At 44.7% G+C, this 56,713-nt stretch overlaps 4 protein-coding genes and 1 pseudogene across 8 annotated transcripts; 4 read left to right on the top strand and 1 right to left on the bottom strand.

Moving 5' to 3' along the window:
* The first annotated feature begins 459 nt into the window (after nucleotides 1-459).
* Nucleotides 460-12,355, top strand: LOC124005896 (NHS-like protein 2). 2 transcript variants are annotated; one of them, XM_046315542.1, is made up of 6 exons: nucleotides 484-589; nucleotides 1,764-1,829; nucleotides 2,299-2,448; nucleotides 8,735-11,417; nucleotides 11,620-11,758; nucleotides 12,046-12,355. In XM_046315542.1, the coding sequence occupies exons 4-6, from the start codon at nucleotides 8,834-8,836 to the stop codon at nucleotides 12,266-12,268; spliced, it is 2,946 nt and encodes a 981-aa protein (XP_046171498.1). In that variant the 5' UTR covers nucleotides 484-589; nucleotides 1,764-1,829; nucleotides 2,299-2,448; nucleotides 8,735-8,833; the 3' UTR covers nucleotides 12,269-12,355. The 2 variants fall into 2 exon arrangements, with proteins under 2 accessions (XP_046171506.1, XP_046171498.1); XM_046315550.1 differs by lacking the exon at nucleotides 1,764-1,829 and having other exon boundaries at nucleotides 460-589.
* A 5,322-nt stretch (nucleotides 12,356-17,677) lies between these two features.
* Nucleotides 17,678-20,554, top strand: LOC123990461 (annotated as a pseudogene).
* Nucleotides 20,555-23,861: 3,307 nt separating this feature from the next.
* On the bottom strand, nucleotides 23,862-31,002 carry LOC124005865 (cysteine protease ATG4A-like). 2 transcript variants are annotated; one of them, XM_046315495.1, is made up of 13 exons: nucleotides 30,933-31,002; nucleotides 27,453-27,563; nucleotides 27,282-27,353; nucleotides 27,095-27,193; nucleotides 26,593-26,694; nucleotides 26,256-26,328; nucleotides 26,017-26,096; nucleotides 25,675-25,916; nucleotides 25,484-25,562; nucleotides 25,214-25,359; nucleotides 24,951-25,007; nucleotides 24,751-24,862; nucleotides 23,862-24,464 (listed from the first exon to the last, which is right to left on the bottom strand). In XM_046315495.1, the coding sequence occupies exons 1-13, from the start codon at nucleotides 30,985-30,987 to the stop codon at nucleotides 24,400-24,402; spliced, it is 1,293 nt and encodes a 430-aa protein (XP_046171451.1). In that variant the 5' UTR covers nucleotides 30,988-31,002; the 3' UTR covers nucleotides 23,862-24,399. The 2 variants fall into 2 exon arrangements, with proteins under 2 accessions (XP_046171451.1, XP_046171460.1); XM_046315504.1 differs by lacking the exon at nucleotides 30,933-31,002 and adding an exon at nucleotides 30,421-30,551.
* LOC124005879 (transmembrane protein 185-like) lies at nucleotides 29,760-34,750 on the top strand. Of its 3 annotated transcripts, none has more exons than XM_046315524.1 (7): nucleotides 29,760-29,883; nucleotides 31,689-31,865; nucleotides 32,005-32,212; nucleotides 32,370-32,453; nucleotides 32,569-32,745; nucleotides 32,848-32,971; nucleotides 33,141-34,750. In XM_046315524.1, the coding sequence occupies exons 2-7, from the start codon at nucleotides 31,807-31,809 to the stop codon at nucleotides 33,383-33,385; spliced, it is 897 nt and encodes a 298-aa protein (XP_046171480.1). In that variant the 5' UTR covers nucleotides 29,760-29,883; nucleotides 31,689-31,806; the 3' UTR covers nucleotides 33,386-34,750. The 3 variants fall into 3 exon arrangements, with proteins under 3 accessions (XP_046171480.1, XP_046171472.1, XP_046171489.1); XM_046315516.1 differs by lacking the exon at nucleotides 29,760-29,883 and adding an exon at nucleotides 30,116-31,225; XM_046315533.1 differs by lacking the exon at nucleotides 29,760-29,883 and adding an exon at nucleotides 31,233-31,471.
* Nucleotides 34,751-34,768: 18 nt separating this feature from the next.
* On the top strand, nucleotides 34,769-37,323 carry LOC124005859 (protein EOLA1-like). The gene is made up of 2 exons (XM_046315488.1): nucleotides 34,769-36,265; nucleotides 36,397-37,323. Exons 1-2 carry the CDS (start codon nucleotides 36,007-36,009, stop codon nucleotides 36,609-36,611), a joined length of 474 nt encoding a protein of 157 aa, XP_046171444.1. The 5' UTR covers nucleotides 34,769-36,006; the 3' UTR covers nucleotides 36,612-37,323.
* The last annotated feature ends 19,390 nt before the right edge of the window (nucleotides 37,324-56,713 follow it).

Here is a 56,713-nt window from a genome sequence, read left to right as displayed (position 1 = left end):
GTTAAAATGTTATGGGATGCATATCCTCCATTGTTTTTGACAGTAGGCGATTCTGGTAGGCCTACATTAGGATCAAATAGCCACAGTAGTCTACTTGGCCACTGTTAAAGCTGTCACTTAAAGCGGGTACAGCCTCAATGTTCACAGTAAAGACACTTTCTTTTGAGGGAACATTGATAACCAGTAATGTTTTACACCATCCATATATCCCCATCATCACTGTAAGACGCCCAATCAACTTCAGCAATCCCCAGGAGGGTGTGTGAGCATGATGTCTGCCTGTAAGGAAGCAAGGGGTGTGGTGTACATTCGATGGTTCTCACCCTTCACTGAACCCTTGACCCTGATCATCGAGCCCCAGCCCGAATCACTCCCCTGCTCTGGTTTCCTGTCACAACGCCTGGTACACAGCCACTTCCTGTGTTCTAAGGGAGGGGCTGATTTAGAAGTTACATTTGAGGAACATTGGGTCATATTGGGACATATGTGACAAGAGTGGGGGTTACAGCCAGGTCTAGAGAGACAACTCACCATCTCATTCAGCAGCTTGAGGATGCTGATTGTGAGCTCCTTTCCTGCATGTAAAAAGGTATGTGATTTGGTTTCTATAGTGTAAAGGCTTATTCTACTAAGAGCTGCAGGGTTCGATTGATAACGTCAGTATGGAATAGTGAATTGATGGCCATTCAATAAACTCTCCGTTTTGAGCTCTTGATGATCAGCTAAGGCTCATGGCATGAAGATGACCTGTAGCAAGTTCAAGTATTTCAAAAGTACAATGATTCCTTTGCCACTTGAACTTTTCTTAATGTAATGCAGCAAATCAGTAAATATTCAGTGCACTGAAATACAATTTAGTAGGTCCTGTCGGCATGGTATTATAAAGGAAGAACTTGAATGTTCATGCACCATCTAAGTTTACTCTTGGAAAAGAAGCAAAGCGTGCTTGAATAAACCCCAGCCTTTAAATTTGAAGGATTCACATTGACTCGGATCAAGCAACAATTGGCACAGCAGAGCTGTCTCGGTAAGGTTTGAGTGCATGAATTGCCTGCTGTGTTGTAATGTGTCTACGTTTCTTGCTATGATTAGCACAGTCATAAACCCAGCATTCCCACCAAGTTCATGAAGGCCTCAAAAGGCTCTATTCACATGTGTATCACAGAATAGTCTTCGTCGCCCGTGGACGTTTAGTCTCTTCTCCGCAATGAAAAACGAAAGATCATCTGAATGCCTTCAGCGGAAATAACGGAACCGAGAAAAGTAACGGAGGAGACATGAAAAAGAGCACTTCTCAGCCTCTTACGTAGAGACAATTTCAAAAAGGCGCTGTAGAACACGTCGAACGTGCTGAACATGAAATGACGGAGAAAAAAATCAGGATCAAGATCAAAAATGCTGAATCAATTTTGTGTGAGTCGTCACACTGAATCAATTTTGTGTGAGTCGTCACACTACACAGGCAATGTATGTGTTGCACTGTTAATTTAGCGGAAAAACTTAAGCGCAGAGGGTGTTTTCCAGAAGTTGTGAAACCCTGGTCAACAGCTCGCTCAACTTAAGCACAAAAGGGTGGACTGTCGTTAGCAGAAGAGATGGGGACCCAGTTGTATCTCTCTCACCTCTCGTCATCTTTCGCCTCAGTTGTTACTGTCAACACCTGCTACATCATGCATCAGTAATTTAGTTGAATTTGCCTGTATGGCACGGCACTCGTTTAAAAAAAAATGATGCGAACATAAACATGGTTTATCTTTCTACAGCATCTGAAGGGACGTTCCTGAGCGAGCAGCCACTCATGACGTGAACTTCTGAACACACCCATTGAGGTGAAAAAAAGATATACAAAAATAAAAACACTGAGGTGATTGTAAGTTGACGTTAAAGGGTCTCAAGCTTTCATTCGTTTATTTACATCAAAAGTTGATGGAGTTGAACATTTCCATCTGGCAAAGTCAATTTAGCAAAACAGCTGGGAATGACTTGCAAATACAGTACTGTACATTGCATGATTGTGACGTAGAAACGGACCTACATTATCTATACTCCTCAGTGTAAACCAACCAAGGCGTACCAAGAATATCAAGTCATGTTAAGTCTGTTATGTCAATTCTTGTCATGCTGCAGTTGTCTTGAGTCCACAGAACTATTTTGATGTCCCAGCCTCTTTGAAACTGTTCAATACCCTTCTTGTCCCTTAGAGGCAAATGTGCTCCACACGCCATCAGAAAACAATTTTGATGTCCATCCTCTGTTCTCCCCTGTCTATCTTTCTACCTCTCCCTCTCCCTCTCTCAGCATCCGACGAACTCAGAGCAAGCAGCAGCCCACTTCCAATTGTCATGGCAACAGCATGTGAATGCATTGGGCCATAGGTGCAGACTGTAGAGTGGATGTAGGAGTGCGGCATCGGAAGCCACAGCTCTGTCTCCTGAAGCAAGCTGCAAGGTAGGAGGGGGACAACACAGAGGTTTGGAGGGGTTTAGGAACACGTTAATCGGGCTCTGTTTTACAGGAAGGTCGAGATGACAGTATGCCACTACTGTCCGTTCATTCTGTCATAGATTCATTTTTTACTTCATGTATGTAGACATGCGGACAGAGCTGTGTGGTTTATGTCAAATAATGGCATGTTTATTGTTCAAATTAGTATGTATTTATCCAAGGAAGTCGAGGGTCTCTGTCTATCTACAGTGTGTACACGTCTCTCTCTCTCGCTATCTCCATCTCGCTCTCATCTATCTGGAAAGGTAAAACATGAACATGATTGTCAGCATGTCCTCTATTTTAAGCGTTGTTGTTATTGTGTGTGTGTATTGTGATAGGTTGTGTGTGTGTGCAATGTGCATGCATTTGTGGGTTCGTGTGTGGGTTCGTGTGTGTGTGTGTGTGTGTGTGTGTGTGTGTGTGTGTGTGTGTGTGTGTGTGTGTGTGTGTGTGTGTGTGTGTGTGTGTGTGTGTGTGTGTGTGTGTGTGTGTGTGTGTGTGTGTGTGTGTGTGTGTGTGTGTGTGTGTGTGTGTGTGTGTGTGTGTGTGTGTGTGTGTGTAAGTATGTGTATATACACAGTACCAGTCAAAAGTTTGGACACACCTGCTCATTCAAGGGTTTTTCTTAATTTGCACTATTTTCTACATTGTAGAATAATAGTGAAGACATCAACACTATGAAATAACAAATATGGACTCATGTAGTAACCATGGAAAAAGTGTTAAACAAATCAAAATATATTCTACATTTGAGATTCTTCAAAGAAGTCACCCTTTGCCTTGATGACGGCTTTGCATATTATTGGTATTATCTCAACCAGCTTCACCTGGAATGCTTTCCCAACAGACTTGAAGGAGTCCCCACATATGCTGAGCACTTGTTGGCTGCTTTTCTTTCACCTTGCAGTCCAACTCATTACAAACCATCTCAGTTGGGTTGGGCTCAGGTGATTGTGGAGGCCAGGTCATCTTATGCAGCACTCCATCACTCTCCTTCTTGGTCAAATAGCCCTTACACAGCCTGGAGATGTCTTTTGGGTCATTGTCCTGTTGAAAAACAAATGATAGTCCCACTAAGAGCAAACCCGATGGGATGGTGTATCACTGCAGAATACTGTGGTAGCCATGCAGGTTAAGTGTGCCTTGAATTCTAAATAAATCACTGACAGTGTCACCAGCAAAGCACCATCACACCTCCTCCTCCATGCTTCACGGTGGGAACCACACATGCGGAGATCATCCGTTCACCTACTCTGCGTCTCACAAAGACACGGCGGTTGGAACTAAAAATCTCAAATTTGGACTCATCAGACCAAAGGACGGAATTCCACATGTCTAATGTCCATTGCTCATGTTTCTTGGCCCAAGCAAGTCTCTTCTTCCTATTTGTGTCCTTTAGTAGGTGTTTCTTTGCAGCAGTTGGACCATGAAGGCCTGATTCACGCGGTCTCCTCTGAACAGTTGATGTTGAGATGTGTCTGTTACTTGAACTCAGTAGAGCATTTATTTGGGCTGCAATTTCTGAGGCTGGTAACTCGAATGAACTTATCCTCTGCAGCAGAGGTAACTCTGGGTCTTCCTTTCCTGTGGTGGTCCTCATGAGAGCCAGTTTCATCACGGCGCTTGAGGGTTTTTGCGACTGCACTTGAAGAAACTTTCAAAGTTATTGACATTTTCCAAATTGACTGACCTACATGCCTTAAAGTAATGATAGACTAATTTCTCTTTGCTTATTTGAGCTGTTCCTGCCATAATATGGACTTGGTCTTTTACCAAATAGGCTATATTCTGCATGCCACCCCTACCTTGTCACAACACAACTGATTGGCTCAAACACATTAAGATGGAAAGAAATTCCACAAATGAACATTTAACAAGGTACACCTGTTAATTGAAATGCATTCCAGGAAGCATGAAGCTGGTTGAGAGAATGCCAAGAGTGTGCAAAGCTGTCATCAAGGCAAAGAGTGGCTACTTTGAAGAATCTGAAATATAAAATATATTTTGATTTGTTTAACACTTTTTTGGTTACTACATGATTCCATATGTGTTATTTCATAGTTTTGTCTTCACTATTATTCTACAATGTATAAAATAGTCAAAATAAAGAAAAACCTTGGAATGTGTAGGTGTGTCCAAACGTTTGACTGGTACTGTATGTATGTACACCCACACACACACACACACACACACACACACACACACACACACACACACACACACACACACACACACACACACACACACACACACACACACACACACACACACACACACACACACACACACACACACACACACACACAAATAAAAATAAATAAAAAATATTACATTTACACAAGTATTCAGACCCTTTACTCAGTACTTTGTTGAAGCACCTTTTACAGCCTGGAGTCTCCTTGGGTATGATGCTACAAGCTTGGTACACCTGTATTTGGGGAGTTTATCCAATTGTTCTCTGCAGATCATCTCAAGCTCTGTCATGTTGGATGGGGAGCTTCACTGCACAGCTATTTTCAGGTCTCTCCAGAGATGTTCGATCAGGTTCAAGTGCAGGCTCTGGCTGGGCCAGTCAAGGACATTCAGAGACTTGTCCCGAAACCACTCCTGTGTTGTCTTGGCTGTGTGCCTAGGGTCTTTGTCCTTTTGGAAGGTGAACCTTCTCCCCAGTCTGAGGTCTTGAGTGCTCTGGAGCAGGTTTTTGTCAAAAATCTATCTACTTTGCTCCATTCATCTTTCCCTTGATCCTGAGTAGTCTCCCAGTCCCTGCCGCTGAAAAATATCAACAAAGCATGATGCTGCCACCACCATGCTTCACCGTAGGGATGGTGCCAGGTTTCCTCCAGATGTGATGCCTGACATTCAGGCCAAAGAGTTCAATCTTGGTTTTATCAGACCAGAGCATCTTGTTTCTCATGGTCAAAGTCCTGTAGGTGCCTTTTGGCAAACTCCAAGCGGGCTGTAATGTGCCTTTTACAGAGGAGTGGCTTCCGTCTGGCCACTCTACCATAAAGGCCTGATTGGTGGAGTGCTGCAGAGATGGTTGTCCTTCTGGAAGGTTCTACCATCTCCACAGAGGAACTCTGGAGCTCTGCCAGAGTGACCATCGGTTTCTTGGTCACTTCCCTGACCAAGGCCCTTCTCCCCTGATTGCTCAGTTTGGCCGGGCGGCCAGCTCTAGGATGAGTCTTGGTGGTTCCAAACTTCTTCCATTTAAGAATGATGGAGGCCACTGTGTTCTTGGGGACCTTAACTGCTGCAGACATTTTTTGGTACGCTTCCCAAGATCTCTGCCTGGACAAAATCCTGTCTCGGAGCTCTATGGACAATTCCTTCGACCTGATGTCTTGGTTTTTGCTCTGACACGCACTGTCAACTGTTGGACCTTATATAGACAGGTGTGTGCCTTTCCAAATCAAATCCAATCAATTACTGAGGAGTATTTCTGTCTGTAATAAAGACCTTTTGTGGGGAAAAACTCATTCTGATTGGCTGTGCCTGGCTCCCCAGTGGGTGGGCGTAGCTGCCAAGTGGGTGGGCCTATGCCCTCCCAGGCCCACTCATGGCTGCACTGATTTCCTTATCTGAACTGTAACTCAGTAAAAATCTTTTAAATGTTTGTATGCTGTGTTTATATCTATCTATCTGTTTAGATAGAGGAAAGGTAGTGGGACTGATTCTATCTAAATGGGGTAATTCCATTTGAATTCAATCACTTTTTGACATCATACTTTTTGCCCCATGGAAGAAGTGGTCAGAAAGGGACTTTTTGAACCAGAATGCCGGAACATGTAGGAGATAAAAGGTGCTCAAAGTTGACCCATTTTTCGATACCTCACAATACCACGAGACATCCATGTCTTCATCACTGGAAAAGATAAACGGTCGAGAGTGATACAATTGAACCCTATCAGTCCCAAGACCCCGTTTTTTGTTCTCCATTTTTCTGACGTTCATTTATCTGCATGTCAGACTAACGGTTGGTTGGAGTCATTGGATTAAAAGCTTACAGTGCTGTCAAACTCTTTTTTTATTATTCCTTGAAAAAAATATGAAATTGTCATTTTGATACCTTTTTAAATGTCAATGATCTAAAATAACATAAACCTAAAAATACTTTAAAAAATCTTCATATTTGCATATTAAAGGCCATTTCACATCATATGGGGTTTTTGTGTGGTGCCAGCCATCGGTTGAGACACAACATGCTCTTGAAAACAGTGTGGCTGTCATTTCAATCATAGATATAGGATTCATAGAATGGACCCATCCCTTCAGATCACTGCAATATAGCTGCTACACCATTGAAACGTAAATTAAATTGTAGCTTCTAATTACTACCACAAAGATGACCGCAGGTCCACCCACCGTCGAATGTCAACTTAAATGGTCATGTTTATTCTGTTATCTATGTGTGTTTCAATAGGTTTCCTATGCTGGATTGACAGTGTAACTTGAAACAACAGATATTCCCATTCAAATCAACATTCTCTGATGTGTGAACCTTCAAACCATCTTTGTGATACCATTTGAAAGTTTTACATTTCAATTGTATTCCCATTTCAGTGCATTTATCAGTCAAAACATGACACCCACCCTGTATTCAAGAGCATGTTGTGTCTCAACCGATGGCGGGCACAACACAAATACCTCGGATGTAAAATATGGTCGAAGCATTTGTGAATATGAAGGGGAAAAAATCAAGAGTTAACATGTTTTTAAATAGTTGACATTAAAGGCAAAAAAAAAAAGTTAATGCAGAAATTATAAAATAGTTTGACAACCCTGTTTGTAATCTTTTCAATTATATACATCTCAACCGTTCATCTTTTCCAGTGATGAATTGGATTTAAAAATATCTATATATTTTTTGAATTGATTATCCTTTATTTAACTAACTAGTCAAGTCAGTTAAGAACAAATTCTTATTTACAATGACAGCCTACCCCAGCCAAACTTGGACGACGCTGGGCCAATTGACATCTACCCTATAGGACTCACAATCACTGCCGGTTATGATACAGCCTAGATGAAGACATGGATGTCTCATGGTATGGTAGGGTATGCAAAACGGGTCAAATTGAATCACCTTTATCTCCTGAATGTTTTGGCATTCAGGTCCAAAAAGTCACTTTCTGAGCACTTCTACAGTGAGCAAATGTGTACGGAAGGTTTCATTCAAATCAAAAGGGGTGCTGTCAAAAAGGGAACCACTTCAAATGGATTTACCCAATGGCCATGCAAAAACGTTCTCTTGAATCCATCATAACACACTTAGCATTTACAAGAAAGAAAGTGTTAAATCTCGTTTTTTCCTAAATAGTATATTGTTCAGAGAGTTGTCAAGGGAGAAGGCAGGTGATAGAACGGAAATGAAAATGGAAGGAAGGAGGGATTTTGGACTGAAAGGAATTAAGTTTTAGTCCAGCAATGAAAGAGGTGGGGATTCCATGAGCAGCTGTACACAACAGTCTTTACCCTACTAGTTGTCCCAAAAGAAGGTGCGCCCTCCAACAATAACAGATGATCATTTCCCCCATGAAACAGCATTGACCATCTTCATTAGCTAACTTCATCCGCACTCTCTCGGACTGTGCTGAGACTTGCTATCAAGTCTTCCATTGTTGAATGGGTAGATCTCAAAGCAACGTTCATCACACTAGCCTTGAAACTATTACTACACTGCTCCTACCATCACTTTATTCCTGTTCAATAAATAACTGGTTGGTCTTCGTAATACAGTTTGTCAATCTACCACAATCAAAATGTACATTTTTTTTAAACACACTCTTTCCCTTTTTATCAATGGCCATGGCTTTGTTGTTGTTGTTGTTGTTGGCATGATCACTGGATCTTGTTCATCCAATGCAGTGTAAATGGTGAGAAACCAGACATCACGCAGTATAGATCTCATCTGGGAGTGTTTTTGTGCTCTGACTATGGATGAACAGGTAGCAGTTGCCATGGCAAACACCCACTCTTTCTTTATCAAGCACAAGACCAAGATAAGTAGACATTTTCTGACGTCCTTCCTTCCTTCTTCCCAGCCACAGCTCTCTCTCGCCCCTCTCCTACTCTCACTCTCTCTCTATATACAGCATCCTTGTACTCAATGGACTACGTCTTAATTCAAAAGGGAAATTAACAAAAGGCAGAATAGCATATATTGGTTTTATTTCTGAGACCAAGATGAACACCCCACTATGCTCGCACTCACACAACTTGTTTCTTCTCTCTTCTCATCCAGCTGAATGAAAAGTGAAACCCCGTTCTCTAAAGAGGAGCCATCTCTGCTCAGCCAATCAGCCTGTGATCTGCCTGGTCTCTCAGGAAAGTCTCTGATGCCATGGAGCACAGGGCCCTGATGTATACCAGTCAACCCTGGAAGGGGCCCAAGGGCTCCACCTTCACCCCCAACTGGGACACCCCATCATGCCGACCAACCGTCATAACCCCTTGCCCTGATGTGGTAAAGTCCCCGTGTCAACATGCTGCCAACATATGTCACCCTTCAGAAGTCCCTGTGACCTCCCAGTCCCAGCAGATTGGCCCCCACGCCTCAACATCCTCTGGGTTTTCTGCCACTGCCAACACTGCCAGTAGAAAAGGTGAAAAGGAGTGTAATATAGTCATCCCCATTCAAAATGAGGAGACGGCCCTGCCAGCATACAACCCTGGGTTTCGCGGACGCTCCTTCTCTGCAGCCACTGCCTCACACCCAGTCCCACCCAGACGCAGATGTGACAGCTACGTCCACCTATGCCCCGACAACGGCTCAGAGGACACTAGCAGAGGCGACGCCTCCCAGTTGAGCCCAGACCTCTCCCCTGATCACGGTGGTCCACGGTCGCGGTCCCGCAGCATCATCCTGAGGAAGACAAAGAGGAGGCCGGCGCCGCCAACCCGTAGCGTGTCCCTCAGGAGAGAATCTGCCACCAAGCTCAGAGACAACAGGACTAAGAGCCTTTATATCGACAGGGACCCTGCCCCCCATGACTCCTTCCTGCCTGACCTCATCCTCATCTCCACACCGAGGACAGAGGAGGTGCTGTGCCTGGAGCAGTCCCCTGCTCAGCCTGTACAGGCCCGGGTTGGGCCACCAGTCAACGACATTGGGCAGCTACATGAAGTAAGGTCTATTGAGCCCTGCTGTCTCATGTCAAGCTCAGGTCCTGCTATGGTTGCACCTGTAAATGAGGGAAGAAAAGCCTCCAGCAGGTCAGAATCGGTCAGACCCCTTCCCCCCTTGCAACGCCCGCAGTCTCTAACTTGTAAGCAGTCCCCCTTCCAACAACCTGCCTCAGTCTCTCCCTCCAGTGGCCAGTCCAGCTCTCAGTGTGAGACTCGTTCCCCTCCTGTCCTCACATCTGCCATCACGGGACCCTCCCCCTTGGGCTGCAGGATGCGCCCCAAGTCCGCCACCTCGCCCACCTCCCCCAGATCCAGCAGGCTGCGGCTATCCTTGGAGTTGCCAGGGGTCGTTCCTCTCCCGGACCCGGCAGTGATCAAACCCAAAGCCACCCGGCGACACTCAGAGTCCTCTGGGTCGTCTGGCACCACCAGACCCAGACAGAGGCTGAGCTCCAGCATGATGGTGATGCCTGTGGTGACCCAGGAGGATCTCAGCAATGTGCGTTTGCGTTCCGTCAGCAGCTCAGACTCTGACAAAGGCCTGGAGGGCTCACCTGAAGTCATCAGGGAGGAGGAGCTGGAACAGGAGCTGGAGCTGGAGAGCTGCCCACTGGTCCACCACAGTCCTAAAGCTAAACCACCTGTTGCTGCTAAGCCACCTGCACACAAATGGCCACCGATACATTTGGTAAAGTCTTCCTCAGTCTCTACTAATTTCTCAGAGACCGTTCCAGCCTCACCAAGAGAGAGCCAGGGGGACATGTATATGGTGGAAATGAGACCAAAACCTAAAAGGTCGCACCAGCTTCCTCGTGTTGCCAGTGATGGGGTTATGGTTGAGAGGCAGCAAGCTGTAGACAGGCAACAATATGATGACCCACACCCACCACCCGCCTCCTGCCATTCAGAGAACAGGGATGTGAGAAGGACCTCTCCCACCAGGACCTCATTTCTCCTAGCTGAACTGGATAGGAAGAAGAAGATGGTTCCCCCTCCAGTCGCAAAGAAACCGGATGTCCTCTTCATGTCCTCCATCAGCTCACTGGGACAGAAGAGTAATAGGAGCCATGTCTGGTCTGGGCCCAGTGGTGCTTACCAGTCTCCTGCCAGTGCATACCAGTCTCCTGCCAGTGCATATCAGTCTCCTGCCAGTGCATACCCATCTCCTGCCAGTGATTACCAGTCTCCTGCCACTGCATACCAGTCTCCTGCCACTGCATACCAGTCTCCTACCACTGCATACCAGTCTCCTGCCAGTGATTACCAGTCTCCTGCCAGTGATTACCAGTCTCCTGCCACTGCATACCAGTCTCCTGCCAGTGCATACCAGTCTCCTACCACTGCATACCAGTCTCCTGCCAGTGCATACCAGTCTCCTGCCACTGCATACCAGTCTCCTGCCAGTGCATACCAGTCTCCTGCCAGTGCATACCAGTCTCCTGCCAGTGCTTACCAGTCTCCTGCCACTGCATACCAGTCTCCTGCCACTGCATACCAGTCTCCTGCCAGTGCATACCAGTCTCCTGCCAGTGCATACCAGTCTCCTGCCACTGCATACCAGTCTCCTGCCACTGCATACCAGTCTCCTGCCAGTGCATACCAGTCTCCTGCCAGTGCATACCAGTCTCCTGCCACTGCATACCAGTCTCCTGCCACTGCATACCAGTCTCCTGCCAGTGCATACCAGTCTCCTGCCACTGCATACCAGTCTCCTGCCACTGCATACCAGTCTCCTGCCAGTGCATACCGAGACAAAGACTTTACTGGAGAAGATCTCAACCATCACAGTATAAGAGATGGTATTCTTAATTTTATAAGAGAAACGTTTTGAACTCTGCATGCTATCTGTAACCATCACCTGTAACCATCTTTATAGTTTGTTGTTACTATCGAGTCAATATGTACAAATAATATGTAGGATGGCATGAGTTAGTTCTTAAACTAAGAGTTAGCTCTTGCACGAAGTAATGGAAATGACACTGTGTTATATTTTTCCAACAGGGTTCGTCCTAGTTGAGAACTGTGAAGAGAGGAGGGCAATGTCTCAGATGAGAACACTGTGCCTCGGGGAGGAAGAGGAGGAAGAGTTGGAGCACAACTCACAGTCAACTACTGAGGACCTATTCACCATCATACACAGGTAATGGGACGTACTGTTCCCCAAAATAGAATTGTGACAGACACACAAAACAAACTACCTGTATTACGTAAGTGAAAGAGATCCAGAGATGGGCCCTGTTCACTTTCATGACACTAAATGAGTTACATAATTCCATCCAACAAAATAACCAAACATTACCACACTTCACAAAGAAATATGTTGTCAGAATTATTTTCAACTTGTGTTTAAAATTAAAAATTAAAAAATTTAAAATATCTTCTTCACAAGTGTATTAAGCTGTCTACTTTCGGTCTCCCTTTTTTAAGGTCCAAGAAGAAACTCCTGGGTCGCAAAGAAACAGCTGACAGCAGGCAAGGTTACGGATCCCCCATTAAAGGCATCCAGGGGGTTGTCCAGAAGTCAAGCTCAAAAAATGACAACTTCATGGCTTTTCTGCAGAGGCGGAGGAGCAATAAACCCAACTCTGGGGAGAGACTATCAGCCGCTGAACTGCTGAAGAGTACCAAACCACTGGTCGGTCAGCCATAGAGCATCAAACAACTCCAATGTTTATGTTTCTCAATGTGTTGCAAACACTTATCACTCAATATGGGGCATGAGGGTATTGTGGACAATCAGGGATGGGGGGGGACTGGGAGAGGGGGGGCAGGGGGGCTATTGTTTATATTGCTTTACGTGCTACACCGACAACTTGTTTCTGTGATGGCAATACAGCGTACAGAGGTCTAACTGTGAATATGACAACATGTTGCCCAGCTGTGTTTTGCTTATGAGCTGAGACAATCTATCACGTCAACATATTTGTCTTGCCTGGACTTGTGATGCTTACACCATTTGTTTTTGAGCTGCCAACATTTGTGCTTTTGGTCATGTGTCGCTCAGAAATAAAACAAAAAGCTGCTTGTGTGTCTATGACAGATCATTAGTATGCGTCTGACCTAACCCACTGCTGCCCAAACCGGATGCCCTTATTTACTCGGACAAGCGAACGGCTCAACGTGATTGCTGTTTTATTGACTGGCTTTTCGTCAATGAATAATTCCTCCAGTGTCAGGGTTATTGAACTGATATCAATTCAAGATATGTTCAAGGGACACAATGTTTTTTCGCGCAATATTTCCCTATTACAATGACATTGCATTCAAAATGGGTAAACTGGTAGGGCTGTGAAAAAGAGCAATTTAAGTCATTCAAGAACTTAGTCACTCAAAAGTGGGGATTGCTACACATTCAAGCCAAGCAAGGGGACTCTGAGCATGAGGGGTGTTGGTGTTACTGAGAGTGTTAGAGATAGATAGATGGGACTTATATATATATATATATATATATATATATATATACACTGCTCAAAAAAATAAAGGGAACGCAATGTAACTCCAAGTCAATCACACTTCTGTGAAATCAAACTGTCCACTTAGGAAGCAACACTGATTGACAATACATTTCACATGCTGTTGTGCAAATGGAATAGACAACAGTTGGAAATTATAGGCAATTAGCAAGACACCCCCAATAAAGGAGTGGTTCTGCAGGTGATAACCACAGACCACTTCTCAGTTCCTATGCTTCCTGGTTGATGTTGTGGTCACTTTTGAATGCTGGCGGTGCTTTCACTCTAGTGGTAGCATGAGACTGAGTCTTACAACCCACACAAGTGGCTCAGGTAGTGCAGCTCATCCAGGATGGTACATCAATACAAGCTGTGGCAAGAAGGTTTGCTGTGTCTGTCAGCGTAGTGTCCAGAGCATGGAGGTGCTACCAGGAGACAGGCCAGTACATCAGGAGACGTGGAGGAGGCCGTAGGAGGAAAACAACCCAGCAGCAGGACCGCTACCTCCGCCTTTGTGCAAGGAGGAGCAGGAGGAGCACTGCCAGAGCCCTGCAAAATGACCTCCAGTAGGCCAAAAATGTGCATGTGTCTGCTCAAACGGTCAGAAACAGACTCCATGAGGGTGGTATGAGGGCCCGACATCCACAGGTGGGGGTTGTGCTTACAGCCCAACACCGTGCAGGACGTTTGGCATTTGCCAGAGAACACCAAGATTGGCAAATTCGCCAATGGCGCCCTGTGCTCTTCACAGATGAAAGCAGGTTCACACTGAGCACGTGACAGACGTGACAGTCTGGAGACGCCGTGGAGAACGTTCTACTGCCTGCAACATCCTCCAGCATGAGCGGTTTGGCATTTCTTTGGGGAGCCGCACAGCCCTCCATGTGCTCGCCAGAGGTTGCCTGCCTGCCATTACGTACCGAGATGAGATCCTCAGACCCCTTGTGAGACCATATGCTGGTGCGGTTGGGCCTGTGTTCCTCCTAATGCAAGACAATGCTAGACCTCATGTGGCTGGAGTGTGTCAGCAGTTCCTGCAAGAGGAAGGCATTGATGCTATGGACTGGCCCACCCGTTCCCCAGACCTGAATCCAATTGAGCACATCTGGGAAATCATGTCTCGCTCCATCCACCAACGCCACGTTGCACTACAGACTGTCCAGGAGTTGGCGGATGCTTTAGTCCAGGTCTCGGAGGAGATCCCTCAGGAGACCATCCACCACCTCATCAGGAGCATGCCCAGACGTTGTAGGGAGGTCATACAGGCACGTGGAGGCCACACACACTACTGAGCCTCATTTTGACTTGTTTTAAGGACATCAAAGTTGGATCAGCCTGTATTGTGGTTTTCCACTTGTAATTTTGAGTGTGACCTCCATGGGTTGATAAATTTGATTTCCATTGATAATTTTTGTGTGATTTTGTTGTCAGCACATTCAACTATGTAAAGAAAAAAGTATTTCATTCATTCAGATCTAGGATGTGTTATTTTAGTGTTCCCTTCATTTTTTTGAGCAGTGTATATAATTGTATATATAATCCACAGGTAATTTGCCCTAGGTCCTGATACTATATGACTGACTGAACTTCAAGCGTTTAGTATTTCACTCGCACTACTAAGGTCCACTCTAAGTTTCAATTTCAACATGGTTTTCCTGTTCAGTGTTAGAGTGGGAACATCCCTGGATTGAAGAGACCTTAACGTTCCTGAAGGGGAGAATTGGTGCTAAAATGGTGAGGACTTGTCTAAACTGAGGCTGGATGATGGTGCACCTGCCAAATACACGTTTGTATATCAATGTCGGCCAGCAGCGTGTCAATATATTGTGAGATATCACTCACCTTTGACCTCTGACCCCATCAGGTGATAGGAGGGCTGCTTTCTTTATGAAGTTAATGTTCAAATGCTTTGCTCGTATAAATTAATGAATGATATTTAAATGTTTGGGGAATGTAGTAGTAGTAGGAGCAGTAGTAGTAGTAGTCTAGTTATCCTATATAACACAAGACGTGTCTACTTTCTGGACTCGGATGTCTCTTAAAGAATAAGAACTTTGTTGAAAATGTAATTTCAGGTTAATTCCAACAAAAAATACGTGTGACTGAGTTGTATTTAGTGATATCTCAACGTCTTTCAAAAGGATATGTAATGATGTCTCACAACGTCTTTCAAAAGCATACGTAATGATGTATCTCAACGTCTTTCAAAAGGATACGTAATGATGTCTCACAACGTCTTTCAAAAGGATACGTAATGATGTCTCACAACGTCTTTCAAAAGGATACGTAATGATGTCTCACAACGTCTTTCAAAAGGATACGTAATGATGTCTCACAATGTCTTTCAAAAGGATACGTAATGATGTCTCACAACGTCTTTCAAAAGGATACGTAATGATGTCTCACAACGTCTTTCAAAAGGATACGTAATGATGTCTCACAACGTCTTTCAAAAGGATACGTAATGATGTCTCACAACGTCTTTCAAAAGGATACGTAATGATGTCTCACAACGTCTTTCAAAAGGATACGTAATGATGTCTCACAACGTCTTTCAAAAGGATACGTAATGATGTCTCACAACGTCTTTCAAAAGGATACGTAATGATGTCTCACAACGTCTTTCAAAAGAATACGTAATGATGTCTCACAACGTCTTTCAAAAGGATACGTAATGATGTCTCACAATGTCTTTCAAAAGGATACGTAATGTCTCACAACGTCTTTCAAAAGGATACGTAATGATGTCTCACAATGTCTTTCAAAAGGATACGTAATGATGTCTCACAATGTCTTTCAAAAGGATACATAATGATGTCTTTCAAAAGGATACGTAATGATGTCTCACAATGTCTTTCAAAAGGATACGTAATGATGTCTTTCAAAAGGATACGTAATGATGTCTCACAATGTCTTTCAAAAGGATACGTAATGATGTCTTTCAAAAGGATACCTAATGATGTCTCACAATGTCTTTCAAAAGGATACGTAATGATGTCTTTTAAAAGGATACATAATGATGTCTCACAACGTCTTTCAAAAGGATATGTAATGATGTCTCACAATGTCTTTCAAAAGGATACGTAATGATGTCTCACAATGTCTTTCAAAAGGATATGTAATGATGTCTTTTAAAAGGATACATAATGATGTCTCACAACGTCTTTCAAAAGGATATGTAATGATGTCTCACAACATCTTTCAAAAGGATACGTAATGATGTCTCACAATGTCTTTCAAAAGTATACGTAATGATGTCTTTCAAAAGGATACGTAATGATGTCTCACAATGTCTTTCAAAAGGATACGTAATGATGTCTTTCAAAAGGATACGTAATGATGTCTCACAATGTCTTTCAAAAGGATACGTAATGATGTCTTTCAAAAGGATACGTAATGATGTCTCACAATGTCTTTCAAAAGGATACATAATGATGTCTCACAACGTCTTTCAAAAGGATATGTAATAAGGGGTCGTTTTAATGTCACACGAAATATCATAAGGATCATTTTATGATATATTTTACAAGCAAGGTTGAAAATGTGAATTGAGTTTGTTTTTCTCTCTAATCACAATTCTAACACATGGAACTGGAACGGCAGGTTGAGTACGGTTCTACTGAGGAATAGACAGGTCATTGTGACAGTGCTATTAGGCAGGTACCGAGGGCTTTTTCTATCTGTACTCCCTGTCTGCCTTGATTAGATTACCACCACACATGATGGATAATCATCCCATTGGAGAAAATAAACCTATAGAATTACGTCAAATAAACCTAGAGAATTACGTCAAATAAACCTAGAGAATTACGTCAAATAAACCTAGAGAATTACGTCAAATAAACCTAGAGAATTACGTCAAATAAACCTAGAGAATTACGTCAAATAAACCTAGAGAATTACGTCAAATAAACCTAGAGAATTACGTCAAATAAACCTAGAGAATTACGTCAAATAAACCTAGAGAATTATGTCAAATAAACCTAGAGAATAACGTCAAATAAACCTAGAGAATTACGTCAAATAAACCTAGAGAATTACGTCAAATAAACCTAGAGAATTACGTCAAATAAACCTAGAGAATTACGTCAAATAAACCTAGAGAATTACGTCAAATAAACCTAGAGAATTACGTCAAATAAACCTAGAGAATTATGTCAAATAAACCTAGAGAATTACGTCAAATAAACCTAGAGAATTACGTCAAATAAACCTAGAGAATTACGTCAAATAAACCTAGCCATATCTGTCACCATAACTTTAGATTTCACAAGACATCGGGCATTTTGGGGGAAGGACAGTGTTTTCGATGGAGAGTGGAATCTGCTGGAGGAGGCATCTTGCAATGCTCTGGCAGCTTTACCAGCTTCACGGTTCACTGCATGAGTGGCCTCAACCTATTTAACAACCCCAGTCCTCAAAGAAGCCAAGTTCAACTTATACCTACCTCCCCATGGACCCTGGCTGCTGTGGTTCCTGCTGGCATCCCTCAGTCTGTTTGTCCCATGTGGCCCGATCTGCTGTGTTCAAGGCAGGGATAGTGGGACCTTGGAAATGTGACCCTCTGTTTTTCTAAGGTCCTGCCTCAGACTGCAGCGCGGCTAACTATGGAGACGATCGACAATGTCCCCTCACTGTCTCTGGGCGCCACCTTCGAGTATGTCATCATCGATGAGGACTGCCAGACATCCATGCCACTCAAGGGTTGCCTAGGCCACTAGTCAAAGGCTAATGCCTTCCTGGGCCCTGTCAACCCTGGCTACGGTGAAGCAGCCTCTTTATTCTTGGGTCTGTGTGAACTATGTGCTGGATGATCGAAGCAGGGCACCTTACCTTTGCCCGCACGGCGCCCTCGCCCACCTGGGCGCTGCTCAGCCTGGTGAGACACTTCCGCTGAGCACACATAGGGATCATCTCCTCGGCTGAGGATGTGCGTGGGTGGACACAGTCAGCATGGTGGCCAATTACCATTACAACCACCGTGGTATCCACAGACAAGGACCCTGCTAGCATACGACTGGCTCTCACTAGGGTCCAGAGAGCAGAAAACAGTCCTGTTTTTTCATTGTGGTTTTTCTTTCAGTACAACTACTATTTGTCCACCATTAACTACTATTAGTACTACAATAAGTACCAGAGACAGTATAAAAAGACAACTACTACTGTGTCGCAACTACTACTATTACTACTAACCTATTGTGTGGTTGTGTTTGTGTTCCCTATAAATCGGTGGTGATCCTCGGCATGCACTCTGTGCTGATTGGAGGGGGCAACCAGAGGTTGCTGCTCTGGACATGCATCTGACGGATGGTCCCTCGTGTTCATCCCCTACAACACGCTGCTCTACAGCCTGCCCTACAAGGATGTGCACTACCGCGCCCTCACTAACCACGGCAAGCCGCGGAGAGCACGCAACGCTGTCTTGACCACCACCATGAACTCAGAAGAAAACTCCTCCTACAAGACACATCAAGCTCCACCAGGTACAGCTGAATGAGCTGAGGAGATCTGGGGCTAAAGGGTTTTTTCATGAATAGCCATAGTTTGGGCTAAATCAGATCGTTGGGAGTGTCCCTGGTTTTGAATATTTGCATTTGTGTTACATCACTATGTTCTCATATCCTTTTCCACATTCCCCCTCTGTTTGGTACCGTCTACAGCTCTATCCTCTTCATGGCTAACGCTATGCAGTGTGCGTGACGTTGGGTAGTCGATGTCTGGAGCCGACCTGGTGCGCCACTCCAGAAATATGTCTTTCTACGGGTTCCGCCAGCGTGTCGGGGACCACTCCTACTGGAGTATGTGGTGCTGGACACAGATAGGCAGTCCTGGCCTCTGCTACCCACCCACCGTGTGGACCAAGACCCTGGGATGGTCAGGTCTCTGGGCTGCAGCACCCACTTCCCATCGGGGCCCCAGCCCAGCCTCCAACTGCTGGTTCATTCCAGGCACCTTATGCACAGGAGGTGATGGGAGAACATATCAAATTATACAAAAACACATAGGGTAGGGGGGGGGGTTAAACGCAAAGGAACACACACACTAACACACTGCCCTCACTCACACCCAGACACACACACAAACACACCAGCAAAACAGGAAGAGAATGTCACCATCTGTTCATAGAGAAGACATTTTTCTCTAGAGGAAAGTGGAACAGAGAATTAGAACAGGGTGTGGTGGTGGAATGTTGATATAGTTTGTGGTAACTTCAGGAAGCTAAGGGTCTTTTATTTTTAAATCAGGCAACTGCTACGTTTACTATATGATGTTCTAATATTACGTTTTTGTTTCCACTTCATCGTCCTAGTCGGGGTCAGGAGGAGCGGATACCTTCCATCATATAGTCTTCCTGTGCAACCCTTTTGATGATTCTCCTCTCAATTGGACTCTAGCTATCATGACACAAGGCGAGACCCAGACGCAGACACAGAAGGCAGATGGTTGGAGTTTAAGATGTTTAATAATCCAAAAAGAGTAGGCAAGAGAATGGTCGTGGACAGGCAAAAAGTCAAAACCAGATCAGAGTCCAGGAGGTACAGAGTGGCAGACGGGCTCATGGTCAGGCAGTCAGGTACAGATTCCAGAAACAGGCAGGGGTCAAAACCGGTGGGGGGGGAGATAGAAAAAGGGAGAATAGCAAAAAGCAGGAGAACGGGAAAAGCTCTGGTTGACTTGGACAGAGAGACAGGAAACACAGGGATAAATACACTGGGGGAAAACAAGCGACACCTGGAGAGGGTGGAGAGGATAACAAGGACAGGTGAAAAAGATCGGGGCGTGACACTAGTACTGTATTAGGTATTTCCACATATTGCTTTTCTTTTTTTAAACAGCTGGTAATAGCAGCAACACCTCCCTACTGTCTGCTGAAGGTAGCGATCGCTCATCCAATCACAACCCCCGACACAATCAAAAACAGGTTTAACAGTGTAATATGCGCGAGTGATTCAGGCTACATTTGAATGTGTGTACATATACGTGGTCAGTTGAATGCATGGTCCCAATGTTCTCTTCCCGTCAAATATCATCCAGAAGGTGAGAAACCCTCCTCCACTATGCTGTGGTGTCACCGGACCACGTACGCCCTGGAGTGTGTCCTTCTGATGAAACAGTGCTGGAACGAACAGGCAGACAGGCGCACTTTGATGACATCTTTGACCAGGTACCTTAGCCTGGAGACATCCGAGGCATCAAAAACAGCTCACAATCGGCGTCTTCGTGAAATCGAGAAAGAAACAAACATTTGACTTAAGCGAACCTTTTGTCAGTGAAATTTCAATCAATTTCACCATTCATTTAACCCTGTTCCCAATCAATCCCAGTTTAAGAACATTAACAAAAGGGAGGGAGACCAACGTTCTAGACTCTGTGCTGTGGATCCTGGAGCAGTACTCCTCTAGCACAGAGGAGCTGATCCGAGAGAGCTGGAGATAGAGCAACAGAAGACTGAGAAACTACTCACTCAGAAGCTGCCTCCATGACTAACAGACAACAACAACACACACCCTCAAAGAAACTGTCTAGGATGTACACGTTTATCCAGTTTCAATTGAATAGGGCCCTAAGTGGTGTGTTTCAGTCAACGGGAAAGCGTAAGTCCTCTCAGCTGTCACCAGAAAGCACAATATGGCTAAAAGATGAAGCAAAGCTGCGTTTTACCCATCGCTTTATCCCACACTCCCAAAATAGGATTTTCCCTGCCATGTTGTTTGCATCATACGGAATCAATTTGGGCCATTGCACAGCAAAGACCCTAGTGGATCTGAGAGGCAACCAGGTTCAACTTGGTTAAAAGAAAGAGCTCAAGGTCAGTTGAGTGTTTTGTGCTCCCACTGTTTTGCATTTCTATTACCCTCAAAGGAAATAATCAAATGAACAACCGAATACTGTTTTAGTGACTTATCTGTGATACATAATGACCTTGGACATGTCCCATGTCTCCACAAGGAAAAGGCATGGAGGAGACCTACTGGCTGGTAGGAGTGCAAAAACAACCTATACACGGACAGTAACTGCGTTCCAAGTGACCGTGTTCCTGCAGGTATCAAACTACTGTAGGCATCATGAACTGTATACAAACTAGACTTAACCACCAGATCCTGACGAGTTACTATGACAATTTAAAGTGGATACCTGCAGCGCATTAGTTCCCATGTGCAAGAGTTCCCATATTGCAATTGCATTTGGTTGGTTTCGTCACACCGTGCTTGAGCGTGGGCAATGCAAGTACCGTATCTTGTGACGCAACTATGCACTAAAAGCCAACGTAGATGAATAAAGGAAACTTCAAATCAAATCAAATCAAATTTTATTTGCATCGAACTTTCTTTGGAAACAATTGTCCAGTGGACAAAGTGCCATTCTATTACAGTATCAGAATCCGGGCATTTAAAGATTCCAGTGTTTTCATCTTAACACCGGTATGCGCTACACTGCCCCCCTAAGGCTGAACGGGACGGTACCAGGGGCGCGTTCAGCACCACACAAAGGTTTGGAACGTTCAGATACAAGCATGCCTCTCCGTCTCCGACATGTAATCATGTCGGCTCTATTCATGGCAACGTTCAACAGGGTTGGGAAACTGAACGTGGCCCATAATAGGCCCATGAGGCCAATATAATCCTATACGTAGGCCATCCTCATTACAATTTGCATGAAATCCTTCCATCAGCAGAGTGAGTAGCTAAAACATTGTGAGCCAAAACAAGTGTAAACTCTGCTCAGATATCTTGTACTGTCCCTTGAGTTTGTAAAGCTGATTTGTTGCAAAAAATATGACTGGCTCCAAAACACTTTGAAATTGAGAGATGAAGTATTACATGTTGCAACAAAAAAAAATAATACAATAGGTCTGTAGCCAACCACCGTGACGAGTCAATTATATGGACCGCTAAATACACAACCTATAGCAGAGTTGTCACATTGGCATCTTTGTTTCATAATTGCCGAACTTCTATGTTACGTACCATTTTATAGTGCTCCAACATAGACGAAGTGTCGAGCCATTTAAAACAAAATGTACTTAATTATTGTAAAAACCTCTCGATCTTATTGGCTGGTAGTGTTGTATGTTATAGTAAATCATAAACCCTAAAAGACTGACCAATCGAAACGCAGACCTGTTCAATTTAAGTGTCGTCTTACTTTTACCGAAGTGCATCCTGCTTCAAGAAAAATTAGCGATTATTCGTTGTAGATGTGTAGCGAAATTGCAATTGCACAGCAAATATTGTGGCTTTTAGTTGCGAAGTACCTGGTGATTACCTGATCGTGTAAGTAAATGTATTAGAAAATCAAAACATGTACAAGCTACTGAGCACTAAAAGTTGGTGGTTTCCCCGGAACGTTCAGCGCTTTGAAAATGGCGAAAACACCTGAGTGCAGAGGTTTAACAAAGGATAATATATTTTGCGTAGCTGCTATTCATCTACCCTGAAACCACCATAATCATCAACAACAACAACATCACCACCAACATCTTCCCTCGGGAGCAGTGCTCACCTTTAGCCAGAGGAAAAATCACTGCACGCTTGGAGTACAATTCATTTCGCAATCTCCCAGTGCTGTGAGTTCTCCTAAGGAGGTAATCGATCTGTATCAGTGTTTCACTGTTGGTAAGTTCTCTTGGCAGAGGCACAGCCCTGTTTAGGTTCTTGGTTTGAAGATGGTGCCAGGAGAGATTGTCCAGCATCCATAATTCAACTCCTCAGTGTCCCGGTGCTCTTTTTTTCTACTAGATACTCAGGTCATTCAGAGCCAGGTACCTAGCCTCTTGCTCCTCCGCATTCTTCGCTCTCATGGTGAAGTTCTCATCCTTAGTGCACAGGCCTATCAGGTGCTTGTGTTTAGGGATTTCTACACTTATGCCAACGTTGTCATCAACACTGACTTGGCGTAACATATCAAACTGACTACTCCTGCATGCCTTTTTCATGTATACTGGACAAATATATAAATGCGACGGTTTCGTAGCTCACCTCATCGTACTTCTCATCCAAACAGTGATTTGTATATGTCGGATGTCACTGGTTTATCCTGCTTTTGAATGGATTAATACATTGTAAACCAGATTGTGAATACTCAGCCTCGTTGTCTATAGCATGAGAAAGAAAGAAATGGGAGTTATTTCTTATTTTAATTATTCATATTGAAAATGTCTGTAATGTTTATTTTCTTTTGGTGGTTGTTGCTACACTTGGAGAACATGTTCCTATTGCTCCTTGCCAAGAAGTTGGTTTTGTATTGGTTGTCAATTTGAAAATACTTTTTGTGTGGGCCTTACTGATGTCTTTTCCGTAAGTCAAGAGGGTTTTATTTTCTTATATTTCACAGGGCATTTACTGGAAAGTTGCTCTGTGCCTGTATGGAAGTAATCACTTTTGGGTTCTGAAAAAAAAAACTGTTTCGTATTGGATTATAACATTAAAATAAAGCAAATGCTGTTATCCACAGCTTGTCTTCATTTACTGGGTTCGATGAAAACCAGTAATAGTAGAACCATTATAATTCAGTTGTCACCACGGGCTATCATCTTCAGTACTAATACAGTGGGCTGCAGGGACAATCAATAACCATCATAGAACAACAATTAATCAGTGGAAAGGGGTTTGCAGGAACAGATGGGTTTGGCTCATCACAAGAAAACAAGCCAGTTTTGCTAATGACCGCTCAAGGCTCCATTCTACACATTCCCTTTCCACATGACACTGTGCACAAGGACATTTAAGCTCCTCAGAAATACCCACGAGGAAGATGGTACTAAAACAGAATATCAACCCTGAGGCTGAATTATCATATATATTTAAATATCTTTATTGTCAGGCATATTTACATGGGGGGAGGGGGTATTCCACACCAATACCTTGGGAGACCCCTTATTCTAACCATTGAATAACATACATATATTTAAGAGAGGCACTTTTCTTAAGTTATTTGTTGAATGTTTGTATTTTAACCCTGGAAAAACAATGTGTCTGCAGATTTGCTGTCTCCTGGCATCAGGAGGTAGTGTGTAATGAGGAGATATCATCCTCACCCCTGTCTTCACCTACTGTAGGACCCTGGCTTTGTTTCCTATTTACAACATCAAAATGAGACAGTGCCAGCTTGTGTTTACGGTGTACATCACATTTCTGCCTTCATTTGCTCACTTTGTTTTGAGTTGTTGTCCAGAAACTTTTCTTATCTTTTTTTTGCAAAGTGGTAAGCAGTTAATGCTTGGTGTTGTTCTGAGGCACTTCTACAGCACAGTATGGAAGATGGTGGCCAAGGGAATCAACCCAATCGCCATCATCCACTGGACTGGGCGGAGGGGAGGGGGAGCTGGTCACACGTTAAGGATCTCAAACTCCTCCTCAGACTCAAACAGCTTGTCGGACGATTCGATGAACTCTGTTCAAAAAGAGAACAGACAGTAATCCGTTTGACACGGCACACTCCGTTTAGTTTGTAGGTTGCAGTTGAGATTAAACACCACATAGAAGTTTCAATACAGTTAAAGTAACCTATAAATAACCTATAAATACCTATAAATAAATACACTTCCTGTATACTGTAATCTCAAAACAATATAGAGAAATAAGAGTGGAAGCTGGATACCCGTATCCTTATAATTATTTGCAGCCAGAATTTGTTATTGGTGTAATATTATGGGTCGGTCTGGTGACATAGCTCATACCTGCCCCTGTGGTCTGAACCTCTGGTTTGGTGGGAGGAACAAAGGGGGGCCAGTGGGGCGGGTGATTCTCCACCAGCTCAAACATCCGCAGGTTCCTCTTCATCTGGATCTCCTTAAAAAAAGGACAAGAACACGGGTCTCAATCACAAGAGAATAACCTCCATCTGCATTGACGTGTGACTTGAGTGGATGACTCTTACCTGCTGGACCAGGTTACACCAACTGTCAAAGTCATCCTCACTCTTACAAAAAAATCCCTTGGGGGAAATAAATAAATAAATAATTGAATTTTGATTTGGCAAAATCATCCCCACTGTACACAAAATTCACATTGGAGCAACACTTTAGAACATGCCACTTAAATTATTATTATTTTTTTTACACTATGCAAACAAGGCCCGTGAGACAGGAGGCCTGGTAGCAGAGCAGGTTGTGGTGGTCAGTGTGTGGGTTCAGCTCTCACCAGGGCCACAGAGGGGTCCAGGTTGGTGATCTTCATGCGGCGTGGACTCCTCAGACAGTGGTAGCTCTGGTCGTCCACTCCGCTGCCAGACTCTGACTCCACGGCTGACTGGGTGGTGTGGGGGTCCAGGTAGATCAGCTCCTCTCCTGAAGGACACATACAGGCCTGGCTGAACACAGTGGCTTGACAACTCACAGGTTTGGCTTATTTAAAAAAAAAAATTTGCTTCCTTTTTGGGAACCTTCACTTACGGCTTCCTCTTAGACTCACCTACAAATCCGATGAAGTAATAGGCCAGATTGGGTTTTCCTCCCAGGACACCACAGGATTGTGGTATTTTAAAACACTCCTGAATGGGAGAACACAAAGTGAGACCAGTATAACTATTTAAAAGGCAACAGTAACTACAGGAATATTCTAGTTTAGTATCAATTGAATAAGAACAGAAGAATTAATTGTACCTTGAGGGCCTGGATGTAGACAGGGTTGATGTGGTTGATTCCCAAACGGAGAGGTATGACCAGCAGCAGGGGCCTCCAGTCAGAACAAGACTGGGATTGAGAATGTGGACACATCGTGGCTCTGTTCCCGTGCGTGTGCAAACAGGCTTGCTCTGGCGTTTCTCCAGAGGTGAAGGGTTCCCCCCAGCCACAGGGTCTGGGCCGCAATCTGCTCCCTCTGCTTGCCTGGCGACACTGCTTCTCTGGAGAGGACATGGAAAGAAAACATCTGTGTCCTTTTGGCATCCTATACAGAACTCTCAGATGGTAAGAGTTCAACAAGTGAGGGGAAGAAAAACGTACTGATGTCCTCGATCACCACCGTGTTGTCCATTGACACATACACAGCAAGAGAATTCCAGTCATCAAATAGTGCAAGTTTCCTGAGGAGAGATAACCGGTTTCTTATTCGTGGCCCAAACTTATTTTAACTTGAAGTCTTGAAGTCACTGAGTCCACTGATTACTGATCTTTTCAGTGTTCGATAATCAATATTCAGAAATGAATTGATCAGTTGTAAAACATGCTCATAAAATACTTACTTGAGTACTTGCGCAACTGTGTTTGGGCCATACCACTCTCCCACAGACTTCCCTTCACCGACTCCCATCTGAGCTGCAAGCAGGTAAAAGGCAAACAAAGTTCACTGCAAAGGTCTAACTCATGGCTCCTTTCTAGCCTGTCTAACCTGCCGCATATTCATCAGGCTATTTGATATTCTTTCTTCAAGTTACACCTTTTTACTTTGAGGACCTGTCCTCTAGAAAATTATAGGAATGTGAGAGAATTGTTGTTTTTGTTTTTGATCTGCTGATTCATGGTAGGTGTGGTCAGGCCAGGGTGTGGTTAAGGCAGGGTTAGCTTATGACTCTGTCTTACCCATTTGGTGTACGGAGTAACAGCTGTCTTTCCTATCCAGGAAACAGTGGAGGATACGATGGTAGTCCTCTGGCTGTCCTCCCTCTGCCCTCCAACGCCAGGCTACAACAGGAAGACAGGCCACAATCACTGTGCCATTCTGACATAGCCATGCTACAGATGCTATGGTCAGGGAATACAGGACTAGTAAAGGCCCAGTGCACTACTTTTATGAAGAAAAAAAAGATTCACAACAGCAAAAAATATATATATTCTAATTTTTCAGGGTGTGCTGCAGCACCCTCATCACCCCTAATTTCCGCAGCTATGCATTCTGATACCCTTTCTGTTTCTCACTGTTGAATTGATTACATAGTACTATACATATCATGACCTATTTGGGATCCTCAAAATCTCTCCCCCAGATGAATAATTCCCACATAAAACACCCCCTTGCTGATGCAGTTCCATAGATCCCCACCCCATACAGCTATGTGCACGACTCCTGAGACATCCTCCTCACCTCGTCCCAGCTGTGAGCATACCAGGGCCTGTGCAAGAATCATCTGCCCACACCGTAGCATGCATCCCCAGCCTGTATCTGAAGAGGGGCCTGTTCCGCCTACAGACCAAGCAAAGATGGACACTTAACCGTTAAAGCAACTAGAAATCAATTGGATGTCACAATAACATCTGCCCGTTTCACTCACCTATGGGAGAGAATTTTTTCCTGTAGGTGAACCATAGCCGCGAGTGAACGTCTGATAGGAGTTCTGTCTTTTCTGTGACCACACAACAAGAAGCACCGTCAAGCCCTTTATTCTGCTTCTTTTTCCCCACATATAAAATCACAATCTGACTGCTGGAAGATGCCGGCCTACCTGTTTTAACATTGTAACACTCTCCTAAAACCCACACAGGTTCATCGGTGTCAGGCAAGTCTTCAAGGAATTCAGAAAACACATTTATCTGGTTTTCATACTTGGCTAATACTGAAACGAGACATGGAAAATGGGAGACATAAAAGAAGACGTGTCAATAAACATATATGATGTGATACACCAGTTCATAGAGTTTATATACAAGACGTTTGGGGAATATGGGTTGCTATTTAGCTGCAATTTGATATAATAATTTAGGTTTGCTGGAATTATTAGACATGCAGTTTTGTTTGTTGTTTCCAACACTATTTGTAGATAATATAATAATAATATATGCCATTTAGCAGACGCTTTTATCCAAAGCGACTTACAGTCATGTGTGCATACATTCTACGTATGGGTGGTCCCGGGGATCGAACCCACTACCCTGGCGTTACAAGCGCCATGCTCTACCAACTGAGCTACAGAAGGACCACTAGATGTCTGATAACACACAGTGTAGGCTGTACACTAGATCTCAAAAACCCTTCTCCGTATGAAGCATTTGCCACCATTGCATTTGCCCAGATTTGGCTCTGTGTAAAACTACAAATCCATGCTGCGTTTTAACGTTTAGAAACGTCAATAATCATCGCTTTTCGAAACGTTTTTCGAAAACATATGCTCATACGGCCCTTCATCTTTCATGTCAGGGAGAAAGAATCTTTCGGTGTTGTACAGACCCCATATACTGACAAACACTACACTGCATCCCCCAGTTAGAGACAATAATGCTTGGTCCGAAAATATGGTCGGAAGTGCCGTACGGATGGTGTGACCGCAGTCGCGGAGCCTCTGGAGTCACACAGAGGCTGTGCGCCTCTCAAAATGCTCTGTGAAGTGCAAGAAGTATGAATACCCTGCTTAGGCCGTATCACCGTAAATGCTGCACGGCCAATGCAGACGTTGGATTGACCATGCAGCGCCTTTCAGCTTACACACAAGTGTTCAGAGCATGCTAGATAGCTAATTAGGGGTTTACATGTGGGATGCACTGTTGAGCGCTACATCCCGAGGGGTTCGTGCTGATTATAAAGGAGATTGTGACAGCTGGTTAAATGGCATATGTCAGGAGAAGTGCAGTATTATCATAAGGAGCACCGAGGGTCAGGATAAAGATGAGTCTGTGACAGTAGGAGTGAAGTTTTTGGAGAAAGTGGACCCTTGCCTTTTGGCTCATCCATTTGAGATTTCAGGGTGGGTCAATTACAGAGTTGGGTGCTGTGGAATCTGTGAGGGTAATCCAAAGTGGTCTTGTGCTAATTATATGTGTTTCTGCCGGTCAGAGGGAGTAGGTGCTCCATGTTAAACTAATGAGGGCAAGAGATGTGAATTATTTTGCTCTCAGGAAAAGGGTGCCATTGAAAGGAGTGACTACTGGGGTAGCAGTAAATGTGAAAGCTGACCAACTGAAGGGGAATATTCCCAGTGTTTGTGATGCTTGTCGTGAGTGGCACCGAGTGGAGAATCAGAATACATTGTCTGATGTCGAGTCTGCCCGACAAAGTGATGTTAGGATATATAAGTTATCCTGTACGAGCCTTTGACCCGAATACATTACATTGTTACAGGTGTCAAGCTTATGGGCATGTGGCAGCAGTGTGTTGGGGGAAGGTTCCTAGGTGTGAGAAGTGTGCAGAAGGGCATGAGAAAAAGGAATGTGTACCATTGGGGAAAGTAGTGATATGTGTTAATTGTAGGGGTGCCCATGGGGCTGGAGATCAGAAATGTCCCTTGCGAGAGAGTTGAAGTTTCCAGGGTTAGAGTAGTGCAAAAGTTGTCATATGCTGAGGCAGTGAAGAAAGTAGAGGAAGATGAATCAATGGGGAGGGATCCTGAGAGGAGTGGTGTGAGTAGTAAGATCTGTACCAGTACAAGGGGATAAATAAACAAGTGATATGTTTCTGTAAGTTTGGATTTTTGGAATTTATAGTAATGGTTATCAACTGTACTGAAGGGATGGAATGTAAGGCGCAGAAAATAGGTTGTGGTGGCAGCTGTAGTGAGATATTTCGGTGTGCGAGTCTTGACATCAGAAGAGTTACAGGGTGTGTTAAGGGGTGGTGTCCCATCTTTTCAGGATGTTGGCCTGAAGTAGGACTACGGTATGCATTATTATGGTATTTATTATACTTTTTTTGTGAGTGTAGTGTTAGATGGTAGGGTATTTGTTGTAATTGTTTTTTGTTGAGAAAAAAAAGAAGAAATTAAGCAAAGCAAAAAGGGAGGTTATACTCCAGTCTAATAGGTGGCGGTAATGCAACATGTATTGGATGCCAAACGCCATTAAACCTCATCGAAGAAGATAGCTAATTAGCACAGTTGGCGGCCCATGTCTTCTGTAAACTAGCGGTGAAGAAATGGCCGTGTGGGAACACTAACCCTATAAAAGGCATGTAGTAATTTACCTTTTTTGATTTGTTTTACTGATATGAAAGACACGTTCCTAAAACAGTACCGCAAGCCATGCGTGTTAATGTTTTGAGCAAGCGTCGGAGCTCTTATTAACAAAATCCCCCTGCCAGAAGACACTATTGTCAATAGGGCTAAAGTAGCGTCTACGAGTGTAGCTGTACACTACTGAATACAGTACAATACTGTGTGTGACCAAATTACCATAGTATCCTAACACTGAAAAAAACTACATATCGTACTTCTGAGAAGTACATTCCACTGACAATGCCTCGCTTTTCAAAATGTTATGAAAGCCGCCGGGTAGACAAGTGAGAGAAACAGGCCACCAAGGAAACAACAATAGCTAAAACTTTCACATTAGCCATAGCTTTTTACAGGGGCAAGTTAATAACGACCAAACATCTTTAGAAAACATGATTTTGGTTCAATGGCAGGACGATCTGACAACACATGTAAGGGACTAAATGAAAGGCGCATAATACGTGAATAATGTATTTGTTTTAGTGGCTATTACCTGCCTCCATCCTTCGGCTGTCATTGGTGTTAAAAGGCAGGATACACGCATAGTGTAACCTATTGGATAATGTAGTTTAAATGCGTTTGTGATTCGTGACAACTAATAACATTTGAAAACATTATAAACTACATCTACCAAAATGTATTGTTCATAACGAATCAACGTGAGAGTTCCCAGACTGCAAAACATTACTTGACAGTCTGGTTTTTGTAGTTTTTTCACCCAATTAAAAAAATGGTTATGGACATACTTAGATATGGCTAATTCCGATATGAAAAATATTCATTTTCATTGTCTCAATTATTAAATGCGTGCCCGTTGCTTTAAAACATAATACCTATTTTATTTTTTGCGTGCGTTTAGGCTACAATGTATATATATATCAGTCAAAAACGTTCATGCCCTGTGCCAGAATGTGGCAGTGTAAGAGAGGATCAAAATCGTAGTGTTATCTATCACGGGTCAATTGTGACGGACTGATCTACAAATAATAATGAGTAGTTAGTTACGATGCAGTGTTCTTTGTAGATCAGTCAGTCGGCAGTCTTCTGCAATGTCGAACATGCTCCATTATCATTGAAGCAAGCTGCTTTGACAACATTAGCTACATTGTTGCCAGTGGCAGTAGCCTTACTGTACATGACGCCCCTAGTGGCCTATCTCTCTAGCTAGCGTGAACCACAATAGCAAGCAGTTTGATAAAAAAATCATCCTTTTGATACGTAATTTTATTGTTAATCCAAATAAGGATATAAAATATAGTCATGAATCTTCGGGGATTCTTTCAAGACTTCAATCCCAGGTAACGTAAAGAGAAATCTAGCTGTTAAATTAACGTCTCGCGTTCGAGCTACCAGGAACTTAACTAATTTAACGTTAGCGAACTAGCGAGCTATCTGAACCGGTGAACCATTAGGACTTCTGACACAACTAACGAACATTAGCAAACTAATTTAGCTATTATATTGGGGAAGGACAGCATTAGCCAAGTTAGCAAACATTGACGTTAGCTAGCCAGCCTTGTTTTACAGTCGCTATTATTAGCTAGGTAACGTTAATTGTTTTTATTCCAACTAGCTAGATAACAAACCAGCTGAATAGTCGGAATGGCTGACTCTACTGAGCTCAGTTTCCTTGTTCTGGAATTGCATGGGGTGCACATTTTTGTACCAGCCTGCGCTAACATAATCTGATGAGTAGTAAACTCAATTTATTGCTGAGTAGACTCATGGTTGATGAAATTGTTTTTTTCCCTCTCTTCTCAGTAAATTTCTCATCTATGCCTGTCTGTTGCTGTTCTCTGTTCTACTGTCCTTGCGTCTGGATGGCATCATCCATTGGAGCTATTGGGCTGTGTTTGCCCCCATTTGGCTATGGAAGCTAATGGTTATCATCGGTGCCTCAGTTGGCACAGGCGTCTGGTCCCATAACCCACAGTACAGGTGTGCTTTTAATCCCAAATGCTTTTATGTTTTGTTTTCCTGTCAGTGTGGCTGTCATTAGCTATCAATATGACGCTCTCTGGTTGCCACTGCTGACTAGTATGCCTTATTTACTGTGCCTGTTATGCTGGCAATGCAGGGCTGAGGGTGAAACCTGTGTGGAGTTCAAGGCCATGCTGATAGCGGTTGGGATCCACCTACTCCTGCTCACCTTTGAGGTTCTGGTGTGTGACCGTGTGGCGAGGGGCACCCACTTCTGGCTGCTGGTCTTCATGCCCCTCTTCTTCGTCTCGCCTGTCTCTGTTGCAGCATGTGTGTGGGGCTTCCGCCATGATCGCTCTCTAGAGGTCAGTCTGACATTTTTTATCAGTTACAAGGATGTTATTTTTCTCAAATGGAATATTTAGGCTAGATCTTGGTGATTATAATAGATAGATACATATATCTCCCTCATTTCCCCCCCCTCACCCATTTTCTTCTGTTCTTCCTATCTCCTTGCATTAGTTGGAGATCTTGTGCTCGGTCAATATTCTCCAGTTTATCTTCATTGCCCTGCGACTGGATAAAATCATCAGTTGGCCATGGCTGGTAAGAGAACTACCTCCCTAATATTTAGGTCTGAAATATTATGGGAATTGAGTACAATATATTTAGAGTTGGAATGGAAATATACGTTGACATTCTGTTGATTTTTGTCGTCCAGGTCGTCTGTGTGCCACTGTGGATCCTCATGTCCTTCCTGTGCCTTGTGGTGCTCTACTACATGGTGTGGTCAGTGCTCTTTCTGCGGTCTATGGACGTAATCGCAGAGCAACGGCGCACTCACATCACCATGGCGATAAGCTGGATGACAATCGTTGTACCCTTGCTCACTTTTGAGGTATGTGGTCATGACATCCCCCCCCCCCCCAGTTATTAGTGTGTTCAGAGAGTTAAAGAAGTTGGGACATTGTTATTGTTGTCTCTGTCATTGGCTCTTCAGATCCTGTTGGTCCATAAATTGGATGGCCACTACAGCTCCAGCTATGTGTCAGTTTTCGTGCCTCTCTGGGTATCCCTGGTGACTCTGATGTTCACAACCTTTGGCCAAAAAGGAGGCAACCACTGTGAGTTATTCCTCAGACAGTGATAGCAGTGCAGCAGAATGAATTGGCATATTGTCATATTGAGGCAGTGTTATTTTTATTCATCTGAGAATCCAGTCAGTGTAACTCTTTAAATGTTGCTTCAAGCTATATTTGTTTTAACTGGGTTTTTTTCTCTCTTTTCTAACAGGGTGGTTTGGCATCCGAAAAGATTTCTGCCAGTTTCTTCTTGAGCTCTTTCCCTTCCTGCGGGAGTATGGGAACGTTTCTTATGACCTGCACCACGAGGACCCTGAGGTGTGCGAGGAGATGCCTGCACACGACCCGCCAAAAATAGCCCCGATGTTCAGCAAAAAAAATGGTGTGGTGATCACACAGAGCCCAGGGAAGTACTTTGTGCCTCCTCCAAAACTGTGCATTGACATGCCTGACTAAATTAAAGCTTTGCAACAACTGCTCTAGGGATTTGATGGACTTCACATGCACCAGACAGCTGGATAAGTATTTTTTACAACCACATATCTATTTTTTATGGAAATGGAATGTTCTAGAAGGTTAAGTAGACACTTACCCCAAACGGCGAATCACTCCCTCAATATTGTTGTGCAGTATGGGTGCCCTGAAACATGAACAAAGGCTCCAAAAACACCCAAATATGGCCTTTTAGAAACGGCATATAACATTGTGGATAAAGTTCGGGATAATGCGATTTCTTGTGTACATATCTAAATACCTGCGTCACTATACTGAGAGCTTTACCGTTTCTAAAGTAACCTATTTTGGTGTTTTTGGAGCATTCAAGTTTTTTTCTGGGCCCCCATATTGCACAACGAGGATGAGGAAGTGATTTGCTGTTTGTGATAAGTTTCTCAAAAACCAGTAAAGTCACAAATAAAAAGGTAGCTGGACCGTTCTATAACATGCCATTTACATCAGAAATAGAGATTTGATTGTAAAAAACAAACAACTTCTCCTTTAAAGAAGAGGCAGAAGAGCATAGCTTTCCATGTAAGTCACTCCAAGTGAGTGATGGGACCGGAATTTGGACATGTTTTTTTCTGAAAACAAAAATCCATGGCAGAGTATGTGGAACAAAAAGCACTCTTATATCAACGTGTGTTTTTCCATTGTGTTGGCAGTGGAAATAATTAGTTCCTTTTCATTGATTTTATGTGATATACTGTATAGTACTTTCTATTTTCCTTGTGATGTTCTGGCCGCCAACAAAATATCTCCAAAGCGTTCATCCTCTTTTATAATTCAGATATCTTTCACCTTATTCCAGTTGAAGATACATTTTGTTGTATGTTTGTCACATTACCCAAACCCTGATTTATTTTTATTTTTTTGTATCAAAGCTCAAATACTATATGTTAAGATGACAACACGATCATGTTTATTAGTCTAACCTTTTTAAACCTAAGATTAGCTTGCTACTTGGGTATATTTGCTTTTGTTTATTCAATTATTTAACTTCTCTATTGTGAGGAACATTTGTTGTAATATAATAGCGTGTGTATATATAGTATTGTTCCCGAACACCCATTTTTGTGTTTGGATGGTTTGGTTTTGATTTCATAGGGTATTTTCCTGAATTAAGACCCTGATCTATGTCCACTTAATTGTATTAAGGTTTACAACCTTGTTCCTCTAGTGGCCCTTTGCACTAAGTGTATAAAAACATTAGGAACACCTGCTCTTTCCACAACATAGCTTTCACCTGGATAGTCTATGATCCCTTATTGATGTCACTTGTTAAATCCACTTTAAATCAGTGTAGATGAAGGGGACTGGTTAAAGAATGATTTTTAAGCCTTGAGACATGGATTGTTTGTGTGCCATTCAAAGGGTGAATGGGCAATACAAGCGATTTTAAGTGCCTTTGAACGGGGTATGTTAGTAGGTGCCAATATTAGGAAGGTGTTCCTAATGTTTGGTATAGTCAGTATATGGCAGTATGACAGTCATTGTAGTTGGCTTTTGCTGTTACAATAATGTCAGATTCATGGTGCACAACTTCACCTCAAGGTTCCTAGTAGTGTATTCTAGTTTTCAATTAATCTTGAGTATTATGGGTAAACAGCCTGTTTGGGTCTTCTACCTTGCCAGGTCTACATTGGGTAATGTAAGGGAGAAAACCTACAGTGCTGCTTCTCTATTATTATACCTGTGAAAAATTATTTGTTTGTGAATTTGTGACTCCCCTTCAAACAAAATGGTCTCCCCATCACCCCATTGAACTTCTAATATATCCCCTCATGTTTTGTTAATTTTGTCTATGTTCTGTGACCACTCTCAGCTGGCCTGAGAGATGAGCATTACTCATTTGAAATCATGTTTTGACCGAGAACGGACCAATGTTATACTTTTCCCCTCTATTGTACCTTGTTTCTAACCTTTCACCATACACATTCTGTGGCAATATAGCTGTTTTTCTTTCTGCTGGCAAGCACTTCAGTACGTGTTAAATTATTAACATTTAAATCACTGTTAGTTATCTGGTTGTCATTTTGTTGACTTGTCAAATGCATGAACATTGATTTCAAATTGAAATAATACTTCTCCGTTTCCACATTGTGTTTACTTGATTTGCTGCAATTTACAGTGAATACAAATAATGGAATGAATGGTTTCCATGGACTTGTCAGTCGCTAGATGGCACTATGCGCCTATTTTAAACATTTTGGAACTCTCATTACCTTCTTATCAAGACGTGCTTGTTAACAGGACAAACAGGAAGTGCGTAAGGTTTGGGAGAGTAGTTGAAAAGTATTGTGGCTAATGTAAAGAATTACGTTTACGGTGCGTCGAGGAATTGCCGAGTAAATTGCATTTGTTGTAACGAGGTGGTCTATATAAATACAAGTCAACCATTGCTCCTTTTATAATTACAGTCGGATACATGTAGCCAGCCAGATTTTACGCAGAGACTACAAAGGCGTTGATTGATTGCGTGATGATGTGTGCAATAGCTCTTTCTTCTTACTAGATCATTATTTTAGGATTGGTTTAGACTGATAGAGTAGAATAGCACCTGGTTACGACGTGGAGTGACGATGACATTACAAGTGGGTTGCCTATCATTCAAGCAGCCGTATGCAGGATTAGTACTGGACGGTGTAAAAAGTATTGAGACACGTTGGCGCCCTCTGCTATCCACAATGGAAAACTGCACTCTAGCTATTCATATTGCGCAGAAGGACTGGGAGGCCGACCAGTGGAGAGACATCCTCACCCATACACTGGGAATGAGCCACATGCAAATAGAGGAACTTCTAGCATCCGGAGACAGATTTGGCCGTGGAGTCGTAGCAGGTAAAAACAGACTTTTGCATGATTGAGCAAGTGGTGAGGACTAAAACGCAGCACATTGCATGTTTGTTTTAAACTCCATTTTCAATTGTAAAGTAGATGAATCTGCAACCCCCGTCATGTCTTATTTTTAGGCTTGGTGGAAGTGGGGGAGACCTGGTGCTGCTCTGACAATGTGCCAGAGAAGGATCTGAGGGAGCTGGAGAAGGCAGCAGTGCACACTGGGCTCACAGAGAAACACCTCACACAGCTGTCAAACCCACGCTGGCTCAAGGAACCCCTTTATGCCAGAGGTCACAAAGACATATGGACAGTAGATATCCCAGTGCAATTACTGCCATCTGCGTAGTTGTAATAAAATAATGTATACTCATTTTGTACTGACAGGATCATCTATCAAGTTAGGGAGGCAATATATTTGTAGACTACTCGCATTCGATTTAAGGTGCAATAAATGACCAATGGACCAAAGTATTGTCAAGGTTATTGTATATCCTGCATGTCTAAAATTCATATAGACACCATAACTTTGTTGCCATAGGCATTTATTATGAATCTAGATCTGTTTGCAGGGAGAATGGGAGGTCTGAATCATTGGAGAACTGTGGGAGGTGAATCCCTGTGGCAGGGAGAAGGTAAAAGAGGGCAAGGGTGCCATGCCTGCCATCACTAATGGAAGACAGAAGGATATCCAGGTGGTGGTCATGTAGGTCTGGAGCTGGGCTGGACAAGCTGCTCGGGCATTCCTCTTTGAGAACTGGGTAGTCAACCAGTGCTTGGGCTGCTGTTCCTGTGTTCTTCAGCCTCCTGGCCTGAAGTTCAAAGGGTCTGGTGCCAACGATATGGCTGAAGTGCTTGGGAGTGGATCTCTGCAGGTTCAGCCCAGTCCGAGTCCCATTGCCTGTATCTGCTATGCTGGTGGCCAGCGCTGGTCTCAATGCTGTTACCTGATTTCTCCCTCCCATCCCCAGCCGCGCCCTCAGAGCATGCGCAGACCAGCTGGCCGGTGTGTTTACGGACATATTCAATCAATCCCTATACCAGTCTGCTGTTCCCACATTCTTCAAGAGGGCCACCATTGTTCCTGTTCCCAAGAAAGGTAAGGTAACTGAGCTAAACGACTACCGCCCCGTAGCACTCACTTCCGTCATCATGAAGTGCTTTGAGAGACTAGTCAAGGACCATATCACCTCCACCCTACCTGACACCCTAGACCCACTCCAATTTGCTTACCGCCCAAATAGGTCCACAGACAATGCAATCTCAACCACACTGCACACTGCCCTAACCCACCTGGACAAGAGGAATACCTATGTGAGAATGCTGTTCATCGACTACAGCTCGGCATTCAACACCATAGTACACTCCAAGCTCGTCATCAAGCTCGAGACCCTGGGTCTCGACCCCGCCCTGTGCAACTGGGTACTGGACTTCCTGACGGGCCGCCCCCAGGTGGTGAGGGTAGGCAACAACATCTCCCCGCTGATCCTCAACACGGGGGCCCCACAAGGGTGCGTTCTGAGCCCTTTCCTGTACTCCCTGTTCACCCACGACTGCGTGGCCACGCACTCCTCCAACTCAATCATAAAGTTTGCGGACGACACAACAGTGGTAGGCTTGATTACCAACAACGACGAGACGGCCTACAGGGAGGAGGTGAGGGCCCTCGGAGTGTGGTGTCAGGAAAATAACCTCACACTCAACGTCAACAAAACTAAGGAGATGATTGTGGACTTCAGGAAACAGCAGAGGGAACACCCCCCTATCCACATCGATGGAACAGTAGTGGAGAGGGTAGCAAGTTTTAAGTTCCTCGGCATACACATCACAGACAAACTGAATTGGTCCACTCACACTGACAGCGTCGTGAAGAAGGCGCAGCAGCGCCTCTTCAACCTCAGGAGGCTGAAGAAATTCGGCTTGTCACCAAAAGCACTCACAAAATTCTACAGATGCACAATCGAGAGCATCCTGGCGGGCTGTATCACCGCCTGGTACGGCAACTGCTCCGCCCTCAACCGTAAGGCTCTCCAGAGGGTAGTGAGGTCTGCACAACGCATCAACGGGGGCAAACTACCTGCCCTCCAGGACACCTACACCACCCGATGTTACAGGAAGGCCATAAAGATCATCAAGGACATCAACCACCCGAGCCACTGCCTGTTCACCCCGCTATCATCCAGAAGGCGAGGTCAGTACAGGTGCATCAAAGCTGGGACCGAGAGACTGAAAAACAGCTTCTATCTCAAGGCCATCAGACTGTTAAACAGCCACCACTAACATTGAGTGGCTGCTGCCAACACACTGTCATTGACACTGACCCAACTCCAGCCACTTTAATAATGGGAATTGATGGGAAATGATGTAAATATATCACTAGCCACTTTAAACAATGCTACCTTATATAATGTTACTTACCCTACATTATTCATATGCATACGTATATACTGTACTCTACATCATCGACTGCATCCTTATGTAATACACGTATCACTAGCCAATTTAACTATGCCACTTTGTTTACTTTGTCTACATACTCATCTCATATGTATATACTGTACTCTATACCATCTACTGTATGCTGCTCTGTACCATCACTCATTCATATATCCTTATGTACATATTCTTTATCCCCTTACACTGTGTATAAGACAGTAGTTTTGGAATTGTTAGTTAGATTACTTGTTGGTTATCACTGCATTGTCGGAACTAGAAGCACAAGCATTTCGCTACACTCGCATTAACATCTGCTAACCATGTGTATGTGACAAATAAAATTTGATTTGATTTGACCTGCACACATCTCTTCATTCGTGACAGGAGGTGTTTGGATGCTCGGCCGGGATTCGGGATTGGAGTGGTAGTGCATAACAGAATAAAAAGTCGGTGTCAAGAAATCACACGTCCGAATCGGAGACGACCGTAACACAATTTGATATTCACGAAACGTGCCTTTGACGTCCATGCATGGTCTTCCCAAGCCACGAAGGTGCTCAGTGAAAGTCAACCTCGATACCAGGGAAAGCTCTTAAATCCGTTAGGCGTTGAGTTGGCGTAGAAAACTCGTCATGCTAGACGTTTCGCGGATTTTTGGATGGTTCAGTACTTTTCATTACCTCCCGTGTGAACAACTCCTCGTCTTCTCAGTGCTTTGCATTCCCGTCTGGCCCCATTTTCATAGATTCTACCATTTCTCTCTCTACAATGGTCCACAGTTGTTTTGAGAATGAAATGTCATAAAAATGGGCATCCACCGGGTTAATTTTTGAGTCTGAGCGTTATCTTAAAAAGTTTCTTGGAAATGTTTTTCTGAGACCGAATCTGGAATGCACTCTCTTCCTCTTTTAGTCCTCGACTCCAGAGTGTCTACCGACTCCAGAGTGTCTACCGACTCCAGAGTGTCTACCGACTCCAGAGTGTCTACCGACTCCAGAGTGTCTACCGACTCCAGAGTGTCTACCGACTCCAGAGTGTCTACCGACTCCAGAGTGTCTACCGACTCCAGAGTGTCTACCGACTCCAGAGTGTTGTCTACCGACTCCAGAGTGTCTACCAACTCCAGAGTGTCTACCAACTCCAGAGAGAGAAACGAGAACGCCAACTTTCTGCACGTTTCTTTTCCGTGGAAACTTTGGAAACCGAAATGTCACATACTTTCAAAGTGAATATGCAACCTAGACATCAAGCCCTATATGCGTGGCGTTGAGGAGCAAAATTACCCGCCAAGCTTTAGAATTGTGATTTCAATGAAAATATTCTTATTCTATTGTTAAAATCACAATTCGGATTGTTTTAAATGGAAGGAATCAAACATTCTAGGCCATTCTTTTGTTGAAAAATAAAAGGCAACATGAGAATGATTCATTTATTTCACTATATAGAAACAATGGGTGAATGGGCAAGTAGAATGTGCGTCTTGCAGTGTTGTCGAACTCGAGACCACATATTTGCTATATCAAGCTTCGCCGTCAGAGAACGCACATCTGCGCATTTTCACATTGTACATCACTTTCTAGTTTAATGACACGCCACTCATTCGGACAACACGTTCATCCATAAAGCAGCACATGTCGTAAACCATAACGTACGGTATGACGAACAGCACGAACTGCTACACTCTGTGTTCTGAGTCTGTCCAGTGGAAGTTCCATCTCACGACCTAGCAAGAGAGATGCCGGGGAGACCTGTGTTGTGTGTTTTCTTGCTCTGTAGTGCATTAAGCGTTTGTTTCAAAGCAGTTTGGAATGTGCACCCCTGGACCAGGTGCGCTCTGATGTTGTTCTTCAGCGTTTGGTTGAAGCCTTCCACCCCTCTGTTAGCTCGTGGGTTGTAGTAGGCCGTGAGGATGTGTTTTGATAACCTTGTTACTGAGATTGTTGAGTTCCCCTGAGGTTAGCTGGGGCCCATTGTCCGTGGTGAAGGAGAGGGGTAGGCCCCACCTTGTGACCAGGCTGTCTAGGATGTCCACGATGGCCTGTGCTGTGACAGTTCCGACAGGAACCACTTCTGGTCACCACACAAGGTCTCGACATCGCTGATTGACCTTCACCCAATTGACCCTCGTGCACCATTGATAGAACACGCGCATGCAGACCACTCAGGACCACAGTGCAAAACCCTCGAGAGACAGACTTCTTCCCAGCAAGAAAGTTTGTGCTTCACCCTGGCAAGTCTCCAGCTCTTCTGGCACACGTGCTGGCCATCCAGTGTGTATGTATACGTGGAGGGTAGACAGCGTGGGATCCTGTTCCGAAGCTTGCTTCAGCTCCTCCAATGAGACGGCTGATTAAAGGGGAACGTAGATTATTTATAAAATGGTTGGAATAGGAGTGTCAAAGGGGCGTGTGAGGTCTGCTGTTATCCCTCCCCGGAGTGAACTTCAGCTTATAGTCATACTGTTTGAGGTGGTCGGCCCATCTGTGCAGCTGAAGTGGCTTGTGGCCAGTTCCTGATGCCGACAGTAGCGTTGTGAGGGACTGGTGGTCGGTTCTGAGCAGCCGGCCATATAGGTAGAGGTGCCACCTTTCGCACCCCAAGACGCAGGCCAGTGCTTCTCGTTCGCCCACAGAGTACCGTTGTTCAGTGGGGCTCAGGGCCTTTGAAGGGAAGGCAACGGGCCTCTCAATGCCATTCTGCAGCTGTGAGAGGACGGCTCCTAATGCTCCAGCTGAGGTGTCACAGTAGACAATGGTGGGGCAGACTGGGTCAAAGTGAGCCAAGACTGGGGCTGTTGTGAGCTGGCTCTTCAGTGAGCGAACTGTGTCTGAGCAGGCTGCCGTCCATGCCCATGGCTCGTCCTTCTTGAGGAGCTGGCGAAGGGGCGCTGTGGTCTGAGAGTAGTGGGGCAGAAACCGGAGGTACTAGGCTGTCATGCCCAAGAATGAGGCTACCTGAGAGCTAAGGTCGGTTTTGGGATGCGGAGGACATGAGTGGGGCAATGCCTTTGGCCGACAGGCGGAACCCCACAAATTCGACGGCTGGAGCTGCAAAGGTGCACTTTCCACCGTTGAGGATCAGGTTGTCACGCAGTAGAGTGACAAACTGAATACTCTGTGGAGTCGATGGTCATGGATGTGGAGGTCAGGGCCGTGGACCACGATGTCATCCAGACAGACTGCCACCCCGGGTATTCCAGCGAGGATGGTGCTCATCACCTTCTGGAACCAGCTGGGGGCGGAGCTAAGTTCAAAAGGCATGCGTGTGTATCTGAACACACCAACACATGTGACAAAGGTTCTGTTGCCATGTGCCGGTAACTTGGTGGATAGCTGACCCACTGTCATCTCCGTGTGAACCCCAAGCCTGTGAAGAGGTCGAGGCCCAGGAGGTTGGCACTCCACTTTGCAACGTGAAATGTAAATGATTGCAGATGCTTGGCGCCTGTGCAGCATGCATTGGCGCTGTAGTGCACTGGGACCTGGAGGGTGCCTGCAATGTCCATCTTGGATCTACCATACCCGCAGTGGAGGGCTGTTGGAGTGGTAGGTGACTGAAAAACTTGTGGCAAGCTTGAGCAACGACACTGCAGTGCCAGTATCCAGTAGCAAAGGCTAACCCACCTCGCCCAGCTGCACAGTGCATATTAGTGGAGATGGTTTGGATTTCAGTGTTCATGTTGAGAGTGAGATTAAAATAATGTCCTGTTCTGGGTGGAGCTAGTAGCTGGGGTAGAACAACACACTTTTTAGCAAAGTGATTGTATTTTGAACAGTTTTTGCATATTTTCCCACGGGCTGGGCAGTTTGAAGCCCTTGAATTGTGAGAGCTAGCCCCACAGTTGCCACAACTACTTCTGTTTGTTTTGTCTGTGCATGCCGCACAGGCATGTCGGTATCTGTGTCCATGCAGCTATCGACGTGGGAGGGCATGCGCAGTGAGTGATCGTTGTAGTGCGTGTGAAGTTGCTGTGTGAGAATGGCTGGGGGCCGAGTGCATGCTGCAGAGCTGTTTGGTAGCATAGTATAGCGTTCCAAAGCCGCTATTTTAATAGCTCCATCAAGTTATAAATGATCTGATTCCAAAAGTAGTTTCTCCCTTGTCTTTTCACATAACGTCCCCTCTATCAGCTGATCCCTGATGATCTCCTCCTGAAGTGTCCCATAGTTACAAGAGCTAGCCTAAATCCTCAGATTAGCAACATAGCTTTGAATGGACTCACCCGGGCGTTGGTGTCTTTTCCGTAGCCGGTAGCGTTGGAGGAGCACTCGCTCTTTCCCGGCCCAGTGGTTCTTTAGGACTCTGACTGCAGCGGTGAATGTAGGAGCCAATCCAAACGCTCTGAAAATCCTCTGTGCCGAGGCAGTGACTGAGCAGTGCTGTCCTCTCCTTGTTGGAGATTGTAGAACAGTCCATAGCTTCGAGATAAGTGTTAACTTTGAAGCCAGTTATTCCACGGGACTGGAGGTTCGCCAGGCATGGTGAGGAATGGTGCTGGTGGTGGTAAACTGAATTCAGCCATCTTCGTCACCAATGTTATATCTGGCTTCGCTGTCAAAGAACGCACATCTGCACAGTTTGTACATCACTCTCTCGTTTAATGACGTGCCACTCATTCTGACAACCCATTCATCCGTAAAGCGGCACACTGTCGTAAACCATAACGTACAGTACGTCGTACCATACATAACAATATTGATTGCGTTTTTGACTCGGTCTTGGACAGTGAGGACTCGTAATTTCTTCCCGAGTCCAGCAAAGTAAAAACAACTCATATCAGCTTCCATTTAGTTAGCGCATAAAACCGCTTCACCAGGCCAAATACACTGCTCAAAAAAATAAAGGGAACACTTAAACAACACAATGTAACTCCAAGTCAATCACACTTCTGTGAAATCAAACTGTCCACTTGACAATCAATTTCACATGCTGTTGTGCAAATGGAATAGACAACAGGTGGAAATTATAGGCAATTAGCAAGACACCCCCAAAAAAGGAGTGGTTCTGCAGGTGGTGACCACAGACCACTTCTCAGTTCCTATGGTTCCTGGCCAATGTTTTGGTCACTTGAATGCTGGCGGTGCTTTCACTCTAGTGGTAGCATGAGACAGAGTCTTACAACCCACACAAGTGGCTCAGGTAGTGCAGCTCATCCAGGATGGTACATCAATGCGAGCTGTGGCAAGAAGGTTTGCTGTGTCTGTCAGCGTAGTGTTAAGAGCATGGAGGCGCTACCAGGAGACAGGCCAGTACATCAGGAGACGTGGAGGAGGCCGTAGGAGGGCAACAACCCAGCAGCAGGACCGTTACCTCCGCCTTTGTGCAAGGAGGAGCAGGAGGAGCACTGCCAGAGCCCTGTAAAATGACCTCCAGCAGGCCACAAATGTGCATGTGTCTGCTCAAACGGTCAGAAACAGTCTCCATGAGGGCCCAACGTCCATAGGTGGGGGTTGTGCTTACAGTCCAACACCGTGCAGGACGTTTGGCATTTGCCAGAGAACACCAAGATTGGTAAATTCGCCACTGGTGCCCTGTGCTCTTCACAGATGAAAGCAGGTTCACACTGAGCACGTGACAGTCTGGAGATGCCGTGGAGAACGTTCTGCTGCCTGCAACATCCTCCAGCATGACCGGTTTGTCGGTGGGTCAGTCATGGTGTGGGGTGGCATTTCTTTGGGGGGGCCGCACATGTGCTCGCCAGAGGTAGCCTGACTGCCATTAGGTACCGAGATGAGATCCTCAGACCCCTTGGGAGACCATATGCTGGTGCGTTTGGCCCTGTGTTCCTCCTAAAGCAAGACAATGCTAGACCTCATGTGGCTGGAGTGTGTCAGCAGTTCCTGCAAGGGAAAGGCCCACCCGTTCCCCAGACCTGAATCCAATTGAGTACATCTGGGACATCATGTCTCGCTCCATCCACCAACGCCACGTTGCACCACAGACTGTCCAGGAGTTGGCGGATGCTTTCGTCCAGGTCTGGGAGGAGATCCCTCAGGAGACCATCCGCCACCTCATCAGGAGCATGCCCAGGCGTTGTAGGGAGGTCATACAGGCACGTGGAGGCCACACACACTACTGAGCCTCATTTTGACTTGTTTTAAGGACATTACATCAAAGTTGGATCAGCCTGTAGTGTGGTTTTCCACTTTAATTTTGAGTGTGACTCCAAATCCAGACCTCCATGGGTTGATAAATTTGATTTACTTTGATCATTTTTGTTTGTTGTTAGCACATTCAACTATGTAAAGAAAAGTATTTAATAAGAATATTTCATTCATTCAGATCTAGGATGTGTTATTTTAGTGTTCCTTTTATTTTTTTGAGCAGTGTATATAATTGAGTTAATATAGCCACATACAAACATGGTCACTTTTGTTTTCTTGAGTAAGGCAGCTCCAAAATGCAGATATTTCAGCCTAGCTCAGTGCTTTCTGTGGTGGTGGGGCAAGCCAGCAGGAAATACGGAGTATTGCACCGTGATTGTTTCAGTGTACTGTCACTCATGGGGACTCTACATCACCGCCAAGTCTAAGGGTAGAGCTAGAAAATTCTAGCCCCTTTGGTGCTGCCATAAAGTTACATTAGAAGTGCCCATCCAAGAAGGCTCAAGGTCATTAGCCACAGAGAAGATGACATCAAATTATGTTATATGTACAGTAGCTTTGAATGGACTGATCATGTCAACATCATACTTTCAAAATCATAGTTAGCAGTCATCATCATGAATCAAGTTGACAATCTACTGGCAAATCCTTTTTAATCCTTGTCATATGAAGAGAAATTATAGATAAAACATATTGGTGCTCACCGGCCATTGGACATAAACATTACACAACAAGATGGAAATCGCACATTCAACAAAGAGTGGTTGTGCGTAAGGTTGTTAATGTAGACGTAGAGCACAACGGTTCCACCAGAGGGAGCTCTCTCTCTCTCTCTCTCTCTCTCTCTCTCTCTCTCTCTCTCTCTCTCTCTCTCTCTCTCTCTCTCTCTCTCTCTCTCTCTCTCTCTCTCTCTCTCTCTCTCTCTCTCTCTCTCTCTCAGCAAAAGGGGATGCATTAGCCAATCCTTTGCACAGCATTCACTGCTATACCCCCTAGAAGCTCCCGTTTATTTGACCACAGCATAAAAGAAAATCAATTCAATGAAACGGAGATGTTGGTGTGATACTGCAGTATTATCGGCCCTGTTTTCTCATCTGGGTAGAGAGTTGATGAAGTATACTATAATTATTATTATAAAATGCCGACATGTGTTTTGATTATGCATATAATGGTTTTACCCTGATGTCACCTTTCAGAGTCCAGACCTTCATCAGTCATTGGTACTGTCTATGCGACTTTGACCACTTGGCAAAAGCACTGTGCATTACATACCGCCACTGATAGACAGCTAATGCACCCAGTCACCTATTGACTGTTTACATGCAAGAGAGGATTTTACGGAGGCGGCTAAAGACAATTGATTTATCTGCCTCTTCGTAGGAAAGGAAGCCTGGCTTTGCTGCTATTTACCATCATATGCCTGCATTGTACTGTACAATACACTAACAGGAACTAGTGCATAGTTTCGTCCACGTTAAACAGTAATGTCTTGATGCTGAAAGTAAAGGAGAGCCACCTGGAGGTTTACTCAATGTTTATGTTGTAGTAGGTGTAGTATCACATCACTATCCAATGACAATGTCAGCTAGAGGACATTGGAGGATTCAGAGAAGTTGCAGTGGTAATTGTGAAGATGAGACAGAGGCTCACAATAAACATACGATATACAGGAAGGTCCATAATTATTGGCACCCTTAATAAAGATGAGCAAGAAAATATTAAAATGATGAATACAAAAATACTGAGCTATAATGTAGGCTCAGAGTAATTGGATGACGTGAAAATAGAGCTCTTTGGCCATTGCACACCAGTGGTTAGGAGTCTTTCCCCAGGGTGACCGGCCATCTAGGCAGGCTATAGCCAAAGGTCAGAGCCATGCTTCAGTCTGCACAATACCGCCGATCTGCTACAGTCCTGGAGAAACTGATGAATTATGGAGTGTATTGCATAAGCAGGATGTCATGTACATTCTCTACGTTGCAGGGAGAAGGTCCTCAAACAGACAGGGGGACAGGAATAGTGCCCATAAAGCTTCGTGGAGATTTCCCTTCATGTCAAGTAGTAAGTCGTTTGACCACATGAAGAGGGGGAAGGGGTGATATTAGTTAGTGGGTGTGTGTTTACTCAAGAATTAGGGTATTACTGAAAGCTGACAGAAAGGCTTAAGTATCTGTAAACATTGGGATGCTTCATTTCTAATTTATAGCTTAGTATAAATGGCAATGCATTTGTATACAGGCCTTTTATGGCTGCAACAATGCCATGTATTCACAATAACAAAGACAAGATGGATGCCATCCCTGTAATCATTCCCGATCTTACAGTAAACTTGTTAATTAGTACCTGACAATCAACTTCATAACGATGGGACAGACTTTTATTTTGCCCTATAAACCACAGATGTGGTTTTATACCCAAGGCCTTTTCTACTTACCGCATTGAAAGGACATCTTTAATCTAGGCCATCGAATACGACCACGTCTACTAATGGGCTCTCTCCTACTCCTTTGCTCCTCCATACGGTACTGTATATATGTAAGACATGAGTTTCACAATGAACAAGACTTAGAAAAATGTATGAAAATGCCTTTTAAAAGTCTCTCTTCAAAAATAGGCCTCTGGTGTAAATGCTCACCGGGCAGTAAGGGTGGGGCCAGTGGCCTGTCGTTTCTACGTTGTTGGTCGTACGCCTGCTGTTCTCGGGTCACCTTCCCCACCTTCTCATAGGTCTCCAGGAGGACCTCTTGATGACGCTACAGCCACTGGTCCGTGGATCCACCTGTCTGGGAAAACCTGACTCCAAGAGTACATTCAATAGGCAATCGTGCATGTCCACCAAATATTAGGAAGTGTGGGGTGTACCCGGTCTACCTGTGGACTGTATTGGTGTTGGCTTGAAGAATAGCTGGTAGCTGTTCTTCTCAATGGGCCCGCCCTTCTTCACCCCATGTGTTTAACAGAGTCAACAGCGTCTGGTTCATTCTTTCACAAGCCCCATTACCTTGTGGCCAGCATGGGCTGGGTCTGGTTATGGTACAACCATACAATGCACACAGCTGTTTGACCACTGCAGACTCGAAAGTTGCCCCTCGGTGGCTGTGAAGAGGCTTGGGGCAACCAAGGATGTGGTAGAAGTGTTTCCATAGTACTCGAGCTGTGGTGTGGGTCATCTGGTCCTTTGTGGGCAATGCCCATGCGTACCTGGAAAGCACATCAACCATCACGAGTAAGTAGAGACATGCATTGGCTGGGCGACCCAGGGAGACGTAATCAATGGCCACCATTTCCATTGGGGCTCTAGTTGACACTAGAAGCATTGGTGCATGGGTAAAAGGCACAGGTTTACTCACCACACATTGTTGACATTGAGCAGTCTACATTAAATATCTGCTCTAATTTTTGTCAGGAAGAAACCTCTGCTGTAGGGCAGAAAGGGTCTTCTCTGCCCCATGTGTTGTAGTGGTTCGTGGAAGTGTTTCCATACCTTTTGCCGTTTCCCCTCAGGGACAACTATCTGGATGTGATGCTCCCCCGTCCGTTCTTCTTGCATCTGTCTGACTAGGTTCCACTCCTGCAGTAAAGTTTTGGTTGGCTGGGGCGGTGCTTGCCGTGCTGCCTTGCCCTGGTCTAACAGTGATCCCATGTGTTTGGGGGTCCCCCTCTACTGAAGTCCCTCCAACAAACTGGGACGGGGGTGTCTCTTCGACTCGTCCTTGCTCTAGAAGTCCTTCTGCTTGAAGTCCCTCTAATGAACTGGGTCTGGGGTGTCATTTCATCTCCTTTCTCTGGAAGCCTAGAGAGGACATCAGCGTTGATGTTGTGGGCTCCTGGACGGTGCTTGATGTTGAACTGTTAGTTTGCCAACTGTGCAGCCCAGCACTGCTTGACTGCCCCTAGGTTGCCTTTATCCAGATGGACAAGCGGGTTATTGTCATTGTACACAGTGAAATTGGAGCCCCACAGGTATGGTTTAAACATCTCTGTTACCGCCAATTTCAGTCCCAGCAGTTCCAACTTGAAGGAGCTGTAGTTTTGGTAATTTCACTCAGTTGGTATCAGGCTTCGGCTGCCGTACGTGATGAGCCTTTCCAGTCCATCCTGAACTTTAGACAACACAACCGTCAGCCCCCGGGAAGCTTGCATCTACATAGAGCCGGAAAGGAACAGAAAAGTCAGCATATGCCATAACAGGGTGTCGCAAAAGGTTACTTTCAAGGTAACAAAAGCACTCTAGTGACCACTGTACTGGGACCCTTTTTCGTGAGCTGGACCCCTGGTCCTCCAATAGCCTATTGAGAGGTGCAGCAATCATTGAGAACTTCGGAATAAATCACTAATAATACCCCACAAAGTCCAGAAACTATTTTACTTGAGTCACTATGGTAGAGGTAACCCATTCCTTTACTGCTTCTACCTTACCAGGGTCCGGCGTGACACCCTGGGTACCCACAATGTGCCCAAGGTAAGTGACCTGCCTCTGGAACAGGTGACACTTCAATGGGTTGTAGTTTCAATCCATGGCCCCAGAGGTGCTCAAACACTTCTTCCAAGTAGGTCAGGTGGGTTTTGAAGTCTGGGAAAGAGACAATAACACTGTCAAAGGTAGAAAAGGTAGCAATGGTAGCAATGATTCTTCTACCTGGTACCCCAGACACCTTTCCATCAGTCTCTGCAATGTGGGTGGCACGTTACACAGCCCGAACGGCATCCACTCAATTTTCAAACAGTGGTGAACGTAGTCCTTTCCCAGTCTCCGGGTTCCACCTCCACTTGCCAGTAGCAACTGGTGATGTCAAGAGTGGAGTACCAGGCAGCTTTTTTCAGGGTGGTTAAGGACTCCTCGATCCAGGGGAGGGTGTAGGCAACTTTGTAAGTCACTGCGTTGCACTTTCTGTAGTCAACACAGAAACGCCATGTACCATTCTTCTTCTTGACAAGGACAATAGGTGCAGCCCAAGGGCTAGTGCTCTCACACACCAGTCCTCCATCCAGCATCTGCTTCAAAAAGCTGCACAGTTCCTGGTAGAGTGCTGGGGGTTGGGCTGGAATCATGTTCTGCTGAGTGGGACAGTGTCTGTATGGCCAAAGTCATCTTCGTGACATGAAAACACCTGGGCCAATTCTGCAGCTCTGAGAGTTGTTCAGCTTGAGCTGGGGTCAAGTCCTTCCCTTCTATGACATCTGCTGGCAGCGTGTCTGCTAACACAGCTACTTCTGGGGTAGCACTGGTCACTTCCACCTCTATGGTGTGGGGCCCTTTTGGGTTAAGGTTGATGTCCTTTTCCCCTCTGATATCCTCTGGATTGATGGTATGGATGATCTGCCATCCTCCATCCCTTCCACTAGGCCACAAAATGGTTGTATCACAGAGGGGCCACACACCTCAGTCCATACCACCATCTTGAGGACTAGTGATTGCGGCCGGTGGCGGACAGTGCGGCGTACTCCCTCCCCTCGTTCTGCCACTTGGACTTTGTTGCAGAGGGTGAAGGCTTTGTCTCACTCCTTCCAGGTCTCTGGTCTCATAACGGTTTAAAACTGAACATGTTGAATGGGAGGCGCTCCAAAGAGCTCTCGCCAGCAGGCGGTTATCGCATTCATTCCTAGCACATTCATTCTTAGTCATCTTGTACCAGGATCACTCCCCGTTTGAGTATCTCCACCCCTCCTACCTCAAAATTCAAGACTGCGTACCCCACATATGGACAGCCCATTAGCAGCCTTCTAAGTCAACCAGTCGATGCCCTCGGTAATACCATTTCTGGTTTTGGATCCACTTCTGAATGAAAGATTTACTGAACAGTGGTACTTGAGATCCCGTGTCTGCTCATACTTCCTTCTCCCATTGCCCCATGTTAGTGGGCACGGGGTTTGCCCTTCTCTGGGTGGTATCCAACCGCAGCACACTGAGCCTCCCCATGGATGTCTGGCCACCTCCTTCCAAGGTATGGCCCTCCTGGGTGATATCTGAAAATGACCTATATGGTTATGACAAAGTTGTTTGTGAAGTTCTTGACTAACCGGATGTCTAAGGATCTAAGGATTCCCTTGTCTTTTGCTCCACTCTTAATGCCAGCTCATTCAGGCGAAAGGTGTAGCCTCCATTTCTCCCAAAAAACGTTCTACTGGTGAACCTGGTGTACGAGGAACGTAAAAAACTAGTGACACATTATGTCTGTCAACAGCGGGCAAGATAAGTCAATTCTCTTTTTGCATCCCTTTTCAATGCACACATTAGACAATCCAGCTGTTGTTGTGGAGTCAGCATTAGTGTTCGGATCATAAACTGAAATTTAAGAATAAGAATAAGAATCTTCATAAGAATCTTCATTATCTGACCCTTTAAATGTAGGAACCCATGGCGCTTCCATCATCAATGGCATTAACAGAGTGCTTGTTTGGGGGGCTGCATTATTTTGTTCACCTCGGTCGTTCATCCAAAAAGTATTGAGCATCCTGCCAACTACGCCACATGTCAGATATGGGAAAACTTGTTGTGCCCCAGTGCCATTCTGGAGAGGGTGAACAACAACCAGGCAAGAATCATTTTGGAAAATGTATCCGAGTCAGGTAGGTATCACAGTCTCCCCATACCAATTCCCTTTTACTTCTATATCTTCATCACATTGTTAGCTCATATCCTGCATAATCATTACACCGGTGACTTTGATACGCAAATGATAACTCCGAGAGTGAGGGGAAAAGAGTACCTACACTTTAGTTTGATTTATTTGTGTTTGCCGTTGGATACAGGGAGAGAGGCTCACTGGCTACACACTTTCGTATTTTAGGGAGTCCTGTTCATTTCGTTCACCTGTGCACAATCGAGAGTAGAAAGAGAGGCACGGAGTAATGTCACCTCTCAATTTGGGTTAGAGTATATCATTGGTCGACGAGCTTAATAGATAGTACGTGTGAGAATTTAGTACGTGTGAGAATTTAGCACATGCTTTATTGGTAGCATACGTGTCATGTTGGTATGAGTGATTCGGGAGACAGATGCAGGAATGCGTAATATGGGTTTTTATTTCACCCGAATTACGAGTGTCGTGTAAAGGCACAGGGACAAAGAGCAAACAGACATGTAACAAAAACAGAGGGTAGTAACCCAAAACAAAAGAGCGAGCAGTACCTCAAATAAATAACACACGCTCACAATGATTAATGACACACGGGACGAGACCCGGAATCATCTGTGCAATTCACAATGGCATGAAAGCCAGAACACACAGCACAGGCACTCACACGCACCAACGGACATAGTAACAATAATCGACCGCACCATGGTGAACAAATGACACATACAGTGGGGCAAAAAAGTATTTAGTCAGCCACCAATTGTGCAAGTTCTCCCACTTAAAAAAGATGAGAGAGGCCTGTCATTTTCATCATAGCTACATTTCAACTATGACAGACAAAATGAGGAAATAAAATCCAGAAAATCACATTGTAGGATTTTTATTTTATTTTAATTTCTACCCCTTTTTCTCCCCAATTTTCATGGTATCCAATTGTTGTAGTAGCTACTATCTTGTCTCATCGCTACAACTCCCCTACGGGCTCGGGAGAGACGAAGGTTGAAAGTCATGCGTCCCCCGATACACAACCCAACCAAGCTGCACTGCTTCTTAACACAGTGCTCATCCAACCCGGAAGCCAGCCGCACCAATGCGCCGGAGGAAACACCGTGTACCTGGCCACCTTGGCAAGCGCACACTGTGCCCAGCCCGCCACAGGAGTCGCTGGTGCGCGATGAGACAAGGACACCCCTACCGACCAAGCCCTCCCTAACCCGGGCGACGCTAGGCCAATTGTGCGTCGCCCCACGGACCTCCCGGTCGCGGCCGGTTACGACACAGCCTGGGCGCGAACCCATGGACTCTGAAGGGACAGCTGGCGCTGCAATACAGCGCCCTTAACCACTGCGCCACCCGGGAGGACATTGTAGGATTTTTTATGAATTTATTTGCAAATTATGGTGGAAAATAAGTATTTGGTCTATAACAAAAGTTTATCTCAATACTTTGTTATATACCCTTTGTTGGCAATGACAGAGGTCAAACGTTTTCTGAAGGTCAGTGGGAATAGGGGCCAGGTGTGCGTAATGAAAGTTCCCGAGGGATCTGTGACAATACGTGCGATTTCACACTCCAATTAGTTAAATGAAGGTTACATTTAAAAAGATCTATTGAACACACAACTCTTGTGAATAGGTTGGCACAGCAGACGCATTTCGAAACGTGAACACGGCACATGCGGGAGGAAAAAAAGGAAGCCGTTCATCCCTAGATGACATACAGTCTGTCTGCCTGGGTATGCTGGATCCATTTGCAGTGAGTCATTGTGAGGTTGGAAATCATTCTAACGTTAGCCCTTGTAGCTACTCTAGATATTGTGGAACTTATTTGCATTCCCGGCGACAGTGATAGCATAGTTTCCAATCTGTGATAAGAACAATCCAACGTAGACGCTCAAATGTCACAGTGCATTAAATATCCTGTTGATGTCATCATCTATCACAGCAGCCTATTAGCATCTGAATTTGAGAAGGGAAACAGGCAGAAACAGCATCAACCTCAGAATTGATTTTGATCATTTGAATCTTCATTTTCTCACTCTGTGCCTGCAGAATTTTGCAGAATTTGGTTTGTTCTCTGAAAACCCATTTCACTGCAACACCAGAAACACTGGGTCTCTCCCGATGTGAAGCGCAGTACATATAGAAATCGCAGATGATGAAAGTGTGCAGCATGTTATCGTGTTTGGTGTGATCATTGACTACGGTGCCTAAAGATACAATCTGTAGCCTACATACTGTTTGGCCTATGGGCCTGTAGAAGGGTTCAAGGGTATGTTCTGATCAATCAACAACCGAGCAGCCGACAGTGTCCAAGTCATTCACTTTACCCGCATTGATTTATGGTAATGATGCTTCAGCATTCAGTATCAATATATATGCGTCTTTTTCCTCAGATCGTTGTTATGCATCCAAACATCAGTGCAGATGATCAGTGAAACAAGGGGAGGACTTGAGCTATTCACCATGTTGCTGGTTCTGGGAACATTGAGTATGCTGACCTGGTCTTCGTCACTGCGGCTGTCCTAGATTGAGCAAATATTGTATTGGAATACCTTTTGGTGAATCTCATCTTTCAAGTACTGCTTATGTTTTATGGTCACTTGTCGTGATGCGAAACTAATGTATTAGCCTCCACCAGGGGTCTCCAACTGGCGGGCCGATTCTGTTGTTGGTGTTAGACCTAAAAAAACACAAGCAAATCATCTACAATTGATTTTAATTTTGGAAACGTGTTCCAAGGTATTCCCATGCATAATGGAGAGGTACATGTGATCGTATACAAATGTAAACATGGATTGAAGCGATTATGATTTAGTCAAATATTATTATATCTGTTTGGGTTTCTTGCTGTCCCATTTTTGCAAATCTCCAAATGATTTATAATTATGTTCTGCCCATTGACCATCCACTCAAGAACAAATTGTCCCATGGGCTGAATCTAGTTGATGATCCCTGGCCTGCACTATAATGCATGCTGTTGTAACTTACATTATAGAAGCCGCAGGTACGATGAAGTTGTCTAACGGTTGCTACATGCTTCACTCCGTTGATCGGCGTGCATGCATGTGCAAGGGCTGAGTCCGTTTTTTTGCGGGGCACTTTTGTCCATATCGTTGTTGTATTTCCACCCAGAGAGGAAGTCCGCCTAGTGTAGTGTAAATCTACTAGGGGATCGGGCAGCCAGAGTAGCTGACCAAGCAAGATAGGCCTTGTGTAGTGGATATCACTAGGGGCATCGAGAGTAGCTGATCAAGCAAGATAGGCCTTGTGTAGTGGATATCACTAGGGGCATCCAGAGTAGCTGATCAAGCAAGATAGGCCTTGTGTAGTGGATATCACTAGGGGCATCCAGAGTAGCTGATCAAGCAAGATAGGCCTTGTGTAGTGGATATCCACTAGGGGCATCCAGAGTAGCTGATCAAGCAAGATAGGCCTTGTGTAGTGGATATCCACTAGGGGCATCCAGAGTAGCTGATCAAGCAAGATAGGCCTTGTGTAGTGGATATCCTCTAGGGGGAGCTCTTACTACTCAGGAGGTTGAAAAATAAATAAAACTGAGAAAATTCGCCCACTGAACACTGCAAGAGAGGATGATGGAGAATATATATGTAATCTCCATTATAAACACTAGCTCTGGGCTCCCCCCCCCCCATATTCACACCAATTGGTAATTGGTTTTTACTTTACTTTTCGTGTAATTTGCAGGCCATTTAATAGCACACCAATTACCATCCTCAATACATTTTCTGACTTCCAACTTGCCTACTTTCGTAATTCTAGACAAATATCAGGCACTACTTTTCTGTTATCATTTGCTGCATTGTGAACACAAGCGTTTCGAGAAGCTTCAATGAACAAAAGCAAACTCAGAAGCTACACGTGTTAATTTCGTACAGATAAGTCTTGTAGCGTTACAATTTATGGCGTATACCGTACATCTTCACATATAAGCCAACGGTTACCACGAATGTTACCGCAGGAATGTCCCTGTTGCTGATATGACTGTTACACATGAATGTCTGATACACTTTCTCTTGTCTGTTTGATGATTTCACTTGAAAGAGTATAGACTTGCTTGACTGGTATAAAGAGCGAGGCCCTAATGTGTGCAGGAGGGAGATGCGCGTATCTTCTCACGAAACAAGTTCGACTCCCAACTCATTGCAGGCCAGCTGCCTCTACCAAGGCGAGTGCTTGCCGGGTACCCAAACATCGAGACCACATGTCTTTGTGGGAGACGAGGCATTCCCTCTGAGGGTAAACCTGATGCGACCATATCCAGGTAAGATAGCTAAATATTGTACATGTGACTATATCCACATGGTGTAAAAAGTATACCAATATAGATGTTGTAATTATATGCCTGACATAAAAGTGATCTGGCAGGATGGGGGCCTATGTCCAAAGCATAGGCTACACAAGTTGATACAGTACACATTCGATAGCCTTCATGTTCCTGTTCAATACTAATGGAAACGCTTCTTTCATTCAAAAGTTTCTTCTGGCCTTGAAGCCGCCAAGAAGATTTACACCTACCGCCATTCACGAGCCATAATACTTTCAGAGAACTGCTTTGGGATCCTGGCTGCAAGATGGAGGGCCCTGAGATGAGACCCAGAGGTTGCCCCAGAGAAAGCTGAGACCACGGTGAAGGCCTGCGTGGCCCTCCAAAAATACCTTTGCATCACAGACACTGACAACACAGAGTCATCAACACGGTACATCCACCCAACATTTTTTTGACCACTCCACATCCACCAGGGACCTGCGTCCAGGAGAGTGGAGACAGGTGGTACAATTGTTACACGCTCCCGGAGGGTCCTTTTCTATAGAGTATAATTGGCCTTTACTAGTCTGCGGAAATCCTTTTTTGTGTGCTGATATTGGCGCTGGACAATTCAGGACCACGGACAGTGCCGCGATCAGCACGGAGTGAACCAAAGGACTGCTAGCCGATATCAGCGCCACTAGATTTTAATCAATCAACGACAACCTTTTGCCATATGCGAACTCCAGTGGAGGCTGCTGAGGGGAGGACGACTCGTAATAATGGCTGAAATGGAATCAATGGAATGGTATCAAACACCATTCCATTCACTCCATTCCAGCCATTATTATCAAACGTCCTCCTCTCAGCAGCCTCCACTGGACAACTCCCCCCTGTGGCGTGTGGGAGGTTACCAGGACAAGGACACAGGCAGACCAAAACAAGAGATTAAGACCTGGCCTCACTGATCAATCTTCTCCTCCTCTCTCACATGGCCAAAGTCATCCTGGGCCTAAGACTGTAATAGAAACGTTTGTTTTCCCGCTGATGATGTCAGAAAGCTC

The sequence above is a fragment of the Oncorhynchus gorbuscha genome, linkage group LG02 (assembly GCF_021184085.1).
Source record: "Oncorhynchus gorbuscha isolate QuinsamMale2020 ecotype Even-year linkage group LG02, OgorEven_v1.0, whole genome shotgun sequence".
Taxonomy (NCBI): domain Eukaryota; kingdom Metazoa; phylum Chordata; class Actinopteri; order Salmoniformes; family Salmonidae; genus Oncorhynchus; species Oncorhynchus gorbuscha.
This window is presented reverse-complemented; position numbering and strand designations above follow the sequence as displayed.

Excerpts from the sequence above, each read along its gene's own strand:
- LOC124005896 (XM_046315550.1), top strand. The coding sequence starts at position 8,834 with ATGGAGCACAGGGCCCTGATGTATACCAGTCAACCCTGGAAGGGGCCC. Across the intron at positions 11,418-11,619 it reads CCATCACAGTATAAGAGATG|GGTTCGTCCTAGTTGAGAAC; the intron begins GTATTCTTAATT and ends TTTTTCCAACAG. Across the intron at positions 11,759-12,045 it reads CTATTCACCATCATACACAG|GTCCAAGAAGAAACTCCTGG; the intron begins GTAATGGGACGT and ends CCCTTTTTTAAG.
- LOC124005865 (XM_046315495.1), bottom strand. The coding sequence starts at position 30,987 with ATGTTCGACATTGCAGAAGACTGCCGACTGACTGATCTACAAAGAACA. Across the intron at positions 25,917-26,016 it reads GGTGGTGATCGAGGACATCA|AGAAGCAGTGTCGCCAGGCA; the intron begins GTACGTTTTTCT and ends TGTCCTCTCCAG. Across the intron at positions 25,008-25,213 it reads TGGACCCCTCTGTGGCCCTG|GGATTTTTTTGTAAGAGTGA; the intron begins GTGAGAGCTGAA and ends ATTTCCCCCAAG.
- LOC124005879 (XM_046315516.1), top strand. The coding sequence starts at position 31,188 with ATGAATCTTCGGGGATTCTTTCAAGACTTCAATCCCAG. Across the intron at positions 32,746-32,847 it reads TACCCTTGCTCACTTTTGAG|ATCCTGTTGGTCCATAAATT; the intron begins GTATGTGGTCAT and ends TTGGCTCTTCAG. Across the intron at positions 32,972-33,140 it reads CCAAAAAGGAGGCAACCACT|GGTGGTTTGGCATCCGAAAA; the intron begins GTGAGTTATTCC and ends CTTTTCTAACAG.
- LOC124005859 (XM_046315488.1), top strand. The coding sequence starts at position 36,007 with ATGACATTACAAGTGGGTTGCCTATCATTCAAGCAGCCGTATGCAGGA. Across the intron at positions 36,266-36,396 it reads TGGCCGTGGAGTCGTAGCAG|GCTTGGTGGAAGTGGGGGAG; the intron begins GTAAAAACAGAC and ends TCTTATTTTTAG.